This window comes from Aedes albopictus, unplaced genomic scaffold (assembly GCF_035046485.1).
Source record: "Aedes albopictus strain Foshan unplaced genomic scaffold, AalbF5 HiC_scaffold_112, whole genome shotgun sequence".
Taxonomy (NCBI): domain Eukaryota; kingdom Metazoa; phylum Arthropoda; class Insecta; order Diptera; family Culicidae; genus Aedes; species Aedes albopictus.
The window spans coordinates 1,433-73,521 of NW_026916505.1; the positions used below are offsets into that span (position 1 = coordinate 1,433).

Genomic DNA, 72,089 nt, shown 5'->3' on the forward strand with positions numbered 1-72,089 from the left:
ATTATTGTTTCTCCTAACCTCGACCAAACTGCGAGTTTTACGATTCTCAAAAATAACATTACAAATAAGTCACATATCTGAAATTGTAAACAATGTTCAAATAAATTCGGCTCCGCAATGTTCAAATAAATTCGGCTCCGGTGTACCTATTTTGGGCACTTGCCGCTATAACTAAGTCAATTTCAAACGGATTGATTTAAATTTATGTATAGAGTAAGGGACGTACAGAACCTAACTCTATTCAAAAACTCAAATCAATCTGTTTGAAATTGACTAAGTTATAGCGGCAAGTGCCCAAAATAGGAACACCTGCCCAAATGGTACAATGTCCTATATATTCCCGGTTGTATAGTATTTTTTCAGAAATTTCTAAAGTTAGCTCCAAGAGATTTTGAAGATATGTTTTGTGACCATTCTTCAAGGATTTATTTGGAAATTCCTACAAGATTCCGTAAAGAATTTCTTGGTATGTTTATGTAAATCGAAGAAGAATTTTTGAAAAAAAAATGAAGGAATATCAAAAAAAAAAATATGAAGAGATCTTTATAGAAACTTCAGGGTACACTTCTGATAGATCCGCAGGAGCAATTAAAAAAAAGTCCTTGTAGATATGCATGTAGGAAACACTGAAGGAGCTTGTCAAGAATTTTAAATCCTCGAGAGATTTTGAAAGACTGTTTTAGAAGAATTTCTGGAAAACTCCATGAAAGAGCTTTTGAGGAAGTCCCTTGCTAGAGTTTTTGAAGCAATCAATAAAATTCTGAAGCAGCCTCTAATGAGAAAAATATCTTATTGCATGAACTTAAGAAGTTGAGTAGTCAGGAACTTTAGTGTTAAATTCTCAAAGAATTCCCGCCGGACATATCTTCAGTAAAATCCGGTAGATATTGTTCGCAACAGCGAACAACTGGGTATCCTTAGCGCCACGATCACTAGCTCGATGCCAATGAGGCACCTTCCGTGCGAACTGTCAGCAGCATTTGATATTTCCCTTTCCTTTCCCATCTTTATTTGTTTTTTGTTTCTTAGCCCGAGTCAGCCGCGGTAACAGCTTCCAACCAAACTTACACTAGCATAAAATTTGAATTGTCATGCGTCGCCAGCTAATCAGGTGATATCTTTCAACAGCCAATCATAAATTGTCTCTTATGGATTTGTACGCTCTCGATTGATTTTTGAGTTGTAAGTTTTTCATCGCGGGCTAACTATTATGAAAGAACGTCAACCAAGTATTTTTTTACATTTTTTTACGGGAAGTTCTCAAAAAAAAATCTCCAGAAATTCTTCCAAAAATACTATTAGAGGTTCTTTCAGACGTTTCTCCAAAGTTTTCCTAAAAAAAACTTTTATGAATTCCTTTTAAAAATACTCCTTGATTTTTTTTTCAGAAATTAATCCAACGGTTTGTTTAGAATGTTTTTCTAGGGATTCTAAACAAATGCAAGTGCTTCGGATATTGCCTTTAATATTTAGCAATTTCTTCCTTAATTAATTATTCCACGGATTCTTTTAAAACTCTTCCAGAGATTATTTCATGAATTCTAAAGAATATTTTATGGAAAACTTACCAGCGGTTTCTTTAGAGATTCATACAGAAACCCTGAGCATATTTCTTCAGAGATATTTTCTTGCAAATAATTTTCAGTGATTCCAGTAGGTATTTCTCCAGAGATACCTGCAGGAATTGATAAAGGGATTCCTTCATAAGTTCCGCCATTTATTGTTCCATGTATTCACCCAGTAGTTTCCACCAATTGTTTTTTTTACGAAACTATTAAGGAATTCCTTTTTTTTTTTTTATCTAGTTCGTTTATTTGGGGCTCAATCGCGTATAACGCTTTACGGAGCCGAGGATCTTTCTTTGTACTTAATAGTATACATTATACAGAGTAATAACTTTTTAATGATATCTGTTAGTAGTGGGTGGAAGCCAGGGTACTCGTGGCAGCTCGAGGTTAGAAGGTCACATTTTGAGGGATGGACAGGGTAAGGATTGGGCCAAAGGTTTCACTGCTGCTCATCCGGGGGTGAATCGCATTTTGCTGGCGTATTCGGTGCCTTGTGGTGTTGGTACCAACTTGTTGTGGGACTTGGTCTTCCGGATGGCCAGGAGCAGCTTGGTAACACAAAGAGGACAAAACAGAGAAAAAAAAACTGGAGAAGAAAACACAAGCAAATTAAACTTTTATACCAGCAGAGCGAAGAAAGTCGAAAATACATCCCATGTATGTGACATCGCGGGTCCCCAACACATCTCTCACAAGAACAAAGGGTTGTCTACCTCGGGCCTCAAGGGTATCCAAAAGTAGCGCTCTGGAGGCGTCATTATCCGGACATTGCCAAACTACGTGGTCGATGTCATCATAACCGGAACCGCACTTAGTACAAACATTGCTCAACGCGAGGTTAATCCTGTGTAAATGCGCGTCTAGCGAGTAATGGTTGGACATAAGTCTTGACATCACGCGAATGAAATTGCGACTTACATCCAGACCATACCACCACACTCGCAAAGAAACATTAGGCATAATGGAATGTAACCACCGTCCCAGCTGGCCATCTCGCCAATCATTTTGCCAACTTTGAAGAGAACTCTGGCGAGCAAAATGGAAAAATTCATCATGTGAAATTCTTCTATCATAGATCTCACCTTCCTGTGCGCCCACCTTTGCGAGAGAGTCCGCCTTCTCATTGCCATAAATTGAGCAATGTGAGGGGACCCATACAAAGGTAATCTTGTATGATCTTTCGACCAGTGCACCCATCTGCTCCCTTATTTTTGTAAGAAAGTAAGATGGATGTTTTACAGGTTTCATCGACCGGAGTGCCTCAATCGAACTAAGGCTATCCGAGAAGATGAAGAAATGGTCTACGGGCATGTTTGAAATCATCCCCAAAGCGAAATTGATTGCTGCCAGCTCAGCAACATAAACCGAACAAGGTTCCTGAAGTTTGCGGAAGGCGGTGAAATTTTCATTGAAGACACCGAAACCAGTGGATCCATTTATGCGAGACCCATCAGTGAAGAATCTCTTACAGGAATTGACATTTTGGTACTTTTCGTTAAAAATGCGAGGAATAGATATACATCGAAGTTGATCTGGTATTCCATGAATAGCTTGTTTCATGGACAGATCGTATTTAACAGAGGTACTGTCATTAGTGAAGTGTACACGGGGAGGATTATAACTTGGTAGGCTTATGTCAGATGACATGTAGAACAGATAGATTCTCATGAATTTTGATTGAGTGTTCAGACTGAGCATTTCTTCGAAGTTTTCAATGACAAGTGTGTTGCTCACTCCACACTTGATAAGTAACCTTAGCGAGAGCTCCCAGAATCGGTTCTGGAGAGGTTTCACCCCTGCCAGGACCTCAAGGCTCGCATTATGCGTTGAGTGCATACAGCCGAGAGCAATACGCAAACAACGGTATTGAATTCGTTCCAACTTTATTAGGTGGCAGTTTGCTGCTGAGTGGAAGCAGAAAGAGCCATACTCAATAACAGAGAGAATAGTCTTTTTGTAAAGTTTTATGAGGTCTTCCGGGTGAGCACCCCACCATGTTCCGGTAATTGTGCGTAGAAAATTGATCCTTTGTTGACATTTTTGCACCAAATACTTGATTTGGGTACCCCAAGTGCCTTTTGAATCAAACCAGACCCCAAGGTATTTCGAAGTCAAAGACTGGTCGATTTCTATTCCCAAAAGATTGAGTTTCAGTTGGGCTGGGTTCCGCTTTCTAGAAAACACAACCAATTGAGTTTTTTGCGGAGCAAACTCGATCCCTAAATCTCTTGTCCAGATTGACAGATTATTTAGAGAATTTTGCAATGGTCTTTGCAACATTTCTGCATGTGGGCCTTTTAGAGAAACCACAGCATCATCTGCAAGTTGTCTTAGCGTGCATTGTCCTTCCAAGCAACTATCAATGTCTTTCACGTAAAAATTATAAAGCAAGGGACTTAAACATGAGCCTTGGGGTAGGCCCATGTAACTAATTCTGGAAGTTGTCAGTTGTCCGAGATTGAAACTCATATCTTTTTCTGACAACAAATTATACAAGAAATTATTTAAAATTCCTGGAAGTCCACTATTGTGCAGTTTTTCTGACAATATTCCTATGGAAACTGAATCAAAGGCGCCCTTAATATGCAAGAAAACTGAAGCCAGTTGCTCCTTTTCCGCAAAGGCCAGTTGAATATCTGTTGAAAGCAACGCTAGACAATCGTTTGTTCCTTTGCCCTTGCGAAACCCGAACTGTGTATTTGAAAGCAAGTTATTCGATTCGACCCAATGATCGAGTCGTGATAGGATCATTTTTTCCAACAATTTCCTTAAACATGATAACATAGCAATTGGGCGGTATGAATTATGATCAGACGCTGGTTTACCAGGCTTTTGAATAGCTATTACTTTGACCTGTCTCCATTCATGCGGAACGATGTTGTTCTCCATGAATGAGTTGAACAGGTCCAGTAATCGTCTTTTCGCGATATCTGGGAGATTCTTTAGAAGATTTAACTTGATCATATCGCTTCCCGGAGCGGAATTGTTTGATGAAAGAAGAGCCATAGAAAGTTCCAGCATAGTGAAGGGTCTGTCCAGAGAACCGTCTCTTGGGGATGTTTCCCAAGAAATCGGTTGTGCTGGGACTGAGTCTGGGCAGACCTTTTTCGCGAAGCTGAATATCCAACGGTTGGAGTATTCGTCACTCTCATTAGAAGAAGAGCGGTTTCGCATGTTGCGAGCCACTCTCCAAAGCGTTGTCATTGAAGTTTCTCTTGAGAGACCCTCAATGAAGTGTCGCCAATAACTACGCTTCTTCGCTTTCAGCAGGTTTCTCAGCTGTCTTTCGAGCTTTGCGTACTCTTGATAAAGATCTGAGGTACCGTGCCTACGAAAAATTTTGAAAGCATCAGATTTTTTAAGATACAACTGGGTGCAATCATCATCCCAGCCTAGTGTGGCTGGTCTTCTTTTGAAGGTTGCACTTGGAACACGTCGTTTTTGTGATTCTAATGCACTCTTATATATCAGTTCAGACAGGAATCGATACTCATCCAAAGGTGGGAGGGGATTGAATGATTCGATGCCAAAAGATACCGCTTCTGCATACTTTTGCCAATCGATATTCCTTGTGAGGTCAAAAGGAACCTGAATTGGATGGTCTGACCTTTCACTATTATGCTTTATGGTGGTTATAATGGGTAAGTGATCACTACCATGAGGATCCTCGATTACCTTCCACAAGCAATCGAATGATAGTGAACTTGACCCCAGTGATAGGTCGAGACGACTTTCTTTGCCGTCAGATGCAATACGTGTCACTTCACCTGTATTTAAAATGTTCAAATTGAAATCGTCGCACAAATCATAGAAAATGGCCGCTCTATTATCGTCATATGGTTCGCCCCACCCTGTACCATGCGCGTTCATATCACCCAGAATTAAAACTGGATGTGATAGTGCAGAAACCGCATTCCAAAGATGACGGCGGTTAATTGAAATTCTTGGAGGAATGTAAACGGAAGCTACGCAAAGTTCTTTACCCTTTACGTTTATTTGGCAAGCGACGATTTCTACGCCAGGATGAGTCGCGATTGGAATTCTATAAAATGAGTAAGTCTTTTTGATCGCCAAAAGAACTCCCCCATAATGGTCATCTCTATCCTGGCGTATAATGTTAAAATCGTGGAAGTTGAGTTCATCTGCAGAAGAAAGCCATGTTTCACAAAGGGCAAATATATCACAATCAGAGTTGTGAATCAAAAACTTAAACAGGTCTAATTTAGGTTTTAGACTATGACAGTTCCACTGTAGCACAGTGATCATATCTTGTACCTCACTTGATGAATTATCCATCGAAAGATATGATCGCAGCAAGGAGGGGCAATGATTGTGTCAGATTCCGAAGATATTCTTCTACTGTAGGTATAAACATATCAATAATGCCTCTAAATGTTTCTGGAAGGCTGAGGGCATTATATAAGCGATCCACGAGAACCCTAAAAGTAAACAGTCCTCGCTTGGGTCTAGGAGGCTTGCTTGAACTGCGAGGAACTTTGGTAGCTTTTTTCTTGCTACCTTGTCGATTATTTCTCTTTGAAGTGTATTTAACAGGCGGAGACGGGGGTGACAGGTTCTTGCTACAACATGGATCTGAAGCTAGAGGAACCTGATTCTTCGGAGTTTTTAAGTTTACCCCGTCTCCTTTAACATTAGGCAAACTTTTGAGGGAAGACTTTAAAAAGACCTTTCGGCGCAATCCCGGGGAAGATGATGACTTCCTTTTTCCAGGTGCGTGTACCTCCGAAAGAGATCCACCCTCATCAGTTTCGCCATCGTCCTGATCATCGGAAGACAACTCCTGATAGGGATTTTCAACTGGGACAGCTGATTCAGACACGGAATCTGGTGTTTTAAAAGATTTCACCATCTCCGCATATGTCTGTTTGGAGCGCTTTATGATAGAGCGACTCTCATTTCGAATGCGTCTTTTGTAAGCCGGGCAAACTTGCAAGTCGTGTGGATCTCCGTCACAGTAGCTACATTTTTCCGCTTCCTGTGTGCAAGAGTCCTCCAAATGAGCTTGGTTGCATTTGCCACAACGGGGCTTGTTGTCGCAAAAGCTATCACTGTGACCAAACTGCTTGCATTTGGTACAATTAAAAACCTTCGGCCTAAAAAGATGCACTGGGTAAAAACCACCATCAATTACAACAAATTCCGGGAGGACGGAACCTGGAAAAGTCACTCGAAAAAACGCTGAAGGCGAGTACACCTTTTTATTTCCTTCCATGGAAACCTTAGATAAGCGTTTACAGTCTAGGATAGCCACATCAGGAATTGACCTATTTTTGAATCGACCAAAGCCGGTCTTGATGTCCTCACATGTCAGCATTTCGTCGAGGATCTTCCCCTCCACCTCCACTTCTCGTGCTGGCACATAGACCGCGTATTCAACAGTAAACGCTTCGTGTTGAGCAATTTCATTTGCTGCTTTGTAGCTAGGTGCGGTAACACGCAGCTTGGATGCTTTCACTTGGTGAACAACGGTCCCAGGATACTTACGCGTCAGCTCTCGAGAAATCGAAAGCATATTCAATGGTTTGCATTTGCGCCGGAAATAGACAACCCAAGGTCCAGGCGAAGATGGCTGATAAAACCGCGTACGAGCAATGATATCATTAGGAGGCGTTTCGCCTCCAATCGAATCTTCCATGTGGAAACAAATTTATGAAAAATAACTCAAAAGTGCAAAAAGGAAGAGAAAAAACCTTAAAGTATTTACAGTGCACTTTCTTCCTTAGGACGACAACTGTTTGGTTTGTAAACCAAACAATGTTAATAATATATAAAAAAAATAAAGCAAAAAAAAAAACTTGTACTAATAATATACGAATTCAATTCTTATGATTATTTTAGCGCACCCTGTAGGATGCAAAAAAACGGTAATGAAAAAAAAAAGAAAAAATTGCTAATAAAAAAAAACAAAAAAAAAATGTTCTGTTATTTACAGTTTGTACACCCTTACCCGTATACAGTAGTTTGGGAACCACTGTAATGGATGTCAAAAAAAAGCACGTGGTCGAATGTGGACTGGGGATACAATAGACAAAAGCGATCAAAACAAATTGGGCAGACAAAAGAGTGTATCGAAAGAGTGATACTTATCTGACCGGAGCAGGTAGATATTTATCAGGCAGGCAGATGGTAAAGCTGTCCGTCGCGTCTGCCTTCGCACCCGTCGCCGCCGTCCTCTTTGTTGACGGAGGGGCTGATGATGGCGATAATGATGACTTTTGGATGCGATTATTCCTTGACCTTGATGTACGATGATGCAAGCACCTCGCTTCCGCGTTGCGCTGGATACCACCTTGCGACACTACACTTCGCACAAGCAGGAGAACGCACGATATAAAAAACCTTCCGCAATTGCGGGGGAAAAAACTCTACTTGTTTAAAGGCTATCGCGTGGTGAGATACGGAGCACACGTCCGACTCGTCCAAATGCACAACAGGGAATGATTAAGGAATTCAATAAGTAATTAATCCGAAAATAGTCCTAGGCATTTCTCTGGAAAGTTTTACAAAAATTTATCCAGGAATCTTTGCAGACCTTTCTCTAGGTGTTTCTAAAAATATTCCAACATGGATTCCTTCGACGTACGTTAATTTATAAGGGATTTTTTCCCAGGTTTTTTAAATGATTTCTTTGTGAATTCTTCAGTTGACTCCAACAAGGGTTTCCTTGAGAGTATCTCTAGGAATTCCTCCAGAAAGTTGTACAATAATTCTTCCAGAAATTCTTGCAAGAACGCCTCCTGAGATTTCAAACCAAATTCAACAAGAGGTTTTTTCAGAAACTATATCAGGGATTCATTAAAATACAATAATTTCAGAAATTCTTGCAAAAATATCTCATGCAAAATAGACTCCTTTTGTATTCAAGGGTTCAGGAACTTCAGCAAAGGAAAAAATATTTTATGAATTCCTTAATGAAATCTATCAAGGACTCCCTGAATAAAAATGGAGGGATTCTTTAAGAAAACCTTGAGATACCTTTGCAAGAATTCCTTAAAGAATGTTATAAGAAATTCGTGGAAAAAGTTTGGAAGTAATTTCGATGGAATTTTTTTCCTAAAGAAACCCTTGAGGAAATTCCAAAGGAAACCAAAGAGAATTTTTTAAGGATTCTCAAAAAGCATTCAGCAGGAATCTCTGCAGAAATGTAAGACAAAGGTATTGAAATAGTTTTTGGAAGAAACCCCGAATAAATGTCCTTATGGAATCCTCTTAAAAGAACTGCGGTGCCTCTGGAAAAAATCTCAGAAGAAATTACTTTCGCAATTCCAGAACGGAGTTGTAGACAAAAATCCCAGAAGCAATTTCTGAAGTAATGCCTGATAGATTTTCTGAAGGAAATCCCACAGAAATTAAAAAAAAAAAAATACTGGAGAAATTCTAGAGGGAATCTCTGAAGGAATATAATTCTCGGAAGGATTCGCTAAATAAATAACTCAAAGAAGTACAAAAACTTCAGCAGGATTTGCTTTAAGACATTCTTGAAAAAATCTGAAGAGATGCAAAACAATAGAACCTTGAGCATTTTCTGAAGGAGTTCATGAGAGAAATTTGGAAGATATTCTTGAAGAATTGGAAGAAAGGTCTGAATAAATCTCAAAACGTATTTCTGGGAGAAATTTTTGAAACTATCCTTGAAAAACTAGAATAAGAAATAACTGTAGGATTCTCTGACAGAGTTCCTACACGAGTTCCTGAAATAATTCCTGGAAAAATCATTGTAGGAATACCTCGAGAAATCCGTGAACTGTTTCCAAGAAGATTTTTTAGATTTAATCATTATGAAACTCATAAAGAAATCCTAAAAAATGATAAAACTCCTGAATGAAACCTGAAAAAAATGTCAAAACAATGCACGGACAGTAATATATTCCAAAGGGATACCTAAAGGAATCAGTAGAGAAATTCTTGCTTTAATCATTCAAAGAATTCATGCAAGAATTTTCTTTCTTCATTACATTCCAATTACATTCATTAAGGTTAGGAACAGTTATTCAAATATTATGAGTATAGGGGTAGCTACAGCTTTGAAATCTTGAGTATCCAGCTATGATTTTACCATGACAGCACTGGATTAATTACAAGACAGAATGTTTCGCGAACATGAAAGTATGAATCTGGTCTTCACAGAGCTATTATTATTAGTAGTATTTATTTAAAAAATTGGCAACAGTGTAACAATGGAATAAAAAAATTGAGGAAATATAGCAAGAATGAATGATCCATAAACATAAAGAATTAAATACGATAACCATCATGATGGCAATCATGGAGAAACATTTTCCTTGCTGGCAACACTTCTGGAATACGACAATAACATACATAAGTTTGAGTTCCCGAAATATTTTTCATATTTTGCTTGAGGTGAAGTATCAATAGTTATGGAGTCGGTCTCTCAGCAAAGTGTATAAAATGGTTTTCCGGCGAAACTCATTGGGTTGAAACATGAGACACTGGAGAGTTTAGAATCGCAGATCTACGGCTAGCTCGGTTGTACCATTGGATAGATATTAGCCAACTCTTGCTAAATATAGATGCAATATTCGATATTACACCTTACGTTGGGGGCTAGTGATTGAGAGATCGGAAGTTCAAGTAAGTGTAAGTTCAGTGGAGAATATGCTCTTCAGAAAAGGAGACGGTGAAAGGAAACCGGAAAAATTTTCACGTTCGGGAAAAATGCAGGAATATTGTCTAACACCGACGCTCATTGGCTTTTGCAATATAGACTAATCGGCGCTTGTCTAAAACTACGCTGAAACTTTCATGGTAAGGTAAGTATCATCTTAATATCCATTTTCTTAGAAATCCTAATCCGATTGAAAGAATCATCTAAGCCAAAGATTTTCCGCCAAGATTAGAGTTCTCGGATAATCTGCAAACGTCGGTTTACCTTCCAATTTGGTAAAGTTTCAATTCATTATCAAGACAGAGTCACAGCAACAGGGAACCAGCATCGTTTTCTCCGAAACAAAAAAAACGACAACCAAGGGCTATGTCACCAGGGACCATGCAACTCCGTTGCCTACACCCGTAGGCAAAAAAAAATCTACGAAACGAAAAATTCACGGTATAGGGTACGGGACCACTTCGGCAGGAGATCCTATTTGCGGAAACTTTCGCATAACTTATGCCAATTGAAATCATTTTTGCTAGATACTTCATATACAAAAATTGAAGACGCTTGGTTTAAAATTGGCGAAAACTTTCTAAAACAATACCCTCTGCTGAAGCGGTCTCCCACCCTATTACAATTGAAACCATGATCGGCGGCGATGGCGGCCTTTTGGTGGTCTGGGATGGAGCAAGAGGCGTTCCGCAATAATAATCCATTGAGAAAAATCACTCGGCTGTAATGATCCACGGAATAAGCGAGATTCTTTGCACGCCCTGCCAAGGGGTGCTCCATGGCAGATACCCAAACTGGCCAAGTAGGAGGCTATTGTTCCACGAGCTTTCACATTGTTATCATTTTAAAATTTTAAAAATATTCTTGTATTGATACAAAAAAGTAGGGAAAAGAAATATAAATAAGTGTTTAAAAAATTTAAAAAAAAAAGAAAAAAGGAAAAAGGCAAAACAAAAGAGGAGACAAAAAGAAGCAAGATTAGATAAAAGAGAAGAGGTATTGAGAAAAGAGAAGATATGATTGAAGAAGCAAAATTGATGATAGAAGAAAGAGTATGGAACATATGCATTAGTGGTTAAAAGTCGAGGTTGAATTATAAAAGAATTGTTCTCCTTCAAGATGGATAAGTTCCTAGCAAAAAAGACCTTTGAAAACAGGCCCGCCTTTATCGATTCACCAGCATCATGCTTTCTTCCGTCTTATCATCTGCTTCCGTCGCGGTTCGGCGACGCTTTTCAAAAGTTTAAACTCCCTCTGAGTAAGCGTATTGTTGGGATCATTTCCTCAGGCTGAATCAGAAACGCAACGGTACCTCTGAAAAGAAGCAGAAAAGAGAAAAAAAAAACAGTCTTGAGATAATACACACAGCAACAGTGAGTTGGGGTTTTGGGATGGAGGTGGATGAAGTTGATGATGACGCTACTGCTGCGGTTGCTGGAACAGAGAGCACAAATCGTAATCGGGTAGATCTAGCCGAGCTAAGCGGGCTGAGATGGCGAATTATGAACCATCGAGGAAAATTGACGGTAATGATGCTGGTGGTCTGTATACAGTTTCCCTTGCAGCACCCTTCGTCAGGATTTACCTCTCGAAACCAGCGAAAAGAATACGAACGCTCTGTATGGTTTTCTGTTACTTTCTTGAAAGTGGCTGGTTCAGCGTTAACAAGCATATTTTTCTGTAGCTAGTTTAATGGTTTCATAACTTTCAACTCAATGTATCACAATGGATGGAAGCTGGCGATGAAATTGAAGACGAAATTTAAATAGAGTATTCAATGACGTCAATCGAAGAACTATGAACCAGAGAAGTGGAATTGTTTTTAGGTACCGTCAAACGGGGTTACTTGCAACACGATGACATATTCACATTTAGTGTATGTGCATTGTCTAATAATAATGAAAACTAGGATGCCCTACTATTTCGGTTATAGTGATTATGTGTATCAAAGATCGATTTAGTGTAAAAATTGGATTTGTTTCTTTGTTTATGGTTTAGCTACACTGTTAAAACGGATTGCTCATTTTATGCCATAAAAACAAGTATGAAAATCGTGCTTGACCTCTCCCTTATGGTAAGTGCGATAAGTCTGATGACCTTGCTTGCAGTTAGAGTACCTAATAGTCAGCTTATCTAAACGATAAAAGTTTGAGAAACTTATCGACTAAGTAATGCAAAAAATCATTATTATATTCGACAACCACTATGGGGTAACTTGCAACAGTTGAATTTGACGAAACCTTCTATTATTTATCTTCATTTTACGATATATTTGACAGAAATAACCGAAATGGATCATTTATTGATTACGTAACGCGTTCATTTTCAAATGACAATTCATTTTTTTACATTTTTTGTTGAAGGTCACGTGCACATTGTGAGGAAATACCACATTTTGAAGTTTCATTCATGTTTCATCATGTTAAAAGTTTATTTTTTGTTTATGAACGCTGTAAAGCAATCACCAACATCAATTCTGAGCCTAGATGGAGTAAATTATTTTAGTTTAATACCCAAATTAGCGAGTTTGACATTTACAAAGTAGAATAGGTGTGTATCAATCATGTTAATTTAGCTGAAATTGCCAAACATCACTTAAAACTGAAGGCTACTTGAAGATGACTCACTCTACCTTTTCAAGAAATGACAATAATCATTGTTGACATTTTGTAATGAGTGCTAAGTCACGAGAATCATATATATTTTGTGTTTGAGGGACGTGAGACCTGTTGCTAAAAGATATACTCTCGCTTGCAATAACTATCAATCCTTTCATGAAAAAATCTATGTTAATTGGTTAGTGTACATCTTTTCAGCTGACCAATTGGCATGTGTCAGATGAAGAATCTTTATCTGACCATCGCTACATCTTTTTTGAACATTTAAATGTTACTTCGCAAACATTGCGTTTCAGGAATCCTCGGTCAACAAACTGGGATCTTTATACTGATTTGGTTGCAGCCAAATTTCATGGATATTCACCATCCATTGACACTCCAAGTGATTTAGATGATGCCGTTGATACTACAACGACCTTCATCATGGAAGCTTTTGAAGAAGCATGCCCTCTACGGTCTGTGAAGATCACAAGAGGAACCCCTTGGTGGAACTCTGATCTGGCGAAACTCAGGAAACAATGTAGAAAGAGTTGGAACAGACGACGTTCGGCTGGTTCGGAGGCTTTCAGGTCGGCTCGCAAGGCCTACAGGAAAGCTCTCCGGTCTGCTGATCCGGCTGGAAAAACCTTTGTACAAATGTTTCCAGCTTGAGTGAAGTCAGTCGGTTAAACAAAATCCTTGCGAAATCTAAGGATTTCCGGGTGAACGAACTTCGTTTGCCAAATGGCGATCTGACTTCCTCTGATGAGGAAGTTCTGGAATGCTTATTCAGCACACACTTCCCTGGATGTGTGGATATTACATCTTCTGATGAACCAGCGTGGTCGTCCCAGTGTTGGTTCGGACGTTATACAGAACTGGCACGATGGCCCTCCGGCGAGTGTTGGCGTAGGCCCAATAAGCCACCCGTAAAAATCCCCATTGCGAATAACATAGGAGGCTACTATGTACAGCAGAGGCCACCCTGGCCTTAGCCTGATTGGTAAGGTAAGTAAGGGTAGTATTTACGCAGATCGCAACAAATTTCTTGGCCTATCACTCAATGCGTGGAAATTTCAGGTAAAGAATCGCTCAAGAAATAATAAAGCGTTGCTTTATTCCGGCTCCTAGTACGGCGCTGAAACGAAACGTCAAATCAAATGGGGCTTGCTGTGTTAAATTTCTTGACCATTCCGGTCACGGAAACATAATGCACTGAACGAAAATTACTTGAGCGATTCCGTTTGAAGTGCATACCTCGCGTAACGTACGAATCGCGTAAACTCGACCTTCTTCATTTCAAATGAAACTTTGCTTGTGTTGAGCTTGTATCTGAAAATATTTTTATGTTGTTTGTTCTGAAGAATACATCAAACTTTTGAAAACAGCGTTTGAAAAAAATCCCAATTTTTTACTTCAAAAATTTATAACGGTTTTTTGGATTCACACTTGGATTCAAATGATCTCTTCAAAATCGTTTGAGGATATTTGAAGGACTTTTTAGAATTTTTGATATTAGAAATAGATTTCACATAAAAGTTTCAATGAAAACTATTCATATTATTTGTCTACATCCATCTAACCATACAAGTCTCAGCGAATTCAACAAAATCAAACTTGTTTAAAAAAACGGACATTGTTGAATGTTATGCGGAACAGCCAGAACATTCACATATCGGAGAAATAATTGCTACTTTTTCAAAATCTCAGCGTATCTCCGCCTACTGCAGCGATCGTTTTTGGTGTTGCTATTTGTACCTTTGGCAATCGTTGACATCACGGCATAAATATCACAAGGCAGGCTAGTAATCTATGTAAACATAAATTTTGGATGTAAACATGTGACGTCATTCTAATCGTTCTTCATATGACCAAATTGATAGGGAGTGTAGAGCCGTGAGCGGCACGGCACTGGTTTTCTTTTCTGTTCTCACGACCAACGAGTCACACAATTAATTAAAGCACTTTATCTATATATATAAAAATGAGTTTGAAGTTCCTTTGAGGCAACAAAACTCAAGAACGGCTGAACCGATCAGCATGACTCTTGCATGGTTCGGTTCGTATTCGTGGTGGCTGTGTTTATATGTACAAAAAGTTACGAAAATCAAATTGAAAAGTAAGGAAATTGATAAAGTGCTGATTTTTCATGAGCTGGGAAGGAAAATCAACACGATTGAAATGAAACCAATCTAGAGTGCGGTGCTATTTTGAGCTCAACAGTTGTCAAACTACCACATGACGGCAAGGCAAAGTTTGCCGGGACAGCTAGTTTCCTATAAACTTATCTTTCTAACACTTAACTACGATCATCCACCAAAACAACGACCGACGATCAACCACCGATAAGTCACCGCAGAGAGACGAAAACGTACGCCGACGGTCCACACAAGTTCTAAGGGCAATACACCACAGCCCCGGGTAACGACACCACAACAATACAACAACCCCGCCCCGGCGTCAATCGCGGGTCTTTTAACTTGCCGTCGCAAGAACTCATTCTCCCGATCTGAAAAGAAATATGAGAAAAGAGAAAAGCCAAACCGGGCGTCGTCCACTCTGGCTTCATTAGTTCGGCCACGTGACTGAGACCTTGTTGGGGTTCAGACAGCGCTGCCGGGCGACAAACAAAAATTAAAAGAAAAACATTTCTCCGGCATTGGAGCGAGAACGTTATATCACCAGGTCAACTAGCAACAAGCAGTAAGCATTCTCTCTGCTTCCATCGCTTGTTTCTTGGTTAACCGGCGTTGGTCTATAAACATGACCGTGAAATCCACATGTGATGTAATCCACTAATTGCGTGGAGCACCATGGGGAAATAAAGGGTCTTTTCTTAGATCAATGGTGATCATTGATCTTTAGAATTATTCAATACAGGGTGGGAAATGCTTCCTTCGGTCGGCAGGACCGCTATAGGGAGTACTAGATCGCCTCTGAACGATTAGAATTACGTTATCAAAAAACTGTCAGATTTCCGGAAGGTATCACCTTCTAAATGTTGGTTGACATCATGTGGACGATCGTCAACATACGGTGTTTTACACGCACGCTCAAATGTCTCTCCCCGCATATTGCCAATCACTAGCAAGTTCGGCAGTATTGAGGTGAAAATCTTCTTCTCGCTCTCCTGATAGTTTGGTAGGTATCAGGTAGAGGAGGGCTTCGGCTCGGAGTATTGTAACTATAGAATCGATTGAGTGGGCTCTTAATAGCTTTGCTCCTTTCAAATCTCCTGGGGCAGATGGGATTTATCCTATTTTGCTTCAGAAGGGATTTGATTATTTCAAACATGTTTTGAAAAAACTACTTGTTTGCAGTTTTTCTACAGTGTATATTCCCAAATCCTGGAGGGATATTACTGTAAAGTTTATTCCGAAAGTGGGTCGTGCGTCGTATGAAGAAGCAAAGAGTTTCAGACCTATCAGTTTGACCTCTTTTCTTCTGAAATGCTTAGAACGCATTGTGGATCATCACATCCGTGATGTTCATCTGGCCAACGTGCCTCTTCATGTGAACCAACATGCCTACCAATCTGGTAAGTCCACTGTGACTCTTTTACACAAGGTTGTTTACGATATCGAGAAAGCATTCGCTCAAAAGCAATCTTGTTTGGGTGTTTTCTTAGATATCGAGAGTGCCTTTGACAACGTGCCTTTCGATGCCATATTGGAAGCCGCACGGAGTCATGGTATATCTAATGATTTCCAATTGGATTCACCAAATGCTCAAAACCCGATATCTCTTCTCGACATTGCGTCTAGCAGGGATTAGGAAATTGAGTGTTTGTGGATGCCCCCAAGGGGGAGTCTTATCACCGCTTTTGTGGAATCTCGTAGCAGATACGCTATTGAGGCAACTCAATAATAGCGGTTTTCCTACTTATGGTTTTGCCGACGACTACCTAACATTGTTAGTTGGTATGTGCATCAGCACCCTTTTCGACCTGATGCAAAACGCCCTTCAGGTAGTTGAGGGTTGGTGTCGCCAATATGGCCTTTCGGATAATCCGAGTAAAACATCTATTGTTCTTTTCACGGAAAGGCGAAACCGTAATGGCGTTCGACCTTTGCGTCTCTTTGATTCTGAAATCGATGTGACTGAACAGGTAAAGTACGTTGGAGTCATTCTTGATTCCAAGCTTTCCTGGACACCTCATGTTGAGTTCAGAATCAAGAAAGCGTGTATGGCCTTCGGGCAATGCCGGCGTACTTTTGGTACAACTTGGGGTCTAAAACCCAAGTATATCAAATGGATTCACACAACTGTGGTTCGGCCAATATTGGCTTATGGATGTCTTGTGTGGTGGCAAAAGGGTGAAGTGAGAACGGTCCAATCACAATTAGGCCATCTCCAAAGGATGTGCTTAATGGCGATGTCTGGAGCGTTCTCTTCAACTCCTACGGCAGCGCTAGAAGTTCTCTTTGACGTTGCCCCACTACACATTCATCTCAAACAAGAAGCCCTTTCTTGCACTTACCGGTTACGGGTACTCGGTCTACTAGAGGAAACTCCTGTGAACCACACATCAACACACACCTCGTTGTTTCCACTTTTGGTGAATTGGGACAAAATTGTCCTTGCTCCAAGTGATCTTACAATTGCTTGTAATTTTCCATATAGGACATTTTTCACGAAATTCCCTTCCCGGGAAGAGTGGACATCTGGTTATCTGGAAAGAAGTATTTCAGACGGCATCGTATGTTACACTGATGGCTCCCTTCTCGAAGGTCGAGCAGGTGCTGGTGTTTATTCTCGTGAGCTAAGGCTGTATCAGTCTTATTCACTTGGTAGACACTGCACCGTTTTTCAGGCCGAAATCTTTGCTCTTATGTGTGGAGTGCAATCAGCACTTCAGCAGCACGTAATGGGCAAAGTAATATACTTCTGTTCAGATAGCCAGGCTGCTATTAAAGCACTTGCTTCGGCCAACTCCAGGTCGAAGATAGTTATCGTTTGTCGAACTCAAATCGAGGAGCTGAATTCAGCAAACGCTGTTCACCTTCTATGGGTACCTGGTCATTCTTCCATCGCTGGAAATGAATTGGCTGATGAGTTAGCTCGCTCTGGAGCATCACATGACTTCATTGGCCCTGAGCCAGCTATTCCGATATCGAAGTGTTGGAATAAGCTTCAGATTCACACCTGGGCTGTCACTCAACACAGACAATATTGGAATAGTTTGGAGTCATGTCGTCAAACCAAATTGTATAGTGCTGAGCCATCTCTACGGGTGGCGAAGTATCTATCTAATCTGTCTAAGCAGAATTGCAGCATGCTGGTCAAAGCATTGACTGGCCACTGCCGACTCAGCTATCACATGGCGAATATTCAGCAAGCTGATTCATTTGCCTGTGATAGCTGTGATTCCGATTATGGAACTTCGTATCATTTGATATGTAACCGTCCAGTTTTCGCGCAACTGCGTTTCCGAGTATTCGGTAAACACTTATTAAGTGAAACTGACTTCAGAAACCTGAATCTTCAGGATATTCTGTTGTTCTTAACCCGCTGTGGTAAAGAGCTATAGGCTCTCTTTCGCTTTATGCGTATTTACAGTGCCCTTTTCAGGGCGCTGTTTGAACCCATTGTGGTACGCTTGTTCGTTAGTACCCTCTTCCAGGATATTTTTCCTATTTCCCTACCTATCCCTATCCCCATCCAAATCCTTTTTCCTTCCTTTTCCCTCAGGTAGATGATGAAATAGGCTGTTATTTTGGCGATGGCACAAATGTCCCAAATGGAGGATAACGTGCCTCTGGAGCCGGCCTTCTGATACCTGATAGTGTACATCTTTTCATGGTATGTTTCATGCATAACATCAAAAAATTACAATACAACTAAATACTAGAATGTTAGTGCTGTTTAATGATAGCTAACTTAGCTTCATGTCCTATGTTCCAAGTTACCCCACAGATGGGGAAACTTGCAACAATCATGTATTTCGCACCTCCTGATTAGGTGGCAACATATTTTGGTAAACCAAGTGCTGCATAGTATTCTACTCGGGGTAATTAGCGTACACGATGCTTCACAGGATGTTTCAAATGTTAAGATTTTCAATGATATTGCTTCAAAGTCGAAAAGTGTTGCAAGTTACCCCATTTGACGGTACTTTCGTCGCCTATTTGATTTATTCTGACTCGAGCATTTCAAGAAATAAAAATTCGCTCCATGGGTGCTTCTTTTACCTCCAAGCTATGGGACAACTTGGATATCCCCTGCTACTTACCTTACCAGTCAGACTAAAGCCTGAAATACTTCAAGATATGGCACGGTAGAGGCTGGGTAATTCGCGCAATATAAATCCCGACCAAAAGCACATAACAAGATCATAACAAAATGATGACAACTGTTGTTGGAAATAACAAATGTTGATATGATTCTGTTATGAGAATTTTTCCATGTGAATATCCAGAACAAAATTACATTACATTTATTTAAACAGATGTATAACAACATTTGTTATGCTATGCATTATAATATAATTGATTCAAATATAATTTCGTATCACGTTTAATGCAATCTTTGTTATTCTTAATGTAACATTTTTTTTTTTTCAAAATTAATAAGATTTTTTGTGTTGTCGCCAAAAATATGGATATTTTTTGTTATTTTGGTTACTCGACTCAAGAGAATTATAACAAAACTTAAAACAAATTTGTTCTTAAATATATAGCAGAACTTGCTATAATTTTGTTATGATTTCGCAAGTTTATTTAAAATTTGATATAATCTTGTTATTTTGTTTTAATACACTACACCGTCTTCAACCAGAGGTTGTACAGACTGAACAAGCACTAACATATGACAACGGACAACACACATAACACCCAGTGGCCCAGTGGAGAATTTTCCGTTTGACGAAAAGTTTTCCCCGACTGGAGCGGGAATCGAACCCACACTCCGAAGCTTACGAATCGCCTAGATGACTGACGCCTCTAGCCGCACGACCACGAAGCCCACAAATTGATTATATCTCAACGTGTTATAGCTTTGCTTTAATTGGAATGAGTTTTGTTATATTTTTTGTTATTGTAGTTAAAATAACGGTATCTACATGTTTTATAACAACCGTTGTTACAATAATCATTATAACAAAATAACACATCCTGTAATAATTTTGTTTTTCCCATCTAGTCGGGATCCCATTGAATCACTAGCCTCTGCCCAGCAACTCCCGCGTGGCACCGGCCGGGCTTCAAGCAACCTTAGGGAAGCTCGGGTAAACAACCCCAGTGGAAATTTTGATCGTAGGCTGACAGGGAATGGGGGGGGGGGATTTTGTTTCTGCATACCTGAGCGTCTGTTCTCCAGGAGAAACGGCTCATAACAGCGTCTGATCCCCATGTTGAAGGTGGCTGATCAACGACCAAGTGCCAGGGAAGAACTCAAAGCGCAACTGTGCACTATGGTGAACAAAAAGGACTTGCGATTGGAAACTCGGACCCGGGTAGAGGGAAATATCTAAATCATATATCAAAACGATCAAATTTTGATGTCATATCTCAACATGATATTGATGAAATATTCAAAAATTTGCCTAATATCTGCTCAATATCTCATCGTGATATGATTTCAGAATTAGTACTTATTTTGATCTTCGTAAAACATCGTACATCATACCGAGATATAGAAGTAAAAATTTCACAACTTTGTGCATGAAATCTATTTATAATTTTGGTACATACCTAACCTAAGCATCACAACACTACGAAACCTAACCTTTAAAATGTTTGACAATTCTCATATCTAACATGAGAAAGCAAGTCGACAACTTGATCGGTCAAGAAGAAGAAGAAGAGTATTTTTGCCTTTATCTTTTATATGTGTAATATATCAAATGATACGAGATTTATCGAACATATTTGAGTTAAGTTTTATAAGTGTGTTGGAAAATTGGGGGAGATGCAGCAAAAATTTAACCGGTACTCATCATTAAGATCTGAGCTACTTGGAAACTCCACAACTCTGCCCAGTTTTGACCTCAGTAGTTTATTTGATTTCACTGTAATGTAAGTAATTCAGCAGATGCTTCTCAGACCTTTTTGCATGATTTCAATGACAACCTAATCTATGTTTGTTTGTTTATGTTTATCTGTATTACCGAGATTTTTAGCCCTACCCTAATCTAGATTTAGATATTAATCGAGCTTGCAGTTGTAGTACCAATCGAACAAGTTAATCATTTGACAATTTGAGAGCTTCATCGACGCGTTAAGCACAATACGACCACAACCGTTTGAAGCCGGAGGAGACGACCAGCCTTTCGGGTTTCAACCAGCTAATACCGCCTCGAGTATGCGCATATAGGCTATGATCTTGTGAATGTTTACAAAGCTTTTCTGGACGACAATTTACAATTGATGGTGATCTCGGCACAACTAAGAAGTGCAAAGAAGTTGATGAAACAAATGGTTCGACAAGGAATGTAGAGCAATTTTGGAGGAGAAGAACACAGCATGGGCGATAATGCTGCAGCAACCCGGCAGAACGTGAAACGTTACAAACAGAAGCGGTGCTGTTTCCGGTGCTCTTTCGGGGGAAATGCGCCGCCTGGAAGAAGCGGAGTGCAGGGAAATGGAGCTGCTGTGCCGTACCCAAGAAACACGGAAGTTCTATCAGAAGCTCAACGCATCCCACAACGGCTTCGTGCTGCGCGCCGAAATATGCAGAGATAAGGACGGAGGTATCTTGACGGACGGACGTGAGGTAATTGAAAGGTGGAAGCAGCACTTCGAAGAGCACCTGAATGGCGTGTAGAACGTAGGCACGGGAGACCACGACTACGTCAAAACAGCAGGAGACGGAAATGAGCAAACTTCCAAGCTGAGGTTAAGGATGCCATTCACCAGCTCAAAACCAACAAGGCAGCTGGTAAGGATGGTATCGCAGCTGAACTGATCAAGATGGGTTCAGAAAAGATGGTCACCTGTCTGCACCGGTTGATAGTCAGGATCTGGGAAACCGAACAGCTACCGGAGGAGTGGAAGGAAGGGGTAATCTGCCCCATTCACAAGAAAGGCGACCATTTGGAATGTGAGAACTTCAGGTCGATCACTATTTTGAATGCTGCCTACGAAGTGCTATTCCCGATAATCTTCCGTCGTCTGTCACCTAAAGCGAATGAGTATGTGGGAAGTTATCAAGCCGGCTTCATCGACGGCCGGTCGAAAACGGACGAGATTTTCACCGTACGGCAAGAAATGTCGTGAATACCAGGTCCCAACGCATCACCTGTTCATCGATATCAAAGCGGTATACGATAGTATTGACCACACAGAGCACGGTGTGCAAAACTGCTTAAGAGTTTCGGGTTAACTATCCAGTTCATTCGAATCTCTCCGGGATTGCCACAAGGTGACGGACTTCCATGCCTACTCTTCAATATCGCTCTGGAAGGTGTAACGTAAGAGCCGTGTTCAACAGCTGAGGTACGATTTTCACAAAATCTGGTCAATTTGTGTGTGTAAAACATTCTGTTAAATGCCAATCTAATGAAAATGAATTTCTCGGAGTGTATTAAAATTTAAGCCTAGCTTTAGCTGCACATAACGGTATATTGTCTCTCGACCCTGGAAAGAGAAAGCCACTTTGGCCTTCAATCCATAAACCCATTATATTATGCCTTATGTACTACTTGTATATGCAATAGAATATAACCCTCGTTTATAATAGATATGCGTACTAACACCAATTCATGCTGCCCTATAAATATGATACCCCATCTCGAAATAAAGTCAGTCTTGCTAAAACTACCACCCGAGTACAACGAACGTCTAGTGAAAATCCGAAATACCCCAGTGAACGCGTGTGAACCCTCCTCTGTGTCTGCTGCCGTTGTTCCAGTCCACCTTGACCATCGAAGGCCGGTCCGCGAATATCCGCCGAGTGATTTCGGGATCGGTAAAAAGTTACTGTGCGTTTAACAAAATGGTCCTTCGAGCCGGATGATGGACAAGTGACAAAGTGGAATCGCGGCAAAAGTGCAAAAACGAAACCAAAATCAGCAGTGCAATCGATCGGCCACGTGGTTCGATGTATCCCATACGCATGCAGCTTGCGCGTCGGTAGTGTGAAAAGCGTGGCTCAGAAGCGAGAGAAGAAAAAAGATAGCGTGAAGAGAGTGTGCGTCGCGAGAGTCGCTCTGCCGCAGAAGCAAGTGCGTGTGTGTACGAAACAACCACGCTGTCCGTGGAAGCGTGATCGGTTTTTTCGTAGAGGGGAAGTGCGCGCGCAGCGAAGAAACGTTTTTTCGGTACCCACGCTGGTTGAGTGTGTGTCGAACTGCATCAACCACGCGTTCGCGCAGAACAGAACGGTGAACTTGACGGTGAATATAAGCGACAACTGTTCGGTGGTAGTAACGTCGGCGTGGCTGAGTGCGTCAGCACCAACCATATGAGTGCTCGAAGTTCTCGCGCGTAGTGGTTATTCGTTCTCGCTTGCTTGTGATCAAATTTTCTCGCTGGTTCTGTGGGATGAACCAGCCTCCGGTACGATCACGGCAAGAAACCCGGAACCACTACGCGCCAACGGTGATCGTGATCAGTGGAAACATGATTGTGTTGTGCTGTCGCTAACTCGTGTGTGTCGTTGTCGCCCCGCGGTGGCTGAACTGTCAGCAGTGAATGCACCGTAGAAGTTATCTCCTCGCTTGTCAGTGATCAAAATTCTTCGCTGGCTCTGTTCGATGAGTCAGAACCCTTGTCGATCACTACAAGAAACCCTGAACTTCTACGTGCCAACGGTGGCACAGAACAGTGCGGTTGATGATATGTATCGTGTGGCGCTATTGCTGTGGAAATGAGATTCGTAGTGTTTTGGTCGTAGTAGTTATTTTCTCGCTTGGTGGTGATCGTATTATCTCGTTGGTTCTGTCGGATGGACCAGAAACCCGGACAGTCACCACAAGCTACCCGGAACTACTACGTGCAACTTTCGATACTACAGTGTTTTTGAGCAGTAGAGAAGAACTTTGTGAAGAAGTTTTTTCTGCGTGTGAACCGCAGGAAGCTTCCGAGATTGCGGTGTTGGTGTGACGACCGTCAGCACCGGCTTGCAGCGTGTACAGCAGATCATCTCAGCGTGTAGGCGTTCAACTTGCTTCGCCGCTTCGAGAGCGGCCACCCGGAGGATCGCCAATAGCACATCGGCTGCGTAAGTACCCTGCTTTTCTATTCCTTGCACACGATATCGCGTGAGCCCTATCGGTTGGCTCGTCGTTTCGATCATTTTTCGTCGCTCGCCCCGGTTCGGTAGTGTCAACCCGCGCGTTGACCCGGGAAGGAGCTATTCGTTCGTTTCTGTTTCCGTGTAGTCTCACGTAAAAATGGCCCCTAAAACTGATCTCGATATGAATCCCGTATTTTTGCGGGGAAAGAAAAGGCATTTGTTGGAATGGTTCGAGCATCTCCAAGAGAAGCTGAGGAATGTGGGAGAGGATGTAAACGCTCCGATTGATGCGTGGTCGGAGGCTTTGGATCACATCATGCAGGATTATGGTCGAATCACTTGTGCGTTAGAGTCAATCCACGGTGATCCATCGTATAAGGAGGAGAGACTGCAGCTAGAGAGATCGTACATCAAGATGCGTGCCTTCATTCTGAAGAAGCGCAAGGGAAATTCTGGTTCGATGTGCCCCCAGATCGTGCAACCCGGGACTTCTCCACCTGCTTCTATAAGTCCTAAATCTCCGCGAAAATGTATGAAGTGTCAACAAGATCATTTACTGTATCAGTGTCCGTCTTTCAAACAACTCTCTAAGCTTGACAGGTTGGACTGTGCGCAAAGTCTTAAGGTCTGCTTAAATTGCCTGCGGAAGGTTAATCATGTCGCTAAAGCATGTCCACGGCAACCTTGTATCCGGTGTTTCAAGAAACATCACACTTTGCTTCACGGAGCACAGTTTGTGTTACCATCTCCTTCCGCTAGTCAGTCCTCTCGAGCAGTTTCCATGGTGGCTCAGCCGTCCAGCCCGCCACAGATCCCGAAGGTACTGAATAAGCAGGACAATACCCACTCCTCTTCTATATCAGCTCAGCTCCAGTGTAAGAGTCAGTCAATTCAGCGGGCGTTGGAACCTTCAAAGACCATGATTGTTCATCCTGCGGTTGTGGAGAAGGACAAGATACGCAGGATCTTCACCCGATGCCTGTTAAATTCGGCTCTCTGCCAGTATGTTCAACTCGGTGGTATTGCTCAAACTACCATCAAGACGAGTCAGTTGGTTATTAAAAAGGTACCGTCTATCACACCAGTCGTTTCCATCGTACCTCAGCTCGTCGCCATGCCTTCCCTCGCCATCAAATCTTCCGTTTCAACATCTAGCATACCAGAACGCTTAGATCTCACAAATGTATGCTCAGAAGACTCTGCCTTCTTCGTTTCCCATTCCGTCATTTCTGGTGCTGATTATGTCTCCGATATCCTACGGAATAGCTTCAGCCATCTTCACCATCGCTTGTTATCGCTAAGACAATCATCGTTAGCGTGCCTGCTTTCTGGTCACAGCCGCCAAAGATCCAAAGGCAGCAGCTGTTCTTCATGTGAGAAACAGCCTACGTACCGTCAACTTTTGGATCGGAATTCCTTGTTCAAAATTATGTTTCCGTCAAGAAGACAGGCTCTTCAACCGAAGAGAACAAAGAAGAGAAGGATGTGGAAGCATAGACGCAAACGGCTGAAGGCAACCATCTCCCCATGGCCGGATATCGCAGCAGGACACCAGTGCGTGAAAGTTTGCTCTCCTCGTGTTCGCGAAACGTCGCGTCGCGTCGTCCGGTCAGTGTCGTCCGCGGAAATCGATCACGGTCCCGTCGGTTTCGTAGCTCGTGTGCAAGAGGACCAGAACTTGGTCTGTAGATCGAGTAGCCAAAGCAGGGTAGGGTGAAGTTACTGATTAGCTCATCGAAGTCGAAAGGTGTAATACAAGTTGGCGGCCGGCATTAATTGGAAAGCGTTGCTCACTGGGACAGACTTTCAAACTGTTCCGATTCAGCTAGATGTAACGTTGCATTCCCATAAGATCTTCCTACTGTTACTTCGAAATAAATTCATTTTGGCGGCCGGTATGTTAAATGCCAATCTAATGAAAATGAATTTCTCGGAGTGTATTAAAATTTAAGCCTAGCTTTAGCTGCACATAACGGTATATTGTCTCTCGACCCTGGAAAGAGAAAGCCACTTTGGCCTTCAATCCATAAACCCATTATATTATGCCTTATGTACTACTTGTATATGCAATAGAATATAACCCTCGTTTATAATAGATATGCGTACTAACACCAATTCATGCTGCCCTATAAATATGATACCCCATCTCGATATAAAGTCAGTCTTGCTAAAACTACCACCCGAGTACAACGAACGTCTAGTGAAAATCCGAAATACCCCAGTGAACGCGTGTGAACCCTCCTCCACAGACAAACAGACGTAACACTTCGAACCTTTTTCAATTCAAATCATAGTCACGGAAACATATTCGCCCAATGCTAAAAGGACTAAGTTTGGCCGACCACCAACTAGGTGGCGGTAGTGAGCAAACGTCAAACTCGAACAAAAACTATGCGAGCGCCACGGTTGGGCAGTTGGCCAACTATCAAATTTTGAAAAAGACCGTTAAATCGGTGTACGATGAGAATTATCAGAGTGTTACGTCTGTTTGTCTGTGCCTCCTCTGTGTCTGCTGCCGTTGTTCCAGTCCACCTTGACCATCGAAGGCCGGTCCGCGAATATCCGCCGAGTGATTTCGGGATCGGTAAAAAGTTACTGTGCGTTTAACACATTCATTAAATGAAAATTGAGGGGAGGAAATCCAAATAATCGGTTTTTGACCAGGTATCTCGGAAAGCTCAGGGGGATAGGACAATGTGTAGATTCTTAGCCAGCACATGTTAGGACGGGTCAGAGAAAGTAGATCCTAATGGACACGATTAAAAATAGAAGGAAATGGATCAGAAGCTTTGGTACGCTAAGCCTAGGAAAGGCAGGAGGGCAGGTACCAAGCAAGAGAAGGGTGACACCGATTTTGAAGCCGACAAAAGTCTGGCGGAAAAGGGCCTTGGTGAGTATGTCAAGGGGGTGCTCTTACTACTGAAGCGACTTTAAAGATCAAAAACCTTTACGAGATCAGCGATGCGGAGGAGCTCGACACGAGACTGAGGCAACAGTGCAAGGTGTAGGTTTCCACTACAGCCGTTCAACTACGGAAAGACTCGGCTGCTGGTCTTGATTCAGCAACCTCTGGCAGATGTTAACAAGTCCGTTTAAGAAGGGACCGAAGACACTAGTAATGGAACTTTAAATGCCCTGACAGAAGCAAGTTGTGTAAGCGATGTGAAGGCGATAAGGCACAAAGCTGTACGAATCCTCCCTAGTGCTTGATTTGTTTCAGGAATCGGAAGAATTCAGAAGAGCTGACAAATCACAGTGCAGGTAACGCAGCTGAACCTTAATCACTATGGCGCAGCCCAGCAATTGCTTTGTCAGGCAGTTTTGTAGGGGATGGATATAGCCATCACAGCGGGCCGATACCGAGTACCTGCCCGTTAACGGCAATTGAGTCGCGGATGAGTCTGGAAAAATGGCGGCGATGTGGACGACGAGTAAATACCCCGTTCAGGAGTTGATGTCTACCCACCCAAGCCCTCATAGGTTTTCGTGGTCGATAAAGTAAACGGGGTCTTATTCTGTAGTTGCTATGCGCCTTCGCCGTGATCGATCGAGCAGTTCACGCAGATGCTGAATTATATAACGGCTAAGCTGACAGGACGATAGCTGGTGGTAATAGTGGGCTGTAGATTGAAACCGTTTCATGAACCTGCGAGGTCTGTTTTTGCTCAAGCACTGATCATGTTCGATGTCGATCTGGCTAATGTCGGTACTAAAAGCATCATTACCCGGAATGAAACGGAATCGATGATGGACGTTACTTATTGAAGTCTTGGGCTAACCAGTGACTAACGGTGAGCAGTTGGTAGCGGTTGATGAGTTCTTCTGACGTTATAATCCGAGTCCTTGGCCTTCTTTCGTCTCGGAGTTACAGAATTTTTGGGTGTACATTCAAGCTATGAAATAATCTGGATGCCATTAAACAAACTAATTGCAGTTCATCCATGTTATGTTATAATTGACAACTTTCAGATTAGCTTTCTCGAGTACCACAAGAACATCAGATTTTCGTTCACCATCCACTTCAAGAAGATCCCATCCACAAAAAAAGGAATCCATAGCAAGAAGTCACATTTTCCTTCATGAGCTTGATGGGAACATATCAGTGAAAGCATTCCACCCACTTCAATGCCGCAAATCCTCCGGAAAGCGCATAGCAGTTCGCTCCTTCAAAGGATCAACAACGACGGCGACGACGACGACGACAATAACGACAGATAAAACATGAATTTCAGGGCACGTAAATATTTTTGCAAAACTCGTTCCAACATACCAACCGAAGGCATGTACCTACCAACGACGTTCCTCCGGCCCAAACCTGGGATTCGATGGTGCGGTGCTGGTGGTGTTCTTGCACACTTTTTGACATAGCCATGAATTTGTCATCACCAACAATTTCAACCTTGGCGAAACGACGACGACGACGACGACGGTGAAACGCAGCATAAGAAATGTGTACCAACAATTCGTCGCTCGTCAACCTCCTCGTCGAACCATCCCTGCGTCGTCATCGTCGTAGTCGTCGTTATCATTTCAGAGCCCCCGTGCCTCGGAGCGAAAAGGGGGAAAAGCATTCCTGAAACATCTTCGAGCTTGGCGTTATCATATCGTTGGGCGCATTTTCCAAATGTGTGTCTGATGATGATGATGATGTTGATGAAGACGACTAAGTTAGAAAAGCAGAAAAGGATGCGTTCCACATTTCGGTCACCTTATTTCCAGCATCCAGAGCCAACCAGCCAGCGGGTGCCATTTCCACGAAGATGACGCATTCCTTGCAAGAAGCACGCTTTGAACCGACCTGGTAGCCTGCAGCCGTCAACCGACCTACCAACCTAGCGAACGGCTTAGTCCCTCGGATCGCTGGCAAAGTCATTTCAACGGATTAGGGTATCGCGCTACTTGGGCGGTGGTTTTCTTCGTCTGTTATTTTCGTCTGTTTTCCACTGTAACTCGGTCAATTTTGAACCGATTGACTTGAAATTTTGTACACGGGTAGATACTATACCTATCTCACCGCATTCCAAGAATTGTGTCAATTGGTTCAAGATTGACTGAGTTATAGTGGAAAACAGACGAATATAGAAGCCACCGCCCAAGTAGCGCGATTCCCTACCTACGATGATGGCAGTAGAAGGGGACATCAATTTTCTCGGAGCTTTATTACCACAACACGGATGCGCGCAGCTGCAAACATCCTCCGCGGGAAAATAGTATAGGTAGCGCAACAAACTGCTGAGGACGTTCTCCGCTTAATGGACGAGTAGAGAGGGAAGAAAAAATGGAACTTCAAAGGAGTACAGCGCGCGGATTTTTACGGAAAATGTTTATCCTTACAGCAAAGGGATTCAAAGGTTGCCTACGTTTCCAACTCCAGCAGCTGCTGGCGCCACGCGTTAGGGGAGATCGGGGTAACTCGCAACCCCTAAGAAATGAGTCGGATTAAGCCATAATTTACTTAATTCTAGCTTTCGGACTTTACAAATACTGGCGTGGGTGAAAAATTAACAAATTGGAGTGGAATTTGCGAAAAAGTTACTCGTCCTCTCGGTGAGACTCGATCTCACCACTTCTACTCACTAGTCAGGCGCGTTGCCAACTACACCACGAAAAAACTTGAAGAACTAGTGACCAGGGACGCCATATATATAGATTTATCTGTATTATACAGATTTTTGGGCATCCGTACAGATGTCGTTTTATATGAAATACAGATTTTTTGAACTAGAGGTGCTATTTTATTTTTGTATGGGATACAGATTTTTCATCGAAATTTTGTATGAAATACAGATTTTTGGAAAGTTCGATACAGATTATTCAAAAAATCATCTGGCATCCCTGGTAGTGACTAACCTGAATTCAAGATCAGCTAAAAATTCTGAGGTGGGTCGTTTTACCCCAACCGACTCTCTCTAGTTGCCTTTGCGGCGCGGGCGTTGCGAGGATGGTTGATGTTTGTTGACAGTCTCGATGTTTACTGAAAAAACGCCATTTAATAATGTGGGAGGAAATACAGTTATCATATCTGCTGAACATAAGGGGCCCCCAAAGCCACAGCTTTAAAGACGTGGGTATTCAGCATGGCCAATGGCCATGCTTTTCGTAATGGAAATTTCTTTCACATCTTTGGACAAAGGGAATCCTCGTGCCTGCTACGCTTGTAAAATTGTCATTGACACAGCAAGGTCTCGGAACAGTGAAAGTGCTGTTTACAGAACACTCAGCTGAGAAGCAAGCTTTGTTCCAATTTGCAGCATACGTCAAGAAAAAGAAAAAAAGATCCGTTGAACTTAAGAATGTAGTACGTACTGTAAAAACAATCTTTGTACACACTAACATTGCACACTGACCAGATCCCGCATTTAGGAGGAATAAATATTTTAAGAATTAAGATGATGTTTTAGAGATTAAGTGTTCTCTACAATATTGTTACTGGTGGGGGTTTCCGACTTGGACATTGCACATGGTGGGATCGGGTGCAGCCTTGAGCCGACAAACATTGACAGTTGCAAGAAACTTCCGCATATCGTTCCATCCATGCTCCGGTGTGCCTAGAAGGCTACACCGGAAATCAGTACTAAAAATGTTGCATTGACCGGTGGTTCCAATCCATTGACTGCGACGTTTCCGCAGTTCTGATTTAATTAAGCCGTCTCGGGTAAAATTACTGCAAAACTGTCGATTGATGACTTCCCAACCCCTCGTCTCTCGTCATTTGGGCTCAATTGATGAAATGGATGTTCAAAATATTCCCTCGGATTGACTGCGAGCAACTGATGGTGGTACAGCCAATTAGGATTAATTATGGATCCGTTCCTGTTGGCTCTGATTCAACCATGGCAGGCGCTTAAGTGCCAACATACATGTTTGTTCGGAACTCGGTTTTGTAAATTTTACCATTTGTCTCGGTCTGTCTGGTCTGGGTGAAGGGTTGGTGCTGGCACAGTTAATATATATCGAAATTAAATTTGTTAATTCGAAAAAAAAAATGCTGAAGTGGTTCATGGTTTGTTTGTCCCGATGATTCATCGGTAATGTTTGCAGTTAGATTTATTGAAATGCAATTAAGCCATTGGGTATTAAATGGTAAACAATTAGTATTAACTTTTGGCTGCTGTAACTGATACTTTTAATCGATAAGTGAGTGGAAAACCATCGGAAACAGCTGGTGTATTTCAAGAGGAATGATTTGAAAAATGTATTGTCTGAAAAAAGTTGTTGCGAATCTAGTCGCAAATAATTTTGCAAGACGGTAGAATACAGAAAATTGAAAGAAGAAAACAGAAGATAGAAAGAAGCAGTAATAGGAAAGACAAGAAACGAATGAAAAAAAAAATGAAGAACAGAAGATGAACAACAGGAAACAGATGACAGTAGACGAGTATCAAAAGTAAGAAGTCTCAGGAGAGAAAAGACATGAGACAAAAAAATAAATGAGAAATAAGAAAACAGAATGAAAAACAATGGAAGAAGCAGGCATACAATAGAAGAAAGGCAACAAAAAAAAAACAGAATATTGGCGAGGTTGGTCATAGATAGAATTCCCTACCGCGTCACCAAGAATTTCTCATAAAGCTATTAAAGCCAGTAATATAACCATGTAATCAAAGTGAAGTCAATTCCAAGTAATATTTTGAAATTCTGAAAGCCGTGATAAAACCAAAACTATTTTTTTAATTCTCATTTTATTTTGATGGTTCTCAGGACCCAAAAGAGAATATTTCGCTTGGCAATGATATTTATAAATACGCCCTTCTCCTATGAGCCTATGTGGATAAAGAAGCTGAAAATTAGAAACAAGTAAATAAACAGAGAATGTAACAAAAAATACAGAATAGAGAATATAAAATCAAAAAACAATAGACCAGATCTTCATAATGCAGGATTCACATACCATACGTCATTGCGCTGTGCTGAACATAGCGAAAATGAATCACCAACCACGACAGCTTCCCACAGCCAAAACATGCTTATCTCCGTCGATCCGGGCTCATCCGAGTGTAAAATTAAATCCCGCACAATGGAAGCTTTTAATCTGCACGGAATGACCTATTTCGTCATCTTAAAGAATGGAAACACGAGCCGCAAGTTCAGCGTTTTTTTTTCTCCTCTCTCTCTCTCGCATCCATCTCTCACATTTGTTCGCACAGTCAGCCCGAGTAACCTCAAATCATGATGATGCCCATTTCGCAAATGGGCATATCACAGCTACTGGGAAAGTGAGACGACAGTGCAGTGCAGTGTGGCTGGACGATGTGACGTGAGTGGGCTCAGCAGTAGTGATATCCAAATCATCCGGACGGTCGGACGAATGGACGAACCACAACAAAGTCCTCTGGAAAAGATTACGTTGCTCATTCCGTTCCGAGGAATGGGGGGAAGCGACTCAAATTTCCTTTGGCTATTTTTTTCCGGATGGGTCCAGTCTTTTTTTCGCTGACACTACACAGGCTGGATGGGCGAGCAGGATATCCCATCGCACTTAAAACGAATGAAAGTCATCAGCTGGATGAAGGATTTTTTTCTCTATCCTCGATGGTCGGGGATGCCAACGAAGGCGACGGATGGATCACTGATGACGTTGCATTCTGCTTGGGGTTTTGGATCCGAGGCCGAGAGTTTCAAAGTATGATTGCCATACTGTGCTGCAAATGTCATCCGGTGGTGTTCCGGTTGTTGAGTTTTAGTTGCTAATTTGTCTTCACATTTTTGTGAGTGGACATTTCTTCCCAAGTAACATTTTTTAGTTTTACAATGCTCTTTTACCAGTTATCTCTGCCAGTTTTTTTAAAAATACCAGACCTTCTTTCTAAAATTCCTTCAGGAGTTTTCTGTTATTCCTCATGGAGTCCGTTCTAGGAATTTTCTACGAAAACTTCTGAGATTTTTGCAGTAGTATCCCGCTCCTGTGATTTTTCCAGGAGATTCTTCTGCGGTCCTAAAGTTTCTTGTTGTATTTCTATTGAAGCTCTTTTTGGGCCACCTCAAATAGTTTCTTCGCAGAATACCTTTAATAATCACATCTAGAATTCTTTCAGGATATTTTTCAATGATTTCGGGATTCATCCTGAAATAACTTATAAATTATCTCAAAGACTTTCTTCTAAAATTTCTTTCAGGCTTAGTTCTGGGACACCTCAAAGAGTTCTGGAAAAAACTAGAAAATAAGAAGAATAATTGGAAAATTGAGAAAATCCCACGACTCCGTATTCGCTAGACCGTCGCTTTAACCACCTAAGCCACAGAACAGATAACGATTCTGCGGAATAAAAAGTCAAACTGACTCCGAGCCCACACTTAAACACTCCTATTTTCACAATTCTATATCTGTTTTGGCTTATATGCCAGGAATTCTATTATTATTAACTCTTTATTAAGGGCAAATTCAGCCCGAGGATGGTTTATTCCCGTTATAGGATATTTGCAGAAGCTCTTTCTGAGATTTCAGCTAGATTTTCATTTTGAGAAGCCTCCTAAAAATTTCCAAGATTTTTAACAGGGATTATACGAAGAATTTCTTTCTTTTGCGTATTTCTCTTGTCATTTTTGGAATTCCTCCATGCGATCTTTTTCAGATTCCTTCAAGAGTTCATTCTGGGATTTCTTCAGCAGTCCGTCTATGATACCTGTAAGAGTTCAATTTGGATTCCTTCAAAAACTTCCTCCTGGGATTCCTTCAGGAATTGTTTGAGGTATACGTCTTGGAGTACCTGTTATTCTACTAGGAACTCATCTCTAGATTGTTCAAAGAGTTTCTTCTGAGATCCCCCCAGAGGTCATTTTGGGATTCCTTCATGACCATGAGTCCCGGGACTATCACAGAAATTTCTAGATATCTTCAAGAAAGGCTTTTCACAATTCCTCAAGAAGATTTTCGGGAATTCCAGCAAGAGTTTCTAGGATTTTTTTCAGAAATTCTTATTTTTTTTTTGAAATTCATTCTAAAGATTCTTTCAGGAGAGTTTTACTGGAATTTGGCATAGAATTCCTTCAGGACTTTTATTCTGGATTTTGTCTAGGAACTTCCGTAATTCCTTCAAGATTTTTTTCAGAGATTCCTCCAGGAACACCTCCTAGTATTCCTTGTGGAAGTCCCTGAGGAGTTCCTTTTGAGATTTCATCTGAGATACCAACAGGAGATTTTTCGTCCGCTTCCCACATCAGTTTCTCCTAGGATTCCTCCATGAACTCTTCCAAGGATTCCTTCAACATTTTTCTATAATCATGGAGAAAACTACTGGAGCAATATCAGAAGAATTCACAGAAGATTAGGAGCTCAAAGAGTTCCACAAGGAATCCTAGAAAGAATTCCAGAAAAAAATCAGGAGGAATCTGAAGGAATATTTTAAATAATCATAGGATTTCCCAGAGGAATCCTAGCCCAAGTAACATTTTTCGATTAGAAGGGGTTCTTAGAATAATCATAAAACCGAAATACAAGTTATAAGGTTTGATGACGGCTTTCAAAACCTCTACAAGACTAACTTGCCATCGAAATGTTACTTGCAAGAAGAGCCCCTGGTTAAATAAAAGATAGATTTCAGTGAATATAAAGCAGATTTAAATTGTGCGAAAACAATGTAACCGTTAATCAAAGGAAAGACAGAAAGCCTACGCGTCCTCCCAATTAACGATGGTGTGGGACCATCCATGAATGACGCAGTATTTTAAGGGGGAGGGGGAGTCTGTAAAAGTGTGACGAGCCATACATAGCGTCAAAGATTGATCAAAAAAATGCTACGTTATTTATGGATGACCCTATGTACTGTTATGCTGGTTCGCGATATGGGAACCAGCAATTCCACTTGGTTTCAGAGATTGTTCAAGCAATTTCAAGGGCATACCAGGGGATTTCAAAAGCATTTATGTAGATTTCAAAAAGTTCCAGGGACGTTTCAGAAGGTTTCAGTAGCTTTCAGGGGATATAAAGGGATTTCAGGAGCGCTTTAGGATGTTTCAGGAAATTTCGGGGGTGTTGAGGGGTTTTCGGGGCATTCCAGGGGGATTCAGGGATGTTAAGAGAATTCAGGGGCGTTCCAGGGTTGGGGTTTCCATTGGCATTCCAGGGGTATTGAGAGGCGTTTTAGATAATTTCAGGGGCATGTAACGGCTTTCAGGGAGTTTTAAAAGTGTTCCGGGAGGTTAGAGGATCATTTCAGGGGTGTTCCAGGGGGTTCCAGAGGATTTCAAAAGCGTTTCAGAGGTTATCAATGGATTTCAGGGGTGTTCCAAGGGTTTTTTTTTAGGGTGTTCGAAGAGGTTTCAGGGGTGATATAGAGGTGTGCCAAGGGATCTCTGGGCACTCCAGGGGTTTTAGGGATGTTTCGAGGAATTCCATGAGTTTCATGGTTTTTCAGGTATGTTCTATGGGATTTCAGATGCGTTACAAGGGTGTCCGATAGGATTTAGGGATATTCCAGGGGCGACAGCGTTCCAGACGTTTTCAAAGGTATTTTCAAGGGATTTCAAGAACGACTCAGGGGTTTTCAACGGTTTCCAATATCGTTGCAGAGAAATTCAGAGTCTTCAAGAGTTTTCAGAGTTTTGCCTTTCTCGTACACCAAGGTGTACCGAAAGGCTATATGTTCATTCCAAAAATGACATTTTGATAGAACCCCCGGAGGGCCAAGTCTTATATACCAATCGACTCAGCTCGACGAGTTGAGATGATGTCTGTGTGTATGTATGTGTGTGTATGTATGTGTGTGCGTGTGTATGTGTGTATGTGTACAAAAATATCACCTCACTTTTGGATAGTAAATATCATCCGATTTCAACGCTTTTGTTTTCAATCGACGCGGAATATTGTCCCATTGTTTCCTATTGAAAATGGTTTGAATCGGTCCAGCCATTCCGGAGTTATGGCCATTCAGGTGTTCCGGACCGGTACCCCAGGAAGGGGCCAGATATGAAATTGCAACAAACCCATGCATGCGACCCATCTAACAACGGCATTTTCGATTATCTGACGAACGGTAAGCAGGAAAATAGTCGCAGATTATATCTGAACCGGTAGTGTTCCGGAACCGGTTCTGGGTGTCCCGCCGGAAGTGGCCAAATTTAAAAGTGAACCACCCATGCGACACATCGCAGCTTTTTCTATAACCTGATGAACGGTAGACAGGAAAATAGTCTCGGACCATATCTAAACCGGTAGCATACCGGAACCGGTTCCGAGTGTCCCACTGTAAGAGGCCAAATGCAAAAGTGAAACAAACCCATGCATACGACACATCAAATCACCGCTTTTTATGTAACCTGATGAATGGTTAACAGGAAAATAGTCTCAGACTGTTCCGGGTAACATAACAGTTTTCATAAACTCAGATCACATATAAATATACCGGTAGTGTTACGGAATCATTTCCGGAGGTCTCGTAAGCAATACAAAATATACTCAGATTACATAAGAGGCTACCGGTGGTGTTGAAGAAGCAGCGTTGGGTGCTTTAGCGAAATTACGAAAATGAACTAAATGAATGCAAGCGATAGATATGTGTAAGAGAACCAAAAACCTAAAAAAAACTAAAGCGATCTCATCAAATCACACCATTTTAGATTCCTGAAACGTAAATTTACAGTAGGATGGATCAACGTTGTATGGAAAAATTAAAATTTAAGCGCATCAGCCAGGAACATTCTTTTAAATCTTTATTTGCGTCTAAAATTACTACGTAAAATTTTGATGCGGCTGGAGGGCGAGCTCTGTAATGTGGTTGATATTTGAATGTGATATAGCATTGGCAATTCAAATTACTACATTACAAATTATACATGAATTTTGCAACCAATGATAATAAAATATAGCATAAAATGTGCAGATAAAACTTTGTCAAAAAGTTCTGTGGAAAAAGTTTAATCCCGGCTAGTAATTGTCATCTTGGTATGAATCAACCTCCAGTGAAGGTGGTCAAGCAGTCAACTGAAAGGACTGATACTTTCAGCTCTGCCCAAACGTTGAATATAACGTTGGAATAAGTGCCCCAATTCGATGATGACCTTGATAAAATTCTTGATTTTCAAAAATTCAGAAATTCGTAGGTGGTACAGTCCCAGATCGCTGTTATGAGCATTTCCCCCTTCTCGTCCATTACCAAAGCACAGAGATTTGGGGCTGATCACTGACTCTAAGGCAAGATTGATTGCGTCGACGTAAAGATCATGAGTACATATTCGACGAGAAAGGCACTATCACCACTAGGTGGATAAATCTGAGTTTTTTTTTTTTTAGTTTTTAGTAATGTGTATTTTAACTTAAATGCTAATTCTACACTCAGTTTTCAGAGTAATTTAGGAGCATCCAGGGGTATCTCAACATTTTTCAAGTGGTTAGAGGGTGTTGCAGGATGCTCAGGGGCTTCACATGGAGTTTCATAGGCGTTTCGTGGTTTTCTTCGGGACTTGAGCAACAGGGGTTTCAGGAGCGTTCCCGAAGTTTCAGGCGGCTACATGGGTATTCCAGAGTGCCACAGGATCGTTCTGGTGATTTTCCAGGAGGTTTTAAAGCGTCTTGGGGATTTCAGAAGCGTTAAAGCTGTTTACAAGGGGTTTCAGAAGTGTTCCCGTGGGTTTCAGTGGGTTGAAAAAGGTTTCAGGGGCGTTATATTGTTCCAGGAAATGTTATGGGTTTCAGGAGTATCAGGAGGTTTTAAGGGCAATATAGAACGGCAGCCTATTTATTGCACCCATAAACAAGTAGAAACGCTCCATAGAAAATCAAAAATCGCTCCATAAAGAATGAACATATGTTCCATGAAAATGATCAATGTTACCCATAAATAATTGAAAACGTTCCATACTTTACAAAAAATGTACCGGTAAAACATAAAATTTTCTCATTAGAAGTGTAATTTTGCACCAATAAATCATACTGAAATGCTCCATAATAAAATACAAATGCTCCATAGAAAAATGCAAATGCTCCATAAAAAAATGAAATTTTACCCATAGAAAATTGAATATTGCTCCATAGAAATATTAATTTGCACCATAAGAAATTAAAATTGCACCATAGAAAATAGATGAATTCTCCATAAGTATTATCAAACTGCATCATAAAAAATATGAATTGCTCCATGAAAAATTGAAAATCCTCCATAGATAGCATATTTTAATAATTTAATTCGACAGGGCTGAATTGATTTACATTGCACTGCTTTAGTGGTGCAAATGTTTAAAGTTATGAAGAATTTTCAATTTTATATGGAGCAAATTGTATTTTATGTGGTGCAGTTTGATAATACTTATGGAGCATTTGTCTATTTTCTATGTTGCAATTTCAATTTCTCATGGTGCAAATTAATTTTTCTATGGAGCAATACTCAATTTTCTATGGGTACAATTTCAATTTTTTATGGAGCATTTTCATGTTTCTATGGAGCATTTGTATTTTATTATGGAGCATTTCAGTATGATTTATTGGTGCAAAATTTCATTTTTAATGAGAAAATTTTATGTTTTACCGGTACATTTTTTATAAATTATGGAACGTTTTCAATTATTTATGGGTAACATTGCACATTTTCATGGAACATATGTTCATTCTTTATGGAGCGCTTTTTGATTTTCTATGGAACATTTGCAATTTGTTATGGTTGCAATAACCTTTTGCCATATAGAACTGTCCCAGGGGATTTCAGAGAAATTTCTGGGTTTACAAAAGTATTCAAGGGAGACGCAGTGGTCTCAAAGAGTTTTCATGGGCGTTTCAGGGAGTTTTAAGGACGTTTCGGGGTTTCCAAGAGATTTTGGGGATGTTCCAAATGATTTTAGAAGCTTTCCAAGGGTTTACAAGGAGTTTAAGAGGCGTTATAGGGGTATTCCGGGTGATTTCAGAGGTATTCTAAGAAGTATCAACGGCTATCCAGAAGTTTTCGTAAAATTTCAGATGCGTCCAGACTCCAGAGGAATTCCAGAGTTTGCCAGTTGTTTGAAGAGCTTCAAGATTGCTCATTGCGTTTCGAGGGCGTTACAGGGGTGCTCCAAATGGTTTCAGGGGCGTTTTAGGGGATTTCAGCAGCGTTAAAGGGATTTTCAAGCGGTTTCAGAGGCGTTCCGCGGGTGTTCCATGAAGTTTCAGGGGAGTACCAGATTGTTTCAAGGGCGTTGCATTTCAGTTGCGTTCCAGATGTTTCCAGGGATGCTCTCTAGGTCTCAGTGGGCAGCAGGGGCGTTTCAGGAGATTTTAGAAGATTTCAGGGACAGGACGTCCAACGGAAATTCCCGTAGAACCGTCCAGGAACAATTACTAGATATTTTCACTCCCGTGGAATAATGCACGGCAAAATATATGAAAACGAAAATTCTAGTACCAACTATACTGACGTGTACAGCATAACTGTCCCATGTTAATAGGGATTCTCACACGACAGTTTGGGCGATGAAACTTACAACGGATTATATCAGCCGTTTGCCTAAGTGAGGCTCATTAACAGAGAAATATAGCTCTCAGTGTTCTCAAGGGAGTCTTAGATGGGCTTCAAAACGTTTCAGGAGGATTCATGCAATTTGAAGGGGTTTCTGCGGTCTTCAGAAGAGCTTAAGAGAAGTCAAATTCCCGGGGATCTCATAAGGAGTTGGAGCCTTCCAAACGTTTCATGGTGGTTCAAGGAGTTTCAGGGGGCTTAACAATACCTTATGAGGGTCTTAGTGAAGTTACAGAAGGGTTTTAGAGGCGTTTTCATATTCGATTCAAGGTATTTCAGGGTTGAGGTTTCAGGGGGTTTCATGAGGCTTTACGAGGGTTCATAGAAGTTCCCGTGGGTGTTGGGGGCTGGATGGGTTTCAAGTCGTTACGAAGCGTTTCAGGAGGATTTATTCATTCAATTTTAGAAAAGTTCACGGCGGTTTCAGTTGGATGTTAAGGCGTTTCACAACTTTTCAAGAGGTTTCTTCTTCTTCTTCTTTATGGCTCGACGTCCTCACTGGGACTTGGCCTGCCGATTGGTCGTCACCAGCGGGTAACCAATCGATCAACTTTTCAGCCCAATCTGACTTTCGTTTCCATAGATTTGCGCTCTTGAAAATTCGAGGGGTGGCTTCGTCATATATTCGCCTTAAGGGATTTCAGAATATTACGCTCTTAGGTTAGCTTATACTCAAAGGGGTTCTTGGAGACCCTTAATAACCATGGAGCTCACCACTTGGCATAGTTCTATGAGGCTGTGTGAGCATAAAGTTAGTTCATCTAGCTTCGAATGATAACCTAGTTATACTTGTTGACTAAATAATTTTGGTTCCCTTTTCAGATTTAAATAACGTATCATTGCTCCCTCTTTCCTTCAACTTAAACATACCTTGAACACTGTTCAACTTCCGTTTCCGTAAAGGTAAACCCTTCCAAAACGTCATCTAAGAAGAATTGAAGTAAACTTATGACACTTATGACATGTGATAATGACGGTTGGTTTCTATGAAGTGTGCATATTACATTTGCGAATAGGGCTTTTTACGGGTTATGTACTCAGCTTAAATCCCGTAGCTTGCAAGGGAGCGTCCATAAATGACGTAGCGGTTTTGGTGGATTATGAACTCCCCCTACCCTCTCGTAGCATATTTTCCCATACCTTATACAGTGTATCAAACAATTGTCCGTACAGCAATTTTTTGGTCAAAATCATTTTTCATTTAAATGATTATAACTTTTTTATACGTCAATCAAAAACGCTGAAATTTTGACTAATTCTAACCCATATATTAAAGCTCCATTGGTAAAATTTTGAACGAGATCGAATAAGTTTTCTGAAAATTATAAAACTTTTAGTAAAACTTATAAAATTTTTGAATACATTTTTAAAACATTATATCTCAATATGTACTTGATGAAACTTTTTCAATATTTTTCGTGTTACAGCTTATACCTAAGGCTTTCATATACAGCTTCGTTAAAGGTTTTATATTCACTACAAAAAATATGAAAAATCTGTATATGTTCAGAGTGTCATTTGGAAATTTATCATATTTTGATCAATAAAAGTGCCAAGTGTTTTCAACTTTTTTAAACTCTCTTAATGATATATTTTCATACAGGACCTACTAAACTACATATGAAGAGTAGGTCCTATGGATTTTTCGTTCAGTTAATGCACTTTTATTGGTGGAAAACGTTTGGCAGATTATATGTGCAAAATATGGTAAATTTTAAAACATCGTCAACTACATACGCACATTTTTAATATTTTTGTAGTGAATATAAAACCCCAAACATGGCTGCATATGAAAGTCTCAGGCATTAGATGTAACACAAAAAAAAATTGAAAAAAATTAATCGAGTACATATTGAGATATAATGTTTTAAAAATGTGTTCAAAAATCTTATAAGTTTTACTAAAAGTTCTATAATTTTCAGAAAACTTATACGATGTCGCTCAAAATTTTACCAATGGAGCTTTAATATATGATTCATGATTGGTCAAAATTTTAGCGTTTTTGATTGACGCATAAAAAAGTTATTAACATTTGAATGAAAAATTATTTTGACAAAAAATTTGATGTACGGGCAATTGTTTGATACACTGTACATGGTTCGTAGCAAAATCAGAGACTCCTCCATCCCCCCTAAAATGCTTTATCATTTATGGATGCTCTCCAAACGAAATTTGCTCCGCATAAAACGCTGATATGTACTTCTGATCTCTAGCGTGCGCAGCTTTTTCTTTTTTCTCACTCACTCTCTTAAACAAACCCGAGAAAGAAACAGTTGAAAGAGAGGGCACTTTGCCCCCTCTTTTATCTCGCTCTTTCTTGTGTTTACCACAGAGAATGAGCGAGAAAAAAGAAAAAGCTGCGCACGCAAGTTCTGATGGCCCTTTAGAAAGTAGATTAAATCAAAGTATTTCCCTTTCAAATTCCTATCAGTAGATCTAATTCACACATGCACCTAGCTAGGTCCTCCAGTTACGTATAGTGATAAACTGACCCACATTCTTCCGCCGTTCACCCTTCCGCCCACCCGCCACGATCCTATTCAATTAATCACCGGCGTGTGACTTTTATTAAATAAAAATACATTCACGGGTGACACAAATGAGAAATAATTATGCGGGATGTTTGCGAAACTTGAACCGGCCCGGTGGCGAACGCATCCGACACTAACCGGTTCCCCGCTAACCCCTCGGCTCCCAGACCCGACGACAAAATTCATCCGGCCTTCGCAGTTTTCATTCATGGTTTGGTGACCATCACCGACCGTCATCATCATCAGTCAACCAGCTAGCCAGGAGCAGCCGTAGCAGCAGCAGCACCGCCATGCTACCACGCTGCTGTCTACCACTATCACCGTTGTGTAATCGGTGTGTAGGTATGTGATGTGAAAAGCAGTAGTGGCTAATGTTGGATGGTGGTGGGATTTCGTCGAAAAAAAAACAAAAAATAATCGCCCCCACTGTGACAGTCAGTACGCTGGCCGGGAAAACCGGGGCTTCATCGGGGCCGGATGTCCGCCGGAACTGGTGGCGATGCCCACCGGACCGTGGCACGGGTTCAAGCCAATTGCAATCGAAGCAGGCAGCAGATAGCCGGAGCGCGGTGATGATGATGGACGCAAATATAATAATGAGTTAGATAAAATTGAAAGCGAGTGGTCATTAGGGGTTTTCCGGATGAGCTGACAGCGAGCCCCTCGGTGAAATGTGGAACATTCCAGGGTTGACAGTTTGGTGAAGAGCTGAATATATATTTATCGATATGAAACCGATTTGTTTGAGTTTAACATTTCCACTATTTCAAACGATTGGGCTCAATAGTCATGTTCTCCGCGAAGCAAACAAATTGACCGGATTTCATGAAAACAGTTCCCCGATGTAGGTAAATCCGACTTGTCGCAGGACACCTTCTCGGGCAATGTTAATGACTAGTTTCCACCTGGCAAGTGTGGCAGGAATCTCCAATTCTTGGAGAAAACTCCGGAGGAATTCCTGGAGGAATCTCCGGAGGAATTCCTGGAGGAATCTCCGGAGGAATTCCTGGAGGAATCTCCGGAGGAATTCCTGGAGGAATCTCCGGAGGAATTCCTGGAGGAATCTCCGGAGGAATTCCTGGAGGAATCTCCGGAAGAATTCCTGGAGGTATCTCCGGAGGAATTCCTGGAGGAATCTCCGGAGGAATTCCTGGAGGAATCTCCGGAGGAATTCCTGGAGGAATCTCCGGAGGAATTCCTGGAGGAATCTCCGGAGGAATTCCTGGAGGAATCTCCGGAGGAATTCCTGGAGGAATCTCCGGAGGAATTCCTGGAGGAATCTCCGGAGGAATTCCTGGAGGAATCTCCGGAGGAATTCCTGGAGGAATCTCCGGAGGAATTCCTGGAGGAATCTCCGGAAGAATTCCTGGAGGAATCTCCGGAGGAATTCCTGGAGGAATCTCCGGAGGAATTCCTGGAGGAATCTCCGGAGGAATTCCTGGAGGAATCTCCGGAGGAATTCCTGGAGGAATCTCCGGAGGAATTCCTGGAGGAATCTCCGGAGGAATTCCTGGAGGAATCTCCGGAGGAATTCCTGGAGGAATCTCCGGAGGAATTCCTGGAGGAATCTCCGGAGGAATTCCTAGAGGAATCTCCGGAGGAATTCCTGGAGGAATCTCCGGAGGAATTCCTGGAGGAATCTCCGGAGGAATTCCTGGAGGAATCTCCGGAGGAATTCCTGGAGGAATCTCCGGAGGAATTCCTGGAGAAATCTCCGGAGGAATTCCTGGAGGAATTCCTGGAGGAATCTCCGGAGGAATTCCTGGAGGAATCTCCGGAGGAATTCCTGGAGGAATCTCCGGAGGAATTCCTGGAGGAATCTTCACATTCATATCACATTCCAAATGGTCGCGCTTCTTGTGAATGAAGTAGATTATGTCTTCCTCCCACTCCTCCGGTATATGTTCCTGTCTACAGACAGGTAGCGAACTTTTTGAGTCCTTTGATGAGTATAGCGCTCTATAGGTCCTTACTGCGGGAGTGCCATGTGGTTACTTGAATTGAGAATTATGAGCAGCATTCATTTGTTCACACACCACTTGTCATACATTTCCGTAGAAACTATGTTTAAAACCAGAACCATCTCGCCAACGAAACCACTATGAAAATATATGAAGCAAGCAAAATTTTTGAATACACAAACGACTCATGAAGTGAGCCTCTACAACTCTACTCCAAACAATAAGAAACCCAATAAAACGTACTCTGACTGACTGTGAGCCACAGCGTCTTGTTTCCGCTTCTTCTTTGGTCGTTACTACACACCTACCGAGCTGCTTGCAAAGCCCATTTGTACACAATAAAACCACCCCATTTACGGCAGCTCCGGTACAAGACATTCCGGAGCTGTTGGCCCGGGTGTATCTAAAAGCCTAACGACGACGACGACGACATCGCATTTGAGTGAGGGAACCAGGTTCGTTTGTTGCTGAGTTGTCATCGTCATCACCGAGGCGAAGCAATCCCACATACTCAAACACACTCACCGCACCGGGCGGGCGGCGAGGCGCATACACGTAGAGACAAATAGCAACAGCAAACCATGTCAACCGTAATTGGATTTACAATGTGGGCTCACAATAAAAGTTAATGTCCCGAATGAATGTTCATTTCAATTGCACCCACTGCTTGTGCCACCTACCTACGGGAGAACCCCGCTCTACGAGTCCAAGTCGAGCAGCGACAGAAACCGAAAATAAAAACGGCATGCTCGGAACCTCTAAATGGGGTTGCACGGTACTTTACAATCAATTTCGGTTGGGCACGTGAATTGAATTCCATGCGTGTGGAACAGGTGCCCTCGTCGACAGCCGCCTTTAAATCGGGAAACGGATCGTATGCGGTCCATTATAGGGTGGCTTTATGCTTTTTATGACATTGATTTCGGTATCGGTATTAGGTGAATGGGTATGGTGGGCTTTTTCTGCGCAGTAGATCTGCTCGATTAGGCAGGATGTCAATCAATTTGAAACTGACGATGACGTTGGATGTGGGATAACCAGTTAGATTGGAAGGTTTCTGTATGAAAGACCGCATACAATTTGAAACGTATAAAGTGTCATCCCTTGTATGATAAGAGTAAATGTAATGAAATACCATTGAGGCATGCCATATGTAGTTTAGAATGTCTTGACCATTAATCAATTGAAGTCCAAGTTTAAGCTTGAACTTCCGTGTTGTTACTCTACTACTTCGAAATCAGCTGCGCTTACATAAGGAATCAAATGACTTCTGCTTGCGGTTAATAGGCATCCTCACTGAATTGTGGGCAACACAATGGCGAGTTGAAAAGAAAAAAGCATCCACATTGCACTATTTGGCACAAGTTCCTACCTCATGCATTCACGGGTCAGTCGATTGCTAAGACCGCCAGCTAAGATTTGTACGTCTAGCTGGTAATGTATCCTGGGCACTATTGCCATTCAGACTTCAGCTAGATTGGTGTGTCCCCAGCGTCTGTTCATCAAGAAGGTGCGGTTCAAACAGCGTGTTGCGGCATTCAGCGACTGAGTATGAAATGCTACGCTACCAGAAGCTACGTCTAAAATGGCAGCCCCACCACGCTTGATAGAGGACCTTGCTTAGACCAACAACCCAGACAACCGGCTCCGTGGTCGTGTGGCTAGGGTCACTAAGCTCTTAGTCGCATCGTACTGAGGAGCGTGGGTTCGATTCCCGCCGCAGCTGTCAGGAAAAGTTTTCGGCTGTGCCACTGGGCGTTGCATGCTAGTCCGTTGTCTAGTGTCGTGTTTCCTTCAAAGAGCGAAAAGCTCACTGGAAGCATTGAACGTGTCCGTGTAACCAGTCATCGTATAAGATGATGCATAAGATGATAAAGTGGAGGCCATATGCGTGCATGCCTCCATTTAGGCGCATGTAAAATGTACGCATATCGCCTCCACTTTAACATCTTGTACAACATCTTATACGATGACTTGTTGACTGGGAAGCTTCTGTCTCCAAAACCCAAAAACCATTACAGACACCGAAAACGAGAAATATGAAACTGATTTAACGACTTGATCAAAATCGCCAACCGATGCTGTCGCAATGCAAGACAAAGAGAACTTTTAAAGCCAACTGAATGCGGTCGTGAATAAGATTCCAAAAGGTGATATCAAGTTTCTCATGGGCGACTTCAACGCGAAGGTTGGTTCCGACAAATCGCACTATGGGACGCCATGGTCTCGGAGAAATGAGCGAAACGGAGAGCTGTTTGCAGAGTTTTGTGGCAACAATCACATGGTGATTGGGGGAACACTCTTTCTCTATCAACCACTTTGTGCACATGGGTTTTCCGTGATTGCGTCACGAAAAATCAAATTGACCTTATCTGCATCATCCAAAAATGGAGTTGCAGCCTTCTTGCTGTGTGGAACAAATATTGCGTCCGAGCATCATCTCCTAATCGGTGGGATCCGGCTGTACATTGCGAGGACCAATCGGCAGCAGGAGAAAATCGGGCGCAGGTTCAACACACATCGACTGGAGAACACTGCGGTGAGAAGGTCCTTCGTCGAGGAGCTGCAGAAACGTGCTGCGGATATTCCGGAAGATGGAAGCGTAGAAGATCAATGGAGCACCATCAAGAACGTATTCATCGCCACCATAGAGAACAACTTGGGTGAGCTACGCATTCGGAATAAGCAGTGGATCACAGATGACACCTGGGGGAAGATAGAGGAGTGAAGGTACGTCAAAGCCACGATAGAGCGAGCGAAAATAGGGGAAGCAAAGCCGTAGCCCGTCAGCGCTATTCGGCTCTCAAGACGAAAGTGAAACTGTTCTGTAAACGAGACAAAAGAGCGTGGACTCCCAGGGCAATCGCATATCAGCCGAGATGCTCAGAGCTGACCCGTAGTATCCGCACAACTGCTGCATCAGTTATTCTGCAACATGTGGGAAACCACGACATTTCCAGCCGGCTGAGTGCAAGGCGTCTTAGTAAAGGTACCCAAAAAGGGTAACTTGGCTGTATGCGATAATTGGCAGGTCTTACCTTCAACGTCAACAAGACCAAAACGTTGGATGTAAACACGGTCAACCCTTCCAGCTTTACGGTAGTTGGACAAGCAGTGGAGAATGTTGAAAGCTTCAAAAATCTTGGTCTTCAAATGGCGGCACCAATATCGAAATAGGAGCACGGATCAAGAAGAAGAGGGCTGCTTTTGTGAGTTCAACCCATTTCCGCCCAACGATCTATTTTGAGATCAGATCCTTCGAACGCCCAATGATCTATTTTAAGATCAATAGCTTTTGCGATTGCCGTGGAGCAATGAGGCATGTTGGAAGACTAGTGTCTTCAGCAAAGTTGTTGAGGAGCTCAGGAGCTCTACGATAGTACGTAATTTAACGCATATTTGATCCAGTAGGCGGCGCTAGTGAATGTAAAACTTTTTGCTTTGATAGCCTTTGCACAGACAAACAGACGTAACTCTTAGAAGAAACTCATCAAAAGTTTTTGAAAGGTGTCTTTTTCATGAGCACATTGCCACCTGTTGAAATAACCGAGCAAGACACTGTCGGCCGTGATGAATTTTGATTTGACGTTTTAGACGCACACTACTATGCCCGTAATTTTCGTTTGCATCATTCAGCAACGTGTACACTGGCAAACGTCAGAGTGTTACGTCTGTTTGTCTGTGGCCTTTATGTCAACAGCCGTTGCCAGTATTGTCGTGCTCGTGTTGTGAATATGAAGCGTGATGGTTTCGACGGTTGGGTCAGCAACCTATAATATGGCTCAATTCTTGTCGAACATCCTAGGGAACATCGTGGGGAAAACTGGATACCATGTTATTAACAGTTTTGAATTTGCGGAAGAGGTAACAGGCATGCAGGTTCCAGAGGAACACGTCCTGTTTTCACTGGACGTTAAGTCGCTGTACACGAATGTTCCTGTTGCGTACGCCTTGGAGTGTATAGAGGCAAGGTGGGACGAGGTAGCGAAATACACAAGGATAGACAAGCGTGGTTTCCTAGCGGCGGTTGAATTAACTTTGAATTCGACTTTCTTCGTCTATCGGGGTGTGAGCTACTCACAAACTTTCGGAGTGCCGATGGGATCACCGTTGTCACCGGTGATAGCCAACCTCGTAATGGAGAGGTTAGAGCAGGAAAGCATACGTAAGTTGGAGGGACATCGAATCAGTATGGTGGTGTACAGACGGTATGTTGACGACTGTTTCTGTATCGCACGTAAGGAGCACGTGGGCAAAATTCTCGAGGTGTTCAACGGTTTCCATGACAGATTACAGTTCACGGTGGAATATGAGGAGGATGGACGTCTTAAGTTTTTGGACATGATGCTGTTCCAAAACAACGGACGTGTGGAGAAAACTTGGCTGCCAAAACAAGAAAACGGGCGTTATTTGGATTACAACTCCGAGAGTCCTTTCACGCACAAACGCAACACAGCGATCGCTCTGGCGAATACAGCGATCAAACTCACGGATGCGGAAAACCGCCCACAAGCAATAGACATGGTTAAAAGGATATTAAAATGCAATAATTATCCGGAATGGTTCATTGTAAATGTCCTAAAGCAAAGAGTGCATAAGCATTACAATAGACTGGAAGATGGGAAAGAGGTGGAGGAAACAAAGTATGTTTCCACACCTTACATCCCACACTTAAGTGAGAAACTTAATAAAATTCTCTAGAATAATGGGTTAACTTTGGCAGTTAAGGCAAAAAACAAAATAAAGGACGAGATTTTCACCAAATTAAAAGACCCCATTCCACCAGGGTCGCAGAAAAATGTGGTGTACTCCGTACCGTGTGGAACCAATGACGGTAAGGTGTATATCGGACAAACAGGCAGAAAACTGGACACACGAATAAACGAGCACAAGAATGACGTCAGAAGAAACGACAACAGAACAGGATTAACGCAACACACACTATGTGACGGACACATTTTCAACTTTGACGAAACTAAAATAGTAGAACGAATTGCTGACCAGGAAAGCAGGATTGCAGCGGAGACATTCCACATCAAGCTGGCAGGCGAAAACAACACAGTCAACCTCCAACGTGAATGTGGAACGTTCAACGCAAACTACAATGCGTTAGTGGTTAAGCTGAGACAGATGACGAACGATGAGCGACGACGACGAGAAAACGAAAACCAACGACGAATATCACAACCACGACGTACCCCACCAGATAGTGGTACGTGATCGCCCAGCAGAATAGGAGGTGAAAGTTGCTGCGGTGATCTGAATGTGAGTTGTGATGGGAAAAAAGTTAATTGTGCTTAATGTTATATGTTAATTGTTAAAATTGTGTATCTTTTTCAAATAAATTTTAGTGTCTGAGGATGGCTGAAAGAAAAGAGTAGGCCGAAACGTCACACAGATAAAAAGCGTGTTTTCTTTGGCTCACCGAAAAATATCAATAAAAATGATAAATAAAATATGAAGCGTGGTTGCAATGCTTAGTATATCTAGCATAAGTTGAAACCATTCTTGGGTTATGTTAGGACCAGGGTTGTGCAGTTTCAGGAGGGTCAATGTCGAATGACACTCGCTCTAACCATCACTTCATACGACAAACGCAGTCCATCAAAACATAATCGATTCACGCAAAAGCCACTCAAGCCAACCCTCGTTCAATGCAGAGTCAACCACATCCAACAGCAGCGATCGTCTCTTGTTTTCGAACCACACGATGAAACACCGAAGCGAGTTTTTGTTCTACGCTTTGCATTCTATTCATAGGGCGTGCTATGTTTGTGTTTGCTGCGCCATGCAATACTACTTAACAAATTGACCCTCATCCTGGCATTTTCAGACGAGAGTCACCCAGCAGTGAGTGACATAGCTCTGCGTCGGAACGACGGTTAAGAAGCGTTCGGCTACTCAAGAGATTTGCTGAGAAAGAGCGTGGCGGTGGCAGCCACCGTATAAATGCGTTCGTCTCGAATGTGTTCGATAGCAACATAGAGACGGTCGGCTGTAGCGTTGATGGAGGAAGAAGGGCAATGTTGATGTTGCGGCTTTTTTGTGTTATGATGGTGATAATGCACAAGACTGGTTAGGACGACTTGTCGCTGAACTAAACCACATACCGACAGCAGGTTCTATTTCGAGCAGCTTCAATACTGCAAATTTATTAAACTATTATTACATGAATTCATATTACATATTTTATTTTACAATGTAGTATTTGCTCTCGCGACAGACGTATTTCCTAACCGGAGTGCAGATCCTACTTCGTTCACGGACTAAACGACACTGCCGAATCATAAAGCTATCGCTACCGTCGGCCTTCGTGCAGCCGTTTGTACATTCCACTCGTGCATCAGGGTTACCAGTTCCAACCAACATCAAAGCGTACTAAACAGTACGCAACAGGTTAAGTGTGGAGTCTCCGGTGAAGTTGATCATCCATGGCACTAGTGAATCTAAGAAAATCTAAACTGCTGTATCTTGAGAACCAGATCACTTAAAACAATTTCGTCTTCGACAAAGTTGATCAGGACATCAAGAGCTGTCCGATAGTAGACTAGATGATAATTGGTTTATCCGCTTGGTGGCGCTAGTGAGTCTTAGAAATCCATACCACTTAGTAGAATTTCGTCTTCGGTAATGTTGATCAAAGCATCAAGAAGTATCCGGTAGTGAACAAGTTGATTCTAGGTTCATCAACAAGGTGGTGCTAGTGAGTCTAAGAAAATCTAGCCTGATGTATCTCGAGAATCAGATCACTTAGAAGAATTTTGTCGTCGGCAAAGGTTATCAAGACGTCAAGAGCTATCCGATAATTAAGTAGTTGATTCCACGTTTATTCGCTAGGTAGCGCTATTGAGTCATAGAAATTCTGAACTGCTATATCAGACCACTTAGAAGAGCTTCGTCTTCAGCTAAATTGATCAGGACATCGATAGTGAACTAGATGATTCTTGGTTTATCTGCTAGGTGAATCTAAACTGCTCTATCTCGAATACCAGACAACTTATAACAATTTTTCGTCTTCCAAAAAATGGATCACGATAATAAAAACTATCTAAACTAATGGACTTTAGTCCGCTAGGCGGTGCTAGTAAGTCTCAGAAATTTTAAACGGCTGTACATTGAGAATTGAACCAATCCAGAGCTATCCGATAATGAACTAGTTGATTCTAGGTTATCGCTAGGTAGTGCCAGTAATTATTAGAAGTTTTTAACTGCTTTATCTCGAGAATCAGATCCCATAGGTCAATTTCGTCTATGACAAAAAGTTTATCAGGACATCAAGAGCTGTCTGATGATAAGCTAGTTGAACCTAAATATATCCGCTAGGTGGCGGAGGAAAGTCTTAGAAATTCTAAACTTATATTTCTCGAGAACAAGACTACACAGAAAAAATTACTCTTCGGCAAAGTTAATCAAGACATGAAGAGCTAGAATCAAGCACAAGTTGATTCTACGTTTATTCGCTAGGTGGCGCTAGCTATTTTTAGAAATTTTAAACTGCTGTATCTCGACAATCGGGCCACATAGACGAATCTCGTCTTCGGTAAAGTTTATCAAGATATCAAGAGATATCCGATAAAGAGCCATTCATAAACCACGTAGGCTTTTTGGGGGAGGATGGTTCAGCCAAAGGCTGAACTTATTCTTTTGGAATTTTCAGGTAGTTTGGCCCAAATATCAATGGCGATTTAATAAGTATTTAATTATTTATATTTGAGCTTGCTTGTTGCATCGCTTTATCTTTTCATTTAAAATATCTCATCAAAGACGTTGAGAGCCACTTTAAGAGCTTTTAAAAAACACAGTTTTGCATGTGCATATATTGGTAATATGCAACTTACTTCCAAAAATATTGATAATTTTCTCAAAAAATAGGCAATTTTCAGCCAACATTTCCTTGAATTCCAAAAACAACACGTCTCTATTGTTCCATGTGTTTTTTATTTTTTTTAAATGCTTCCAAGAGATATTTTTTTTTATTTTTGCCCTAAGCTGTTATAGAATTTCAGAGAAAACTCCTACTCTTGAATTATCTTTCATCTTCTTCTTCTTTATGGCTCTACGTCCGCACTGGGACTTGACCTGCCTTGCTTCAACTTAGTGTTCTGTTGAGCACTTTAACAGTTATTAATTGAAGGGTTTTCTTTGCCTGCCATTGCATGAATTTATATATTGTGAGGCAAGTACAATGATCAGAGTTGCACTCTGTCACTGTCAATGGTAAGAAAATAGCTGATTTTGGTAGGCCGACTGCGATCCAAGTCAGCGTGTGCTCAATTGAGTTACCGTCACTTTCCTTGCTCCATCAGAACTGGACTGATAGTGATGGTGTATGGATATCACTGATAGACCATCTTTTAAATTCGTTTTAAAATCCAAATGAAGATGTACCAATATGATATTTTAATATGAAGTATAAAATAACAAGTTTTGCATGGTTATAAAAAAGTTTGAGTTTGGGCGAACACCACTTAAATATCACATTTGTCGCAATGATTGTGATCTAGAGTGCGGGTCAATACCAAATCATTGTATGTCATTGTCGGTTTGATATTGAACGGCCTGGAGTGATAGTGACAATGGTGCAATATCAGTAGTCACCTGACAAGACTGATGTTGCGCAACTCTGACAATGATACACTATGCCCAGGGAGTCGAGAAAATGTTCTCGACCGGAACGGGAATCGAACCCGCCGTCTCCGGATTGGCGATCCATAGCCTTAACAACTAGGCTAACTGGAAATCCCGACTCTTGTACCAAAAGGGGTAATAAAAATCTCTGCATACGAAGCAATGCGTTTTCAAGTGTTTTTGGGTATCTTTGATAAGAAACTAAAATTGAAAATAATAAAAAAAACAGTCGGAAATCCGGGTGTTTTTGAACCACCCTATGCATTTTTTAAGAAAAACTGTTTTAAATCGATCAAAAACTTTTTTACAAAACTTAGCACTAGCATTAGCATTAAGCAAGTCGCATAAATTCGTAGGTGGTACAGTCCTAGACCGCTGATATGAGGGTTGCCTCCTTCCCGTCCAAACCAAAGCACAAGGGACTATTCTCTGACTCTTAGACAAGACTGACGCAATCCTCCAATGGTCGAGCACTGTCCTGGCCACGTCCTTGCGACTGCTGAGGAATGGGAAAGGATGGTTAGTTTTGGACACCTATGAAAAATATAGACAGCTCTACGATCTCTCAGGCCTAGGTGTCACGGGAATTTGGGTGTTGTTAGTGGAAGGGTAGACTCCAAAGGATACGATTGGTGAACGTTTAGGCACGCCATTGTTAGACTGCTTCAAATCAGTTGATCAAAAACTTTTTTACAAACTTGTACAAAAATATAGACCTATACAACTTTGCCGAAGAGTTCATTTGACTATTCGGATCAGTGAAGAGAATTGTCAGACAAAAGAGACACAAAACAAGCAGCAAAGAAGACGCGGCGATTACTCTTTATCCCAACTGGTAACAAATAATGACATGACCTCGATTTTTTTTTGTTGCAGACAAAACGGAAGCTGAATTTGTTGCGAACTTTTCAACTCGTGAATAATCAACTGTAACTAACCCAAAATCGAAACTTTTTGTTGATGCATCTTCAGCAGCCTTGCAGTGTTTACCTACTCGAAGTTACCGCTCGAAAACCACAATGCAAACCTTAAAAATCTCTAAACTCGTGGTGCACGATCTTTATCCTATTCTGTTCAAGTTGGGACAAATCTATGTCGCATTGGGTAGAATGTCGCAACAAATTCAGGTTGCGACATTGTCGCTATTGTTGCGTGATGATTGAATTTTGCTTCACTGATTCGGATCACCCTTATTTTCATGTACATTAAAATGGTGGCCTTATTATTAGCAATAACTTTGTAGAATACCATATTTGTCTAAATCATCATATGGGGGAGATAAATGCAACTTTCTTCGTAAATCTATGCCCCACTGTGTATTTAAACAAAGGTTTCATAATCAGATTTCCGATTAAAAGACTGCAAAAACTATCACTTGTGGTCTTCGAGCGTTAATGGGTTAAGAAATGTAGGTATGTAAAAACAATCAGATTAGTCGACACACCAACATCCGAATTTTTAACTCAAACGTGAAATCTGTGCTTCTTTACGCCAGTGAAACCTAATATGTATCAGTGGAGAGCACTCAACGGTCTGTAGGTATTCATCAATAGATTCCTGCGGTATATAATTCGTGCATGGTGGCCTCATAATTGGATCTCCAACGTGGAGCTCCATCGTCGATGTCATCAAAAGCCGATAGCGACAAAAATTCGAAAGTGGAGGTCGGTCGGCCACACTCTACGCAGAGGCGGAAACAAAATCTGCAAACAAGCGTTTGACTGGAACCCAGCAGGACATCGCAGCAGAGGCAGACCCAGAGGCTCATGGCGGCGCAGCCTCAATAACGAAATCAAGCAATTCGACAGAAATATGACCTGGCCACAGGTCCAGGATGGAAATCTTTCAATTCGGCACTCTGCACCACCTTGGGTCTTATACTCTGTATAAGACGCCGACTATTCCGGTGACCTTGGAACCACGTTTGTGTGAAAAGTACTGCGTACAATTCTTGGTGGAAAACTAGAAAATGGGGTGTGGCGATGATGCATGAATCATGAGCACGATCAAATGTACAAAGAAGCAAATATTGTGAAATGAATAAATTCAGCCGAATTACGGAAAAAATATTCAGCGAAAAAAGGCATTAAAAGTTTCAGAACAACTATTGAAATTAAAATAAGATTTTGAACAAGATTCAATGTTCTATGGCTATTCTGTTGGGGTGCATTGACTTTTACAATCACAACAAGCACTGTGTTGATATGCAAACCAACGATTCTATGTCACGACCCCGGCTTAAGCAGAGCTCCCGTCCCTACAGTTTCCGACTAGATATCATAACAAAATCGGATCCCTGTTTTCAATGTGCCACATATCAGCAGCTGGTACATTCCGATCTCGCTCGTGCCATATTTAGCAACAAATGCCACACATCCAGTTCATTATGCAAACATGCAAATTTTAATATACAAATTCCGTTCGGAAAATATATGCAGATTAGATATAGTAATAATTCAGCCATGCTGAGCTCTCGAAAATTCACCTACCCACCTCTCGCGAAACACCCGGTCCGTTTCACTAACGCAACGCATTCACATATTAATCACGCGGAATCCTGCTGAACTGTTCCCCCGTCGCGCACACACACACACACTTCCCCACTGTGGCCAGAGAACGCAACGCAACGATTAGAGATTGTCATCGCGGAGTGACGCTATGCTACTTGTTTAGCGATTCTGTTTGTGTGCTAAGCTCATCAATATTTCCCACAAAACCATTCGGCGCGCGACCGGCGGTGCACCATCAATATCCAACACCAGCAGCGGGTAGTAGATCAACGATCAACCAACAACGGTCAGAGTAGAATGTGTGTATGTAACTACGGAGGTAGGTATTCGGAGTAGATCCATCAGTTTACATAAATCACTTGTCCATCTCCGCCACCGCCTGGTTGCTACTAGGTCCGAAGCGTGCACGCTATGTCTGAGCCAGCAGATTATAAAAATTGAATGTACATCGGGTTTCTTTCCACCAAACATCAGTATTCAAGCTATATTTTGATTTGCAGAAGGTTTCAAAATATTCTATCGGTGAAAATTTTTCCATACATTTTGTATGGGAGCGAAATTGGCCGAAAATGAGAATTTCATGTAAATTTGTATGAAAAACAGCTAAAAAGGTGCAAAAATCAAAATTTCTCCGATGAAATATTTTAAAACTTTCTGCAAATGAAAATATAGCTTGAATACTGATGTTTGGTGGAAAGAAACCCGATGTACATTCAATTTTTATAATCTGCTGGTTCAGACATAGCGTGCGTGGTGTGTAGCATCGCGTTCCGCCGTGGATGGGTCCTAAAAACCCATTCAAAACTGTTGTCATCCGGAGACAAGTTGTTTGGCCAAAATGGATCGCTTGTTCGGGGTGTTGTGTTGTATGAGAATTCAAGCTTTCTGGGTTCCAACCAATCCAAAACAATGCAATGATTGCACGGTGGCGATGTTTTGGGTGGGAAATTTAGAATGCGATTTGGATATTTCGAAGGTGTAATACTGCAACTCGATTGTGTTTTGTGCGGATTGTTGGGATGAATTAGGGAATATTTTGGGCAATATTTTAAGCACCCAAATCTGAGCACAATCACATTGTGAACATATTGCTATATAATGTTGTAGATGGGTGTCGTACAATGCAGCAAATGCAGATACACATGAGAAACTGTAATGCAATAGAATGAAGATACTCCCCAGGGCCCGAAAGTAGGGATGAGGGGCCGGGGTCCGAGATACTACATTTTGGGGGGCCCCTAAAACATTTTACTTTGGTTACTACAAATTAATTTTTTGTAGCAAAGAAAAAAAAAGTGTTTTTCGGGGATTCCTGAAGGAATACTCGAAAGATTTTCTGGAGTAATCCCAGAAGAACTCCTAGAGGAACCCCGGAGAATTTTTTGGAGGAATTCTTAGAGGTTTCCCTGGAGGAATTCCTGGAGGAATCCCCGGAGGAATACCTGAAAGAATCCCAGGAGGAGAGTGTAGAATTAGCATTTAAGTTAAAATACACATTAATAAAAACTAAAAAAAAAACCGGAGGAATTCCAGGAGGAATCCCCGGAGGAATTCCTGGAAGAATCCAAGATGGAATATCAAAAAAAAATCTAGGATTCCTGAAGGTTTGGCGGAGGAAATTCCCGGAGGTATTCCTAGGGGAATCCACGAAGGAATTCGTGAAGGAATCCTCGTAGGATATTCTGGAGTAGTCCCAGAAGGAATCCCCAGAGGAATCTCCAAAGAAATATCTGGAGAAATTCTTAGAGGTATCCCTGGAACGATTCCTGGAGGAATCCCCGGAGGAATTCCCGGAGGAATCCCCGGAGGAATTCCTGGAGGAATCCCCGAAGGAATTCCTGGAGGAATCCCCGAAGGAATTCCTGGAGGAATCCCCGAAGGAATTCCTGGAGGAATCCCCGAAGGAATTCCTGGAGGAATCCCCGAAGGAATTCCTGGAGGAATCCCCGAAGGAATTCCTGGAGGAATCCCCGGAGGAATTCCTGGAGGAATCCCAGGAGGAACTCCTGGAGGAATCCATGGAGGAAACCATGGAGGAATTGCTGGAGGAATCCCCGGAGGAATTGCTGGAAGAATCCCCGGAGGAATTCCTGGAGGAATCCTCGGAGGAATTCCTGGAGGAATCCCCGGAGGAATTCCTGGAGGAATCCCCGGAGGAATTCCTTGAGGAATCCCCGAAGGAAATCCTGGAGGAATCTCCGAAGGAATTCCTGGAGGAATCTCCGAAGGAATTCCTGGAGGAATCTCCGAAGGAATTCCTGGAGGAATTCCCGAAGGAATTCCCGGAGGAATTCCCGAAGGAATTCCCGGAGGAATTCCCGGAGGGATTCCCGAAGGAATTCCCGGAGGAATTCCCGAAGGAATTCCCGGAGGAATTTCCGAAGGAATTCCCGGAGGAATTCCCGAAGGAATTCCCGGAGGAATTCCCGAAGGAATTCCCGGAGGAATTCCCGAAGGAATTCCCAGAGGAATTCCCGAAGGAATTCCCGGAGGAATTCCCGAAGGAATTCCCGGAGGAATCCCCGGAGGAATTCCTGGAGGAATTCCTGGAGGAATCCCCGAAGGAATTCCTGGAGGAATCCCCAAAGGAATTCCTGGAGGAATCCCCGAAGGAATTCCTGGAGGAATCCCCGAAGGAATTCCTGGAGGAATCCCGGAAGGAATTCCTGGAGGAATCCCGGAAGGAATTCCTGGAGGAATCCCCGAAGGAATTCCTGGAGGAATCCCCGAAGGAATTCCTGGAGGAATCCCCGAAGGAATTCCTGGAGGAATCCCCGAAGGAATTCCTGGAGGAATCCCCGAAGGAATTCCTGGAGGAATCCCCGAAGGAATTCCTGGAGGAATCCCCGAAGGAATTCCTGGAGGAATCCCCGAAGGAATTCCTGGAGGAATCCCCGAAGGAATTCCTGGAGGAATCCCCGAAGGAATTCCTGGAGGAATCCCCGAAGGAGGAATCCCCGAAGGAATTCCTGGAGGAATCCCCGAAGGAATTCCTGGAGGAATCCCCGAAGGAATTCCTGGAGGAATCCCCGAAGGAATTCCTGGAGGAATCCCCGAAGGAATTCCTGGAGGAATCCCCGAAGGAATTCCTGGAGGAATCCCCGAAGGAATTCCTGGAGGAATCCCCGAAGGAATTCCTGGAGGAATCCCCGAAGGAATTCCTGGAGGAATCCCCGAAGGAATTCCTGGAGGAATCCCCGAAGGAATTCCTGGAGGAATCCCCGAAGGAATTCCTGGAAGAATCTCCGAAGGAATTCCTGGAGGAATCCCCGAAGGAATTCCTGGAGGAATCCCCGAAGGAATTCCTGGAGGAATCCCCGAAGGAATTCCTGGAGGAATCCCCGAAGGAATTCCTGGAGGAATCCCCGAAGGAATTCCTGGAGGAATCCCCGAAGGAATTCCTGGAGGAATCCCCGAAGGAATTCCTGGAGGAATCCCCGAAGGAATTCCTGGAGGAATCCCCGAAGGAATTCCTGGAGGAATCCCCGAAGGAATTCCTGGAGGAATCCCCGAAGGAATTCCTGGAGGAATCCCCGAAGGAATTCCTGGAGGAATCCCCGAAGGAATTCCTGGAGGAATCCCCGAAGGAATTCCTGGAGGAATCCCCGAAGGAATTCCTGGAGGAATCCCCGAAGGAATTCCTGGAGGAATCTCCGAAGGAATTCCTGGAGGAATCCCCGGAGGAATTCCTGGAGGATTCGCAGGAGGAACTCCTGGAGGAATCCATGGAGGAATTGCTGGAGGAATCCCCGGAGGAATTCCTGGAGGAATCCCCGGAGGAATTCCTGGAGGAATCCCCGGAGGAATTCCTTGAGGAATCCCCGGAGGAATTCCTTGACGAATCCCCGGAGGAATTCCTGGAGGAATCCCCGGAGGAATTTCAGGAAGAATGTCCGGAGGAATTTCAGGAAGAATGTCCGGAGGAATTCCAGGAAGAATCCCCGGAGAAATTCCTGGAAGAATCCCAGATGGAATATCAAAAGAAATTCAAGGATTCTGAAGGTTTGGCCGAGGAGATTCCCGGAGATATTCCTAGAGGAATCCCCAAAGGAATTCCTGAAGGAATCCTCGAAGGTTTTTCTGGAGTAATCCCAAAAGGAATTCCCGAAGGAATCCTCCAAGGTATTCATGGAAGAATTCCAAGAGGAATCCCCGAAGGAATTCCTGGAGGAATCCCCGAAGGAATTCCTGGAGGAATCCCCGAAGGAAATCCTGGAGGAATCTCCGAAGGAATTCCTGGAGGAATTCCCGAAGGAATTCCCGGAGGAATTCCCGAAGGAATTCCCGGAGGAATTCCCGAAGGAATTCCCGGAGGAATCCCCGAAGGAATTCCCGGAGGAATTCCCGAAGGAATTCCCGGAGGAATTCCCGAAGGAATTCCCGGAGGAATTCCCGAAGGAATTCCCGGAGGAATTCCCGAAGGAATTCCCGGAGGAATTTCCGAAGGAATTCCCGGAGGAATTCCCGAAGTAATTCCCGGAGGAATTCCCGAAGGAATTCCCGGAGGAATTCCCGAAGGAATTCCCGGAGGAATTCCCGAAGGAATTCCCGGAGGAATTCCCGAAGGAATTCCCGAAGGAATTCCCGGAAAAATTCCCGAAGGAATTCTCGGAGGAATTCCCGAAGGAATTCCCGGAGGGATCCCCGAAGGAATTCCTGGAGGAATCCCCGGAGAAATCCCCGAAGGAATTCCTGGAGGAATCCCCGAAGGAATTCCTGGAGGAATCCCCGAAGGAATTCCTGGAGGAATCCCCGAAGGAATTCCTGGAGGAATCCCCGAAGGAATTCCTGGAGGAATCCCCGGAGGAATTCCTGGAGGAATCTCCGAATCCCAGATGGAATATCAAAAGAAATTCCAGGATTTATGAAGGATTGGCGCAGGAAATTCCCGGAGAATTTCCTGGAGGTCCGTCAGAAAAAAAAATCACAAGTGGCATCCTGGAGAAATTCCTGGAGGAATCCCCGGAGCAATTCCTGGAGGAATCCCAGATGGAATTCCTAGAGGATTCCCCGAAGGACTTCCAGAAAAAGTCCCCGAAGGAATTGCTGGAGAAATCCCCGTTTTTCCTGGGTTATTCCTGTTATTCCTGGGAGAATCTCGAAAGGAATATCTGGAAGCGTTTCCAAAGGAACTGTTGGGCGAATTTGAAGAAGGAATTTCTGGGGAAATAATAGAAGGAATTCCTGGGGAATTCCCACAGGAGGAAGTCCTATGTGAATATCACAAGAAATGCCTGGAAGAGTCTCGAAAAGAATTTCGGGAGGAATCTAAGAAATTCCTACTGGATTTCGTCCTGATATTTCTCCATGTATTTCCATATAAATTTCTCCGCCATTTCCTTCAAAGTCAACTCTAAGATTTTCTCTGCGAATATTTAAGGAATTTATTCATAAGGGTTTACAATAAAAAATCTTAAGAAATATCTCGAGTTTTTTCAAAGGATCTTTACGGAAGGTTATCTAGGCGATATTTTAAGTATCCTACAACAATATCTTCATTAATATATCCACAAACTGCTTCAGGAATTCTTTTAAAAATGATTTAAGCGATTCCCTTATAAAATCAGAAATTCAAAATTACACCACGAATTTCTTCAGAAAATCTTCCACAGACTCGTTAAGGATTTTTTTTAAAGATTACTTCAGGAATTTTCTTATAGATCACTAAATAAACTTTTCTAGGAACTCCGCCCAAAGCTTTTGTGAGGAATTTATCCAGGCGTTTCTCTAGAAAGTATTTCAAAACTTCCTGCTGGAATTTCTCAAAAATTTCCCAGCGGTGAGATATTGCTCTGGAAATTCATTCAAAAGTTCTCCCTAAGATTTTTACATAAATTTTACGGGAGATTTCCCCAAAAATTCCTTCAGAAAGTGTTTCAGAAATCTTCCCTCGGATTTCTTCTGATATTCCGTCTGGAATTCATTAAAAAATACCTTCAGAGACTTCTTCAGAGTTTAAGGTTTTTCTTCAGGAATTTCAATGCGGAATTCCTTCAACAGTTCTGTCAATGAGGCTTATTCCTCGAAAAATTTCTTTAAGAAATTACGAATCTCCTACAGAGATTCTTTTGGAAATTCTTCTAAGGGTTCCTGCAAGAATTGCATGCAAAATTTCTGAGGAAGGAATCTCTGGAGGAAATTCTAAAGAAATTCCTAGGTGATTGTTTGAAGGAATTCCTTCTTAAAAAAAAAACTCCTTGATATAACTTTGGAGATTCCTAGAAGAAATGCTTGAACATTTGCTAGAGCGATTCTTGGACAAAAAATCCTTAGATAAGTCTTTAAGAAACGTTGAGATAACTACCTTTAGATACTCCTCAAGATACAACCTTAATTCCTGAAAAAACACCTTAAGATACCATCTTGCTTCCTAGAAAAAGATTATGAGAAACATCTGGAGGAACTCTGAAAATGACTAAAATTTTGAATTGCTTAAGATATTTCTGAGAGGAGTTCTGTAGATTTTTTTACTCGTTTATTTGGAAGGCTTGAGCCCACATAGGCATGACTGAGCCGAAATCATTTGTTCATTTTTTTACATTAATTTTTCTTTTAATTTTTTTGAATTTTTGATTTTTTTTTTAATTTTATTTTTTTTTCAATTTTTATTTTTTACTGCCTTAAATACTATTGAGTTGCGGAAGCTGAAGTACTCGCGACTGTTTCGAGGTTAGGGATTACAAAAACACTTGAAATTGGGAAAGAGGGATTTAAGGAACTTTAACTTAATTATTTACAAACTTATACTAAAACACATTTATGCGACAAAATGTCCTTACATGTAACGGAACCAAAAAAAATGGCTTCCTCGACACCTGTTTGATGATGGTGTGCAACATCTCCTGACGGGCCAATGCAAAAAAAAATCGTTGATGGCGATTTGACGCTCGCCTTTGCTAGCGCCCACCTTAGCCAGAGAGTCCGCTTTCTCATTACCCGGAATCGAGCAATGTGAAGGGACCCAAGCTATGGTTATGGTGTACGAGCGTTTGGACAAAGCACTCAAGACTTGGCGTATTCCTTTTAGGAAGTACCCTGAGTGCTTCATCAGTTTAATTGGCCGAATAGCCTCCAGAGAGCCTTAGACTGTCGGTAAAATGAAGTACTGCTCAGGGGGAAGAGTGCTTATGTGCTGTAAGGTGTAATATATGACCGCTAGCTCTGCAACGTATGCAGAACGGAGTTTTTGAAGCATGAAGATGGCGCTATGAAATTCATTGTGGACACCGAGACCAGTTGAATCATCGGTTTTTGAACCGTCTGTGAAGAATTGTCTGTCCCCGCTGATATGCCCGAACTTACTTGCAACTAGTCCTGCAGGTATCCGTAGAGAAATTTCTGAAAGAATGTCATAAAAGTATCTGCCAAAATTCCTGCAGAATTTGAAGACAAAGATGGGGGAATTCTTGTAAAGATCCAACAATTAATTTCTGAGGGATTCCTAGAAAAAAATATAAAGTAATCCATAGAAGAACTTCTGGAGATATTTTTGGAGGAATTCATATATGAATTTACTATACAATTTCTTCAGCCATAAATACATAAAAATCCCTGAAGGAAAAAATCTGAACTGCAGGATTTTCTTGTTACAAAAACCATCCTGGAATTTTTTTTAGAGAACTTCTTTTTAAAGAATCTTTGAAAGAATATCTTTAAAAACAGGAGATTCCTCTGCAGGTTCATAGATGGATTTCTTTATAAATTCTTCGAAAAATCCCAAGGAATTGATTCTGGAGTAATTTCTGTAGGAATTGCCGAGAGAACCTTTGGAGAACATTTTCAAGCATCACCGGATAAATTTATTAAACAATACCTGAAGTAAGGTCTGAAAAACCCTAAGCAATCCGAGGAGGAACTTCTGGGGAAACCTCTGGAGGAAGTTTCAGAATCTTTTGTGATTGTTTTTAGTGGAAATTCTGAATAAAAGACTGAATATATGGAAAACAACATGAGGAAGCTCTGGAAAAAGTTCAAAAATAATTCGAGAAAGATTTCCAGGAAAAAATAATGCATTTCTAAAGAAAATCCTCAGAGCTATTTTTGCATTAATCCCTAAAATAACCTTCAAATCGCTGTCATTTTTTTCCTGGAATTACATCTTTTGAAGAAATCTTTGAATCTTTAAAAAACCTTGAATTAATTTCAAGAATTCTTGAGAAATTTCCAGAAGAATTGGGATGGAACATTCTTACAGAAATATTTGAAGAAACACATGAAAACATGCACAAACTTCCGTAGCAATCCTTGAAAGAATATTCTGTAATAATAAAGAATAATATATGGAATACCAGGTAGAATTTCTGAACGAACCTTGCTTTAACTATTCTAAGAAATCTTGAAAAATACTTGTTTCTATTAAATTTCAGGAAAGAAAAAAGAAAAATCTAGAAGAAATCCGTCCCCAGGAAAAGGGTATTCATGGAGAAAAGTCTTCAGCAGTAAAGGGGAAGGAATAGATTCGAAATTCTAAAAGAATTTTTGAAGGAATCTTTAGAAGAGTTATTGCTGAACTCATAAAAGAAAAACCAGAAAGAATGCCCCTCCCACAATAATTACAGAAAAAAAAATCATGAAAACTGTGGGTTTACTAGTACAGGGGGCGCTGAGATTTAAAAATCTTGAGTAACCAGCTCTGATTTTCTGACTGAAGATATGTTTGAGTCGAGCTAAGGAATCCAAGGAAAATCTGTTGCTGCTGATTCCGCCGTTTTCAGAATGGCGCTTCCAGACACCCGACTGCAGAAGTTTAGTTGATAGAGTAGGTGACACGTTCCGTAATCCGAGGTTCATTGGGGTTTGTGGTGAAGGGGAGTTTGATAAAAAATAGTCAGAGAAGATCTTAGAAGCGAAAAAAGGGAGACGAAAAATGCAAAACACAGCTTAAGCCTTCTGTTGTTTTATATTTTGTTTTGAAAACTTACTTTCCATAACCTACGTTTTTTCTTCGACGTTTTATCGATTGGCTTTGAAACGCCACAATTTTTTTGACATTCTAAACAACTCGGTAGATCTTCGAAAATCCCGTAGCTGGATACAGAAGATTCCGGTTGGCAACCGAATTTCCACCTACTTTAATGAGTCGTCACATACTTGAAACAGAGGACGGCAAAGTGATACATTTTTATTTCTGGCACGAGCAACCGCTTCCGACTACGATAACGGAAGTCACCGCCGCCACCGAGAGTTTGGCGCGCACGGAATTTAATAAACCGAAAATGTGTTTCGAATGTTTTCCTGCTTTGCTTTTTCCTACCCTCGCTCTCGGTTGAAAATTGAAGGAAATTGGTGGTGGAGAAGATGGTTGGGGAACACGTACTTCCGGGGGATTGGGGCGGTCTTGTCGCATAACGTTCATCGATTTATTTCGATGCTTACATAATCTAGCGAACCTAAACCAGCCGGATCTCAAAATTATGGCCTTCAGGCAAAAAGGAAGTGAAGATATACAGTGTGTATGTTTCAGATTTGTTTGTTTTGCTTATATATCATATCCTGTTGACATTTCTTTTTTTGCGAACTATAAAAGGATTTCTGTTGGAGCTCTTTGATGCTTTTTACTGAGAAGTTTGTAGAGAAAATCTCATATAGCTTATATGAAGATACATTTTTGTGGAGTGTGAATATAGTTTAGTGTTATTCCCCTTGCGTGTCCGTCCCCTAGCAAGCATCAGTGGCAGCTGCCTCATTGAGGAGGGGAACTTTGGCGGAGCAAGTCGTCTTCATCGTGTGGTTCCGGATTATGCCAAGTGATCCTACTGTAGTTTGCTAAGATGACGGAGAACGGATTGATGCAGTGAATTACGCAATATTCACAATTCTAGCGATCTCATTATCTACTACATAAACGTCAAAAAACAACTTTACGAAAGATATAACAGCGAAAGAGCATTGATTGACTTTGCTGGAACAAGTTCGAAAAGAATTTGCAAAGAATATTTTCGTTAGCATTCTTGGTGAAACTCCTGGTCAATTTTTTGACATAATTTCTTTAGGAGTTTTATTTGACCTACTGGAAGAGATAAATGCGTCTGAGCTTCAAGAATAATTCCGAATTTTGCTTTTGGTTGTAGTCTTATGACTATTCCATGAAAATAAAGGTGGAATCTTCTTAGTATTTTTTTTTCAGCTCCATCATGTATTTTCAAGATTGAATTCCTCTAAAGAATTAACTGTTTCACTGTATATCAAAGCAAATCATCAGAAAATCAAAGCAATACTTTGTTTGGCCTTTTAAAGCAATGAAACCGTCCAATTCACATTTGCAACGCAATGTACTTACTATACAAAAACGAACAATTCTGCTGAACTAAAATTAATTTACCCTCCAGGTAGCTGTGCCACTATCATCACCCGAATGGATATTCATTCAATTTTCCTGCGTTCGCTTTTTTTTCGCTCCTTACAATGCTATTTTTGCACTGCACCAATTCCATGGATGACCGAGTCCTTTGTGTCCCCTAGTGGGCGGGTAGACAGCTACTAGAACTACCTCTAAATACCCCCGAACGCCCAAGCCATCAAACTATTATCAACATCACCGATAAATGCGGCAGCGAAAATTTTGCTGACATCGACACTCGAAAAACTGTCCCCCCGGAGGGGAAATCGATCTGTCCAATGGCCATTAATTATCCGTAGTCGGTGCAACCGGGCGCGGCGATGATCAAAAGTATCATAAATTAAAATGTTTCCCGTCCTCTTCGGTGTCCCCGGTGTGGTGGTTCGTCGTCTAGTCAACTCTCCAGCACCTCCTCGTTCAGGTGATTTGAGCCACTTGGGCATATGAACTAATGATGATGTGTTCCAACCAAATGAACATTCAAGGGTAGATAATATTAATTACGCTGCGCTGTCAAATAACTTCCCCCATTTTTTTTTTCTCTCAGATAGGTTTTAATTTCCACCAAATTCAATTTTCCGTCATAATACTGGGTTGATTGTCAACCATGTGTTGAATCTAGGTAAATATATTAGGTACTCGAGAATTTCATTGCTACATAAGCTTGGCGGGGATTAAGCATTCACTCAGTGACAAAACGTAAAATCTCCGAGAAAGTCAGTCGAACGAACCCTGAAATCTGTGCGTGAATCGTCACACAGCGAGTATCTTCTGCTGGGACGTTGCCATGCCACCCACCCTCTGGGTGGTGTATCGAGTTTCGTCTTCGACGGGGGGGAAAAGTCTGTAGCTGTGAAATAACTTCCCTTTCAATTTGCTCTGCACGCCAAATTAACATAATGACTGAATGCTGCGTTGTGAACGAGGGAGCGAAAATGGAACGGTCTGCATATGGGATACATGGCACTTGGGAGCGCATATCAGCACAGAAACCGAATCACGTGCTTCCGCTCGAGGAGTCGCAAAAACTTCCATTCAGGATAAACTCCCGATCAGGTGTGAGCCTCTCTGATTCCCTGAACATTATATTATTTTAAAGCCCTTATTTCTGTTAACTGCGTCTGCGTCTGATTCCAAAATTTGAACCTTATTCGTAGGATATTAAGACTTAAAGATAATTCAGACATATGTACTACTGTTGTAGTTCATAATTGATCGGACAAACACCGACTTTGATTCAAAATCGCCGTCTTTGAGATGCTATAATATGGGATTAACCACAGCAGACGATCTAGTGCATTTTTTTTGTATCTACTATGAACTATCAAGCTTACAACGTTGGCATTCCTGAGGGTACGGCATCCACTGCCCAACAGCTTCTAGTACTTCTACATTTCATCCGTAAACATGTTAACTTTGTGGAGTCGGAGAGGACACATATGACTCCGGCGATTCAACCAAGCATAAAAAATGTGTTATAGGCCAGCAAGGTTGTGGCAGCAGAAGCAAACCAATCCGGCTACAAAAGGTTAAGTTACAAATGCTCAACATGCTCAATAATTAACATTAATGCCCTACGTTATCATTCACACACTCACACGTTACTTACTAAATCACTAACTGCCTCATTCATTTACTTGCACATTCAACCACTCATGAACAAGTACACTCACTCACAAATTCAATAACTCCCTCGTTCGATCGGTCATTCGTTTACCGACTCACTTAAAGGGTGAGTCGATAATTATTGTGCCATTTTCAAACTAACGTAACTTTTTTCCTACTTCACCAAAATCAATCAAATTTTGCACAGTTTCTCCTTATAGTCTATTGTTTACATATAATGAATTGAGAAGTTATCAGGGAGATTCCGGTCGATATAGAACAAATTTAGTTAACAGTTCTAAAAAAGGTGTTGTACAATCACATGCTAAAATCAAAAATCATGGTATCGCGCCTTGGAACAATTAATGATTATACATTATCGGATCATCTTAATGTTCGTCAATAGGCATCAGGAACGGTTGTCAGTGAAACATAAGCTTGGAGCTGGGTGAAAACTAGGCACGATGCACATAAACAAACCAGAGAGCTTCAATTATTTGTTCCAAGTGGAGCCTGAACATTTCCACATGGAGTGCGTTAATTGAAAATGTCATGAATTTCACTAAAACGCATCCTAAACTTGAACCTATACCAAAAAGTTGAAATACATACATATACTAAACTATAGTAAAAATTTGGTTTCATTCCGTTAACTGTAGACAATCTCCGAATCAGTTGAAGGTAGGGTGGCACAATAATTAACGACTCACCCTTTACTCATTAACCCTTTGACTCATCTCACTACAATCACTAGCTAACTCACTTACTTGCTCAATAACTCACTCATTTACTGACACAGTCACCTAATAACAGCTTTACTCACTCACTAATAGACAAACACACTAGCTCACTCTCTATCTCGCTCATTCGCTTACTTGCAGCACTCACTCACTAACAAGCTCATTTACTCACCAACTCATAAACTCTCGCACATACCTTCTGACTCACTCACTAAATTATTTACTCACTACAACTCACTATACTTATCCATTTACTAAACCACACATTCACTCACTAACAGGCTCTCTCACCTACTAATTCTCCAACACACTGCCACTGAAACACTTATACATTTACACCTCACTGTTCACACGAGTTCACTGAATCACTTTACTAAATCACTCACTAAGGCACTACTTCAATCACTAACTCACAATATCCCTCATTTACTCATTAGCAGACTGTCTCACTCACTAGCTCACTAGTAGGCTCACTTATTAACTGAACCCACTACCGTATTTCCCCGCTAATACGACACTGACTGTTGTCGAATAACCGGGGTAAACTTTTAATTCGACAAACTGGTCACCCTACACCACCTTGCTCATTGAAATTTGGCAACTCTATTTTATGTTTTTGTTTTGATTTCCGGATTTGTTATGAAACATAATTTCAACAGATATTGCGGTGGTACGAATGAAAAGCTTGTTCTTTCTACAATTGTTGCCATCCTTAGTTTAATCCGGTTTGTCTCCAGGCGGTTTGGGTGTCGAATAGCACCAATTCTGAACTTCCGGAATTGCGGCTGCAAGAGGAGCTGCTGCGGGTGCGAGTATGAGCGCAATATCCAACTGTTTTGCGTTTACAGTGTACTTCTGTACACATTTGAACACTTTTTAATTCGACATATGTCGAATAAACGGGGTACGAATTAAAAAGTGTCGTATTAAAACGTGTCGAACCAACGGGGTAAGACGGTATCTCACTCGAGCACTTATTGGCTCTCTGCCTAGCTTTCTATCTCACTTCATCACTCATCAGTTTTTACTCACCAACTCACTAACTTTCAGAAGGCCGGCTCCAGAGGCACGTTATCCTCCATTTGGGACATTTGTGCCAGAACTCACTAACTTACAAACTCACTGTTTTATTAACTCACCTACTCACCACTTTACCAACCCACTGATTTCCGGTCTCTCACTCACTCATCAGCTCGCTCATTCATCAACTTACTCACACACTCACACATTGACTCGATCCTGTATCAACCAAGGATGATGTCACTCACCTGGCAATCATTTGACTCATTTGACTATAACTCAGTTCAGAAGCTTTTTTATGTACCAATTGTTAGGGTTATGTTTTTTTCCTAAACAACCTTTTTATTTGTACTAATTTATGACATTGGTGGCACAGTGGCACCCCCATCCGAACAGAAAAAAAATAACAACTGAATAACATAACAAGGTATAAATCCTAAACACTATCATAACTCGATATAATAATCATTAGGTGGAAATAAGAGACAAATGAATAATATCAATACCAACCTCTGCTCAAATACATCTCATCGTTATTCTGATGCTCTTATAATATTCTATAGGATGACACAGCAATTACGGTTTTAGGTATTAGTTGCTCCTTGCATGGTATATTCCTCCATAAATTTCTCCAAAAATTCCGTCAGGATCTCCTCCAGAAACACCTCAAGTATTCCCTACAGGGATATCTCCAGGATTTTTTTCAGGAATTCCTTCTGGAATTTCCTCAGGAATGTCTCCAGGATTTTTTTTTTCACAAATTCCTCGAGGAATACATTAAGAAATTCCTCTAGAAGTGGTTACAGGCATCCTCCAGGAAGCCAACAAAAAAATCTTCAGAATTTCTTCAATTAATTCCTCTAGCAGCTCCCCCAGCAATTTCTTCAGGAATTCCTCCATAAACTTCTCCAAAAATTCCTTCAGGAACTCCTCCAGAAATACCAAGATTCCCAACAGGCATTCCTCAAAGATTTTTTTCCAGGGATTCCTCTAGGAATTCCTCCAGGTATTCCTCCAGAAAAACCTATAGAAATTTCTGCCAGAATTCCTCCAAGATTTTGTCTAAAGATTCCCCCCCAGGAAATCCTCCATAATATCCCAAAAAAAAATTCTTCCGGAACTCTTCCAGGAATTGCTCGAGAAATTCCTTCAGGGATTCCTCCAGGATTTTTTTCATGAATGAAACTCCTCCAGGAAGTCTCAATTATTTGTCCACATTTTTTTTTTTTTCAAAAAACTCCTTCATAAGTTCTTCCAAAAACTTATTCAGGGATTCCTCAAGAAATACCTACAGGAATTCCTTCAGAGATTGTTCCAGGAACTCCTCCAGGGATTCCTTCAGAACATCCTCTAAGAATTCCTGCCAGAATTCCTCCACGATTTTTGGGGCTTCCTGCAGAAATTCCTCCAGAAAATCCTGAAGGAATTTCTCCTCATCCAAAAATTTCTACAGAAACTTCTCAAAAAAAAAAAAACCTCCAGAAATTGCTTCAGGAATGGCTTGAAGAATTCCACCAGGAAATCTTCTACGGTTTCCTCCAGGAATTGTTTCAAGGATTCCTTCAGGAATGCCTCCAGAAATTCCTTCAGCATTTCTTCCCGAGTTTCATCCAGGAAATCCTCCAGGGATTCGTCAATGAATTCCACGAGTAACTCCTCCAGAAATTTTCTCCAGGAATTCTTCCGGAAATTCTCTGGGGGAATCCTCCAGCAATTAATCCAGAAATTCTCTCACGGATTCTCCAGGCATTATTTCACGGATTCCACCAGGAAGTCCTCCTGTAATTCCTCCATGGATTCATACTGGAATTCCTTCTAGAATGCCTTCACGAATTCCTCCAGAAATTCGTCCACGGAAACCTCCAGTCATTGTTCCAAGGATATCTCCATATTTTTTTTCCTGGGATTCCACCAGGGATTCGTCCAGGAATCCCTGCAAGAATTTCTCTCGGAGTTCCTCCAAGAATACTTCCAGAGATTTCTCACAGAATTCCTCCTAGTATACCTCCAGAAATTCCTCCATGAATTCCTCCAGAAATTTCTTCAGGAAATCTTCCAGAAATCCCTCCAGGAATTTCGCATGGTTCGTGTGGTACATTATATAACTTAATCAAGAGAACATCAAGATAGTATATCCCTTTCGTGACGAAGCGCAAAAAACTGAAATCTCCATACAAATGGCTCAATTTTGGCTCTCCAGAACTCTTAGATTTCCCAACAAAAGAACAATTATTTTACCTCATTTGAAAGAACTACTCTTTATCTTTCGATTTCTAGCTTTGACTACTTAGACAAATCGGAAATAACAATTATGCGACAGACAAAACTTTTTCATGTTTTACGGTTTTTGTCCACTTTTTGTTTACCTTGTTGTGGTAAATCACACAGGCAACGTAAACAAAAGTTTGTTTACACATAAACAAGTATAAGTAATGGCTGAATTATTGAAACAGTTTACATCACATAAAACAAAGTCTAAACAGATGAAAAAAAAAATGCGAAACTGCTACCGCTCAACAGCACAATTGTGCTGGTTCGTCACGAAAGGGATATGCGTGTCAAGTAATTGCAATTTGATATATATAATGCTAAGATGGTGCAAGGGATTTAAAGATGTTGCTCAAATTTAGTTGGTGCATAAAATTCAAATTAAGTGCAGTCATGAAGGTGGATGATGTCAGTGATGTGCATTGGATCCCTAGATAACGCTGAGATCATTAGGATGGTGCATGGAATGCTGATATGGATCATGCCTTTCAAAGATGGTGCATGATGTCAGTATGATGCATTAGAGTCGACTTGGGTCATAGTACATAAAATGCCAAAATGGTGCATGGCATGCAAATGTGAAACACATCATAATGGTGCATAAGATGTGTAGATGATATAGTAAATGCCAAAATGGTGTACGGAATGCTTTGAAGAAGGCAAATGATGCTTGTGTTCTGCATTAGTTGTCACCGTAATTCAGTGATTATCAACATGATGCATGGTTAGATGCACGAATTGCAGAAATGGTGCATAGAATATAAAAAAAAGTTTTCAATGTTATGCTTACACCATAATGGTGCAAAAGATGCCTAAATGATATAATAAACGCTTAAATTGTGCTTGGGAAGCTCTGATTGTGCAAGAAATTTAATGGTGGTGCATGATATCAGTATGATGCGTTAGATAACTTATTGATTAAAAGACAGAGTCCATGAGATAATGCATAATGCGTGGATTCCTAGATGATTGTGGACATCATTATGGTACATGAAAAGCTTTAAAAAAGGTGCATGATATGTTAGTGTCCTATATTTCGTCACCGTTTTTCAGTGATTTTTGACATTTTGTGCACGAA

General features: G+C 41.6%; 1 protein-coding gene across 1 annotated transcript; it reads left to right on the plus strand.

Annotated features, from left to right (window-relative positions):
- Positions 1–25,470: 25,470 nt before the first annotated feature.
- Positions 25,471–48,544, plus strand: LOC134284408 (uncharacterized; the record flags this gene model as incomplete). Its single annotated transcript, XM_062843225.1, has 3 exons — positions 25,471–25,695; positions 26,757–26,877; positions 47,707–48,544. Coding segments are annotated over exons 1-3 (1,184 nt in total), but the record flags the coding sequence as incomplete, so codon positions are not given.
- Between the last annotated feature and the right edge of the window lie 23,545 nt (positions 48,545–72,089).